Below are 66968 nucleotides of genomic sequence, written 5' to 3' on the forward strand. Positions count from 1 at the left end.
ATGCACCGGGTGAGAATTAAAGCTATAAACTTGAAATAGGCCTCAGCTATCACTTGAAACCGAGTCCCCGCGAGGAAGCTGAAAAAGTTTGCCTTTGAAATGTCTTAGGAGTGGGAGTGCCAGTGCTCCGGCCTCCAGTCTATAGTCCTAGCAGGGTGAAGCACTCCCTTCACCAAGGCTGCGGTTCCCTCTTTGAACCTAGAAATCCAACCTTTTTGCGGGATTTGGGGGTTGCTGTAGGGAGACCGTGCTGGGGAAAGGAAACTGGCGAGTAACTAGAAGGGGTGATAAAGAAGGAGAGGAATACGGGAAAAAGGAGAAAGCGAAGGAATGGATAAAGGAAACCGGAAGGAATAAGAACGGAGTGCACATAATAAAAGGAAAAAAAAAATGAAGGGACAAGAACAAGATAGAACAGTAGGAGAAAGGGAAGGGCGGGTGGAGAGAAAGACTCAGGGCCGCCCGGCGGGGTCTCCTGGAAGTGAGGGCTGAGAGATGGGGGACGGCGGACGCCAAGGAGCCCAGAGGTCTAGAGCAGCCCCAGCTGTCAGCGGTGAACAAAGGCCGCCGAGCCGCAAGTGAGAGGCTGCAGGCCCCGCCCCAGCCAATGAGCGGTGCCGGCGCTGGCCCCGCCCCACTCCGCTCCGCCCCGCCCCGCCCCGCCCCGCCTTCGGCTCCGGGACCCCGCGCGGTGGCCGGCGCGCGGAGAGCTGGCGGGCGGCGGACGCGCGGGGAGGCCGAAACTTTCTCTGCCCGCCTGGTCCAGCTAGCCAGAGCCGCGAGTTGTGGCGGCGCCGCGGGACCCGCTCGGCCGGCAGCTCTGCTAAGACAACCGGGAACACACTGCGAAACACACTGAAAAAAAATTCTCAAGTCAGTCCGAGGCTCAAGGGGGCAGGTAAGGTGCGGTGGACGAGGGGTCGCTCCTGAGAAGTGTCTGCAGCCGCGGCACCCGCACCAGGGCTCCCAGGGAAACTGCACTCCTCACGGCGTGCCAGTGCGTCCGTGCGTCCGTCGGTCTTTGTCTATGTCAGATTCTGTCTAGGTGTCTTTGTCTCTGCATGTAACTGTCAGGGTCTCTCCCTCTGCCGGGGTGGGTGCTGCTGTTCTGGTCCCAGTCTGGAGAAAAGGATGCTGCGTCTGTCCTCTTTGTCTCGGTCTCCCGGAGACTGGTTTTATCTACTCCAAGCCCCGAATCTGATCTTGATGGATATTAAGTGATGTCTGAGATGAGGAAAAGGGGAGTGTGCGTGAGCCCTGAGGGGGCCAGGTCCTAGACAGAGGGTCTGACAGCTGGGGTCCGGTCACTGCACTTTGACTTCTGAACTATGGAGATGGGCTGTGTCTGCACTCACAGGGTGGCAGGGATGCGATACAGTTAGGTCTGTAATGTTTCACTGAAGGAATATGTCACAGGGGCTGAGGTGGGTAGAGAGGGGGTTAATGAATGAAGGTAAGTGGCACCCTGGAGTTGTGGGTCACCAGGATCAGTCCTCGAGTTGCCATTTAGCCAAATTAACACACGCACAGTTCCACACCCACACACACTACATTCACTTCTTTTTTTCACCCACCATAGGCAGCCAGCCCCCCACTCCCTACACCCCCCACCACACCCTTCAACATACTTAACTCCATCTTTCAGAGCATACAACTCAGCAGCAACAGGCACCAAAACACCACAAGCCAGGTGAGCTTTCTCCTTCGTGCTCCAAGTGGAAAGGAGTAAACTGTGGAGAAAATGAGTGTTCTTCTCACCCACAAGTATGTCAGGCCTAGGAAAGTGCTTGAGACTTGTTAGCTTCAGAGCACTCAGTTCCCCAGGAACAAAGGGTGTTAGGGATCTAAGCATCTAAAGTTCCTGGGTCCCTCCTCTCCCATTCCATCCACACCCTCCTGCAACCATCAGCCCTGATCTTGGGTCTTGGATGCTGGCAAACTAGTGTGGAGGCATTGAGTTCTGGAGAGCTCTTGGCAAGAGCTGTACCAGATAAAGGGTCTCCTGCTCTGCTGGTAGTGCAGCCTAATTGCAGTCATGGGAGCTGAGCAGCCCAGCCACAGAGAGGTGAGCCGTCTGCTTGGCAATTCTTCCAGCGCCAGGTACCCTTGAAGTGATTCTGTAGGTAGGAGCTAGAGTTTGTAACCTGAGCTTCCTCTAAGTTCAAAAATAATTTTCTGTGGGCATTCTGCAGAAAATACAGGTGTTGAAAGTGTGTATATATTTGTACATACATGAAAATGGGTATTTGAGACTGCATTTACAGGCAGGAAGGGTGTTTGTGTTCAAGGGTGGAGAAGAGCAGAGTGTGTGGGTGGAAATCTGTGGGCAGAGGCACACACACTAATCAGGTGTGGCATTTACACCTTATATTTATCCAGTGCCTTTCTTCTGAGGTGCTTTCTGCACATCACAGACGTTATCTCATTTGTTATCTCCTTTATCCTCACAATGTAACTACCAGGTTGGCATGAAGCATTGTTAATTCTCTATGTTTTACCAGTGAAGAAACTGAGGCATGAGAGGGGCAGGGATTTCCCTGAGGTCCACTGCTAATGGGAGCAAAGTTAGGAAGTCAAAGGATAAACTCTCAGCTGAGAAGATGTGAGTGTGGACATTCACTCTTCATGAGGTGAGAAAAAACCCAGGTGGAGAAAAAAAGGTTGTCTCTCAAAAGTGTCTATGTGAGAGCAAGAAGGAGGATGGGACATTTGAGATGGTTGTTATTTAACATTTATGGCAGCCTCTGTGCACTTCATGAAGTAAAACCTGCTTTAACAATCCAGTGTGTGCATTTGTGTCTGCAGGAGGAGCCTCCTGTCTGTGTGTGCCACAGTAGATGTGTGTGAAATAGTTGCTGTCAAAGGTGTGTTTTGGGAGACCCAATGCTTTGGGAGTATGTGAGGGAAAGATTTGCCATGCAGTCTTGAGAAGCCATGTGTTTGCCTATGTCTGTCTGTCTGGACAAAGAGGTAGATGGGCTCCAGCCATATAAAAAATGGCTTTCTAATCCTGAAAATTTATTTATATGCCTTTGTACTTATTCAGCATTCACTTAATAAATATTCATTGGATACCTACAAAATGCAAGGCTTTGGGCCAGGCAGTGAGGCTACGAAGATGAATAAGGTAATGAAGGCAAACCTATGGTTAACCACCTTATAGTCGGTGTAATGGGCAATAGTTAACATTCACTGAGTATACTATGTACACAGTACTTGTTATGCATTATCTCATTTAATCCTCAGCACAGCCCTGCAGGGTGTATGATTATTAGACCAGGAAATTAATAACGTAGCTAGGGTAGAAAATGGAGGAGCAAGGAATTGAACTCTGCTCAGCTCAGCCCTGGCTATTTTTTTTTTTTTTTACTTTTTTTTTTTAATGTTTGTTTATTTTTGAGACAGAGAGCATGAGTGGGGAAGGGGCAGAGAGAAAGGGAGATACAGAATCTGAAGCAGGCTCTAGGGTCTGAGCTGTCAGCACAGAGCACGACATGGGGCTTGAACTCACAGACCACAAGATAATGACCTGAGCCTCAGTCAGACGCTTAACCAACTGAGCCACTCAGGCACCCCTGCCCTGGCTCTTTCCATATTCTTCTGCTTTAAAAATAGAAATACATGTTTCCTCTCTGCAAAATATCCTTGCCCTGTCCCTCTCCCTCTACCTCCACCTAACAAGCTCCCACTTGCAATTCTGGTTTTAACCATGAGAATCAACACCTTCAAGAAAACTTCCCCTCTCCTTTCCCTGAGTTTCTCTGGGTCACATGGCTTCCTCTGAGTTCTTCCATGCTATCCTGGCATTTACTCACTGGTTCTGAAGAGCCTGCTAAGTTCTTAGAGGCAGAGATAATGTCGTGAATGCCTAGCTCAGAGCATAGTTTGTGGCTACTTTGATTAGGCCCTTAATAAATGCTTGTTTAATAAAGTAATGGGAAGGAAAAGAACTGTCAGAGACCATTGGCAGGGAGCATTTTCCCAATAGCAGGTTACTGCATGGACACACTTCTTTGGTGTGGCCTCTGCTTTCCTGCCTTTATTATTGGGTCACCTCCTTCAGGGCCGCTGCCTAGACAGGGCTCCTCCATCTCAGTTCCTGACTCCAGTTTGGAAACCTAAGGAAAATCTAGCTCCCAGCCACCCTTCCAACATAGGCACTCTATGTCAGGTTCAGTCAACCCACAAATATATATAAGCGGGAGTTGCTAGGGTCTAGAATTGAGGTTTTAAAATTGTGCATTTGGAACCCCAGGAGGGCAGTGGTTCCAGGGCAATGATGGGGTGTTTCTAGGGGTTTGCCAACAAAGTAGTATCTAGCTGTCTGGGGAATCTTTAGGTAATTTAACTGGTAGGACTCAGAGGTAGCTTTTGAATAGATCTTTATGCTGCTACAGTTTGAAAACCACCGATCTAAAATAGACACTCATAAGCTGCTGTTGGGAGTGTGAATTGCTACCATGTTTGGGGAAGTAATCTGGTCATGATTTGTCCAAGGTCACATGATTACAGTCTGGTGACTCCCTTCCCATACCCTTTACACAGCCCTATTATTTCTCAAAGGTTGCCACATGCCTTCTCAGAGGTCTGAGATTATTTTAGTTTTCCTAAAACTGCATTTCACTATTTATTAAAGATTTTATCCATGGAAGGTACCACGGAGTTGGGGGATTTTAAGAAATGTTTCAATAATGCCTTGAGAATAAAAATTGTGATGAAAATTGAAAAGAAGAACCAGAACACATGAATCAATGACAAGTACATTGAAAATTGGATTGTACTAACTTTGAACATGGCAGCTGCACAGCATGAGGGAGGTGATCTCGAAGACACCAGGGAAGAGGTGGTCATGAACTAAACCTTGAAGTTGAGCTTCAGGAATGTGTAAAAAGAGTAGACATAGCAGCAGCAAGGTTATAGTTTCAAGATGCAGGCTGAGACCTGAGGAGATGGAGCTTTTATTCCCAAGGGGAATCCTGGTGGGAGCCTGTTTCCTCCTTCCATGCAACTCAGGAAGACACTGAGAGCAGACAGAACTGGGAAATGAAAGATATGAGGTAACTCACCTCTAACAACTGCCTTCAGCAAAATGAGTGTGCAGAATCACTTTGGATCCCCTTCTCCAAGGATTTAGAGAAGTGGGTGGGGATGTGTCAAAAATCAAGCATGGCCGCATTGAGCTTCAGGCTAACTGCCGTTTGGCAAAGCTGTCCCTGTGTCTGCAATCTCCATCCTGCTTCTGTTACTCTGTTGCTTCCTGACAGACATCAACTTCTACTTGACGGCCTATCATCATCCCTAGGCTTCCTATAATAATAATTTTAACAGCTCTTTTTATTTGTACAGGACTGTCCACTTGAAAAGGGATATTAATGTTGCTGGTGATGGTGTTATTAGTATCATCATTATCAACCCTGTAAGAAGATATCTTCCACAGTTGGACATATGGGAAAACTCAATGAGCTGATCAGAGGTGAAGGAGCTCACCCAAAATTTTAAGTGGAATGCTGGGATTTGAACTCAGTTTTCCTGACCCCCAGTCCAAGGCTATTACCACCCTATCATTAGGCCTGATGGCAGACAGAATGTGAGGGTGTATATGTGTTAGCTATCAGCTAAAACTAATTGTTCTAATCAATCCAGTAGAGTGGTGATTTTTCTTATTAAGTGACAGGCCAAATTGGTGTCTAAACAGATGTGATGTGGGTTTTGTCCAGTACCTGGAACAAAGGCAGTAAGGAGCTGCCCTATACAGATCACCCACAGAATTGCTTCCAAGTCAGTTAATCACTGTGGGAGAAGATAACTGCCTTAAGGATGACTGCTAGCAGGCAGACACACACACACACACACACACACACACACACACACACACACACACCCCAAATTCATTCATTCATCTCTCCCACTGAGACATGCTCTCCTCTGATATCCACACTCACAGTCACATCCCATAGCATGAATCCTCAGACATTCCCAGATGGCAGGACCTGGAAGATCCACACCTGTATCTACTTGGGTTGGTCTCTCCATGGCATTATCTAAAGTGTACTTGGCAGCACCCCTCCTTGATGCCACAGAACCTCAATTTCTGCCATGCCAGAGCAGTCTTTTGAATTGCCATCAGCCCTTCAGAGCTGCAGAAGTTCCCAGGACATAGCATCCACCAGAAGAGGGATAAATCTAGGTGAGACTTTCAGACTAAGGGGTACACAAGGACACAGACCCCTCAAAAGTGTCAAAGTGGAGTTGAGATCAGGGGTGAAGATGGGCATTATTCTGGAAATCAATTGATGTTGAAGGACAGACCCTGTCCTTTGCACGAATGTAAATGCAATGCATAGACTGCCAGGTGGCTGAGGCAATCCCTGCCTGAGGCACCAGGGTGGGGCTGTGCACTTGGCTCACTGGCCTGTTGGCTTTGGGGGCATCTTCACTCTCCTTGCAGTTGCAAAGCCATTTGCTGCTAAATCACCCTCCTCCTGGCATCCTGGACTGCTAAATTGGTCTCAACTTGCTGTACTTCCACCCACCACCTTAGTCATTATTCGCTGGCAGCATTCAGAGAGTGGGTGTAAAGCAGCTGAACATTATATTCCTGCTGAAGAGAGAATTGAGTATAGGCATGCAAGGGAAGGAGGCAAGAGAAAGCTAAGGAGGCAGGGAAACAAAGCTTGGGTTTGCCAGCACCTTTCCCCAGGAACTCCAATAACTCTAGATGGTGGGGTGGTGAGCAATAGGTGAGTGTGTCCTGGCTCAATAGGAGGAGACACGAGGGGCACACTCACTACTGAGGGGCTGCACCTGCTTGGTCTAGAGGGAAGAAAGGACATCAGCTATGGGAGAAAGACCGCCCCCCTATTGGCTCCCTTTTCCTTAAATTTGCAATATGTACTGTCACACCCATTGAGCATCTGTTCCCATGTATTAGTATTTAGCTTCTCTATCCTTCCTCCCTGCCTAGATTATAAATCCCTTGAAAGGAAAATATGCCATGCCTCACATGTAGAGCACCAGGTTCTGAATTCACTTAAGGTTCAGACTCAAATGGCTGAGGGTAATGGTAAGGCCTACAGTGGCCCTTCCTTCTCAGATCCTTCTCAGATCTCCCTGTGGTGCCCAAGGGCCACCGAGTTTGAAAACCCAGGCAGGCAAGAAAAGAAGGAATAACAAGGGAACTTTCAAGGCTGGTTCTCCCTCAGCTTTCAAGGAAGCTTCAGGGAGAGAAAGGGTTATACCACACAGGAACCAACCAGCTAGGGAGGCAGAAACTTAAAGACTTTCTGTCCTGGCATAGCGAGACTCTACATGATCTCCAGCCAACAGATGGGGCACTCTTTGTTAGCTCATCCAGTGCCCAGGATTGCACTGAGGCTGGTAGGAGGTGGAGAACAGAATCAGTTCTCATGTCAGACAGCAGAGATAGCATCAGGCAGAACAGAGTGACCTTGACAGAAGGTTCTCTGAGTCACTGATAACATTCATTTGGTCTCCCAAGCACAGGTTGGAAGGGGAATACAGTACCAACACAAGCTGGCCTGGAACCTGATGGATCCCCCAACCTTGGTTCCTTCCCTCCCACCCTCTTATCCATGAAGATAATGAAAAAAACCCTGAGAACAGAAGCCACCACACAGCTAGGGAGGCAGAAACAATGGGGAATTAACTGAGCTTGTCAAGGGATGGAAGTCTGGGGGAATGAGCCTTGAGGTTGCTCTTTACCTTCTGCTGATCACTAAGAGGCAGTCTGACCAGAGTGTCTGGAGGATGCCTGTGCTGGGTCTGCCCTGGCCACCTCAGCAGCAAGGTCAGAGGCCAGAGGATTTCAGAAGGACCCTTTAAGCACTCAGAGAACCTCCCATATTTATTGCAACCTTCAGACATTCTAACTTCAGCTCTCTTCTTCTCTTTCCCATTGAAGGGCATCTCAGCAGTGCACATGTGGAGGAGGCTGGGAAGGCTTAGACTGTGCTCACATCTTGAGGAGACAACCTCCTCCAGCCCCAATACCACAGTGGCACCAGCAGGCAAACTGAACTGCAGGCAGATGGGGAAAGCAAAAACCACCAGGCAGAGCCACAGCCTCCACCTGCACTAAAAAGGCAGTGCTCCACTTAAGGGAGCTGTCTGCTCCCAGCTGCCTGCACTTCTCCCCTCCAGGGGTCTGCAACTGCCCTGCTCAGAGGCATTGCACTGGCTGGGAGTGGGTAGCTCTTGCTACAGACAGGACCTCCAAACCCAAGGCTCCAAGATTTATCAGGAAACTAAAGAGTCTGTGTTGAAGAAATGTCCAGTGTTCTTCATAGAAACACAAAATATCAGAGTTGAAAGGATCCTTAAATTCTATGCTATCCACTCCTCCCACTCCATCCAAAACCTTCTTCCCCAAGTTGCTGTCTTTACTCACCTCCAAGAACTCCTGCTCTGGGTCCCTGGACCCAGTTTTTTCTATTTTAGTTGCATTCTCTTAAAGTTGCATATACTAGGTTCATATCAAGCACTCTACCAGCTCCTGGCAGGACCCACAAATGAGACAGAGACTGTTCCAGACAGGCTTGGTATTAGGGGAGACAACAGATGCATTAGAAAATATCCCTATACAAAGCTAAACTAGTCTAAAAAGTCTTCATGGAAGATATAGAAGTTGAGAAGTACCCTGTGATCTGGGTGTGATTTTATTTTTTTAATATTTATTTATTTATTTGTTTGTTTGTTTGTTTGTTTGTTTGTTTATTTTGAGAGAGAGAGAACATGAGCAGGGGAGGGGCAGAGAGAGAGAGAGGGAGAGAGAGAATCCCAAACAGACTCCATGCTGTCAACACAGAGCCCCGGGTGGGGCTCGACCCCATGAACTGTGAGATCATGACCTGAGCTGAAATAAGAGCTAGACACTCAACTTACTGAGCCACTAAGGCACTCCTGGGTGTGATTTTAAGAGATGGAGGGAGGGTGGAAAAGATAGGGGACAATAGGTTGTGGGGAAACAAAAACAGGTTGAATCAGATTGAGAAGGACCTTGTGCACCCCTTGGGAGTTTGCTTGTTATTTAGTAGGCAGTGGTAAATGACAAGTAATAGGTAGACAGTGGCTTATAGTAAACCTTGGTTTTAAGAAGTTAATCCAGCAATGGAGAATAGAATAGATTTGGGGTTGGAGAGACTTCTTTCTAGAAATAACATTATTTAGTAGAATGACTTTCTTTCCTCCTTCCTATCTCCTGATTGATAGCACATGTTCCCAGAGATCTTCCACTGCCTGGAAATGTAGGGTAGCTAAGGCTCAAGGAGAGGAAAGTTCCTAGTCTAGGAACTTATTTATAAGAAGATACATGGGTAACACCTTGCTTTGCACTGCTTTAGACCTAGACAGAATCACAGGAGCCTTTTTGTTTTGTTCTGTTTTGTTTTGTTTTGTTTTTGTTTTTTTAAACAGATGAAGGCACGGAGGCCCAGACTGGGGAGGAACTTGCTCAGGGTCCCACAGCTGGTTAGTTGCAGAACTAGGATTGGTGCTCCCACTTCAGACTCTTTACATTAACCTGCTGCTAACTGTGGACAAAGATGGAAGGGCCAATAGAATTCATTAGATCCTCAAATCTTTAGTGTTAGGCAGGCTTGCCCCAGAAGACATATGTCCTTGTCAATAATGGGATATTCTCAGTCTTTGTGGGTCTCTCCCCACCCAAGTCAAGGGAGTCCCTGGACTTCCACTGAATGGACTTCCACAGCCTCCATTTTTCTCTCCTGTATTCCTCCTTATTTTTCTGGGGTCTTCAGATGTTTGATTTCCTTCTTTTCTTTTGCCTTTTTCGTTGTTCCAAGAGCTCTGAGAAGCTCCCATCTAATGTGATAGTGAAGGGTTACTATGCCAGTCTCAGTTGTGACCAGTTGTCACCTTTCCAACATGAAAATCAAGTTTGCTGTTTGTGTCTCATATGTGCCCAATTTAAACCAAATCTGAACAAAATGAGAAGGCTGTGGGTACCACTGAGCTCTGCTAACCACCCAGAGAGTTGATGTCACATTGGGAGAGATTCCCAGCCAGGAGGCAGATGTCCATTCCAGTGCTCAGAGAGTCAGATATGGTCAAGTAAGGACCTTCTTCAATCTCAGAACTGGGTTCCAGCGGTCCTCCTGCCCACAGCTCCAAAGATCTCAGAACATCATTCCCTATCATCTTCTACTTGCCCAGGAACTTCCCTTGTGGTTTCTAGAAGCCTGACTAACCAAGGGAGGATAAGGCCATGGCAGTGTCCTGTGACATCTCCAGCCTCCAGTGAGTCTTTCCTCAGGAAACACTTCAGCTCATGCCATATGCCTTTAGTCTCCAGAGAAGTTCATCCTCACCTGGATGGCAACCTACGGCCCCGGTAGAGCAGGTGAGCCCCACAAGTGAGGCTTGGGTTTTTTCATGCTTGTCAACCTTTAAGGCAAGTTTGGAAGTGGAAAGCAGAAAAAGCATTGTTTTTGGCAGTGTTTGACTCTGCTACCTAACAGCTGTATGGCATCAGGCAAGTCACTTAGCCTCTCTGAGCCTGCTTTCTCATCTTTCTCTTACTATAAAATGTATTGTGTCCTAGGTAGAATTTTTGTGAAAATTACATGACCCAATATAAGTAAAGGCACATGAAACATAATAGGAGCTCTATTTCTGTTAGCCTCATCTCCTTCCTGTCAGCCAATGGAAGGAAGGCCAGCATGAGACTAAGACGTCCATGCAAGAAGGCCATGAGCCCTTCATATAGACATGTCCAGGATATCAGGAAGGGGAAACTTTGGAGTCAGCCAATACTGCATGACAACTACGCCCTGTCTCTCTCTCTCTCTCTCTCTCTCTCTCTCTCTCTCTCTCTCTCTCTTTTAACGTTTATCTAGAGAGAGAGTGTGTGAGCGGGAAAGGGACAGAGAGAGAGAGGGAGACACAGAATCCAAAGCAGACTCCAGGCTCTGAGCTGTCAGCACAGAGCCCGATGCAGGCCTCAAACTCACAAACCATGAGATCATGACCTGAGCTGAAGTTGGACGCTTAACTGACTGAGCCACCCAGGTGCCCCACTCACTCTTTTTTTTTAATGCTTTATTTTTTTTGTTTGTTTGTTTTAATGTTTATTTATTTATTAAGTTTATTTATTTATTTTGAGAGAGAGCATGAGTGGGAGAGGGGCAGAGAAAGAGGGAGAGAGAGAGAGAGAAAGAGAGAATCCCAAGCAGGCTCTGCACTGTCAATGCGGGCCCAATGTGGGGCTCAATCCCACAAACCGTGAGATCGTGACCTGAGCTGAAACCAAAAGCTTAACTGACTGTGCCACCCACATGCCCCAATGTTTATTTATTTTTGAGAGAGAGAGAGCATAAATGGGAGAGGGGTAGAGAGAGAGACAGAGGATCTGCAGTGGGCTCTGTGCTGACAGCCTAGAGCCCTATGTGAGGCTTGAACTCACGGACCATGAGATCATGACCTGAGCTCAGTCAGCTGACCCTCCCAAGTGCCTCTTCACAACTGCTCTCTTATTTGCTTACTCTAGCACAAAGAGACAGTCATAACTAAAAACAATACGGGAGAGGGGGTGAAACACTTCCACCTTTGTCACTCTGGTTCTCTAACTACATTGTCAATTTGATTAAATTAAAATCGGCTAATGAAATTATGTACAACAGATGAGTGTGGCATCATTGAATGTCTTGAGGCAGAGATTCAGTGTTGAAGTAGATCTCTTGCTCACATTGGCTTATGACAAATGTGTGGAGGACAGGAGGCAAGGGACGGGAGGGCTCAGAGACCCTGAAGGGCCACTGGATTTTCCCTCCGCCCTCAAGAAGACTCCATAACACCATCTGGAGCATGTGTGGAATGGAGTTAGGGGAGAAAGATTTCTCCCCAGGGTGATCGGCTGGATACAAGGATTTTATACTGCACCTCTTTCTTTTTTCCTCCTGCCTCTTGCTTCAAAGCCAGTGCCTTTTCCATCTGGGTCATTTTCTGGATTATGTAGCATATAAGGTCAGGAAAAGAGGAGAAAGAAAAACAAATCAAATGAAACTTCTCTCTGCATTTAGTTCATTGGGAAATGAACAGATGAAAGAAGGCCCAAGTTTGGCCAAGTCTCACATAGGAGAATGAACAGCTGAAAAGTCCACCTCTGTCTTTGGACAGAGGAACATTATTCTGCCTAAATAGCATCATTAACAAGATGGGGCAGGCAGCCTGGGTGGACCAAATCAAAGCTGCTGCTGTTTTGACACACATTCTATACCAGGGACAGATACATGAACCCTCCCATGTGAAATGAGCAGTCTGGCATTTAGTGCACCTTCCACCTGCCTTCTCAGCTCCTTCTCTGCTTTTTATTTTTCTTTTTTCTTTGTGTGTGTGTTTTTTTTTAAGCAGGGGAAACTTCTCCACTTTGATGGCATGGTCCAGAAAGTTGAGGTGGTTTCTTCCATGGCACAAGCACACAGCTATTAGGTCTCTGATCTGACTTTAGAACCTACATCTTCAGAGCCTAGCAATTTCTCCATTCTAGTATGTTGGTATCTGTTGGGGAGAAGGCAGTGCCTCCAGTGACAAGAGGCTCTCATGGCTTTTAGAAACATCTGGGAGAGAGGTTGTTAGCTCAGTTGCAGGGCCATCTGATTCTAGGGCCAGGACAGCTTGAACAGATCTTAGAGAGCTGTCCATGAACAAAGGCATCCACAGGACTTCCCTCCAGCAGCCTCTGCCCTCCCCCATTAGACAGCAGTGGGAACCTCCTGTCTGCAGAGAAAGACAGAGTTCAAAGGCCTGCCCTGGGCACAGTCCCTGGGACAGCAGCTATAAACTCCCACTTGACTGCACTTCATTGATTCAGAAGCTGATGAGAGATGTGGAACCTGTTAGAGAGACACAAGGCAGCCTGGAATTAGGCCTTACTCTCATCAGCATAAAGTGGTTTCAGGAAAGCCTGCCAAGGGTCAAAAATAATGGTGCTATGCTGAGGTCCCTACTTAAAATGTCTGCACTCAGCAGGGCCCTAGAGAGGTGTGTCCCAGGATAGGAAAACAGGATGAAGGGTTGGCGACACAAACCAAGAACTCTCCTCTTTCTCCACTCCTCATACCTTTTCTGCCAGCTACTGAGGACCTTGCTCTATTGCCTGGCCCTGGAGCAGCTACAGAACAGGAACAAGGAGGCAAGTGGGATTTCTGGGATCTGGTCTAATTGAAGCGCCATCTCCCTGCTTTGCCCAGACCTGTGCTGGATGCACAGCACTTCTCAGGCATTCAGGATTGGAGTCTTCAGGGACACAGTGGCAGGAGGACCCCAGGGATCAGCCACTTCTCTTGTTGACCAGAAAGGGCTCTTAGGATCTCACTCTTTACAGGCATATATATTTCCACATTGAGTCATATAAAGGTACTAGTAGGAGGTAGAGTCTTGTTTCTACGACTGGTGTCTATGAAGGTTTCTTTTGCCATAGTACCACAGAGTGCTCAGTATGCACCAGATCCAGTGCAAGAGTGGACATTTCATGGTGCAGACCAGCCTCTGTGCTGCTTCATGTTTACTCCCCTTGTTCCAAGCCACTGAGTTGACATCATCCCTTAGATTCTCCCACTCTCTCTTCTTCCTCTAGCCGCTCCATGGACTCAGGTGAAAAGCCCTCCCCATAGGTGCTCCTGTTTCAGGAGGTGGCAGCAAGTGTGGGCTGAGCAGTAACAGCAAAAGACAGGATAGGCCACCATCACATGCTTCAGTCCAAGAGGACTTTAGGGCCAGAGACCCACAGAAATGCCTCTGGGGAAGACAGAGGTATCTGATTTCATCTACGCCCTGGGGCCAGGCTGCTGTTAGCTGGCTATGACTCAGAGAACATGCAGGGGAATGAGGAGATGTCTCTAGCTAAAAACACCCCATCACCAGCTTAAGGGGTTGTGTCTGCTCCCCTCTATTCATACCTGTGCTTCTGACTATCTGCTCCTTTCCTTTAATGTACTGAGTTCTTCTGGGCAAGGCTCTATGGTAGGCCCCAAGGATACCTCTGGCATCCTCAGCGACTTTACTATCTATTTGTTAGTGATTTCTAAGCACTTTAAGAGCAATTTCTACAAAAAAAAATTGATACATGTTTACCCATGTTTAAAAAATATCTAATCTCTAAAGGCCCTAAATGGAAATGCCCCAGTTCTTTAGATAATGAAAGAAAAGAAGTAGAGCCCAGAGAACAGCAACGTTGGGGAAAAATATATGAAGAATTTGAGTCTAGAATTAGAGCACAAAAATGCTTTCAGTCACCGAGTTCTATATGTTAAAAAACAAAAAGACAAACATAGCTGCCATTTACTAATCTCTCAAATATGTCCCACTTCCTTTACAAATAAAATCTCACTCGATATATACAGAAACTTTGTGTGGTAGGTACTACTGTTAGCTCCAATTTACAGATAGGAACGGAAGCTTGGAGAGGCTACAGTGTTAGTCCAAGATTAGGGCTGCAAAGGACTAACAAGGATTACAGACTGAACCCAGAGTATAGGAGGAGGTGAAGCAGGAGGAAGGGGCAGGGGGCAGAGTTAGGATGAGGTCTGGAGGAGCAGGTAAGCCTGTGGGGAGAAGGTTGGGCAAGGGGGCAGGAGAAACACTGGCTGGTATTAAGGTCTACAGAGCATCAATACCACTAGGGGTAAACAGATGGTGTGTGTGGCTAGAGCTCTGTTGATGGCAGTCTGGGTTCAAAGCCAGGCATTGCCCCTTGCTAGATATAAAACCTGAGACCTCATTTTCTGCATCTGGGGTACAGATTACTCCAGATCATGTATGTATAGTCCTTCATCCAAACCTAACAAATGGGAGGTTAAGAGGAACTATGTCCTCCAGATTGACATCTAAGGGATCTGGACTCTGCTATTTCAACTTGGGCACCTACCTCAGGCCAGAGGCAATGGTAATGTTGGTAAACTATCTCCCCACAGCCTTTCCTGGGCAGTGGCCACCTTCTTCTTGAGCCATGGGAGGCTGGCATCAGCCTTTTCAGTGGAGACTCCTGACAGCATCCAGTTTCTGATTCTTCAATGAGGTGGAAACTGAAGAATACCTCAGCTCTGTTGGGGAAGGAACTCTGCACAGGGCTCTGCCAACAGGGACAGTTTCTCTCATTAGAAAGGAGGAAAGATCGCTTCTTGGCCTTTCGGCTAAGATCAAGTGTAGAAAGGAGGAAAGAGCTTGGAGGCTGAAATGGAAGTAGAGGAGTTAAGACCAAGTCCTGGGGACAGAGAGAGGTGGGAGCTGAGGCACACCAGTCTGGCTTCCTGTCACCCATGAGGGTCTTTCCAGGAGTAGGCGAGTGGAGTAAACTTCACCCTGCTGGTGATAGCCTGGCTCTAGAGGCCTGAGGGAGAGGAGCAGGTCTTCTGCTCCAACTCTGCACTGCATTCTGGGAGCACTGCTGAAGCCACTTTGCTGAAACCACCCTGCCAGCCCCATCCTAAAGGTAACACCACTCTGCCAAGTAGGGGGCAGAGTCAAGAACAGGCAAGCTCAGGAACACTCTTTAGAGCCAGGAAGGAAAAGAGTAGAAGGTAAGGAAGGAGGGAAAGTGTAGGTTGGAAAGTTTATAGATTTAGCTTCTGGCCGCCTTCTTCCTACTGAGTGTCTTTGTTTCACCTGCTATAACAAAATACCATAAAGCAGGTAGCTTGAACAATAAATGTTAATTTCTCACAGTTGAGAGGGCTGGGTAGTCTAAGATCAAGTTGCTGGCAGATTTATTGGTGAGAGGCCACTTCTTGGCTTGCAGACAGCTACCTTCTTGCTGTGCCTTCATGTGGTGGAGAAATAAGGTTCTGGTCTCTTCCTTTTAAAAAACACTAATCCCATCATGCAGGCCCTATCCTCATGACCTCATCTAAACCTAATTGTCTCCACAGGCCCCACCTCCAAAAACCATCACATTGGGGGTTAGGGCTTCAACATATGAATCTGAGCGGACAGAAGCTTTCAGCCCATAACACTGAGCATCTATTGGGCTGCCATGTCTAGCCCTGTGCAGGCAGCAAAGGGAGCATGAGGCAAGTAGGATTCAGGGTCCCTGCTTGTGAAGAGACAAAGCCCCAGTGATGACTAGATGTAAAGTCAGGAGAGGGTGTTAAGGAATGCACACAGGGTGGGCTGTGTATCCACCTCTCTGCCTCTGTGAATAGCTCTCTGCCTCTCATCCACCTTGTGACATCGGACCAGTTCCTTGTTCCCTCTGTGCCTTGTATAGTCATTGGCAAATTGGGATGTAGAACCACCTCCTGGGGTCAATGTGAGAATTTTTTAAAGTGAAAATTGTACTGAAGTATATGATATACATACAGAAATATGCACAAATCATGGATGAACAAACTGATGGATTTTCAAACAAATTTTACATAAATAGAACCCAAGGCAAAAGGTAAGAGTGTTAAAAGTACCCCTGAAACTCCTCTGGCCCTCGTACCCTTTGTCCTTCTGTCCCTCATCCTGACACCATAACTTTACCCTCTTTACCAACATCTTATTAATAGGACCATATAGCATTTGCATTTCAACATATAAGCTGCTGGAATTTTCATTGGTATTATATTGATTCTATAGATTGATTTGGAGACAATTCAAATCTTTAGAATATTGAGTCTTCTAATCCATGAACCTGACCTATGTCTACATTTGTTTAGATTTTCTTTATCACATTTATCACAAATTACTTCAAATAATTTAAATAATAATTTAATATATATAATTATATAATTTAATAAAATAGTTTAAATAACATTTTAAATAATTTAAACAATATGGTTTTCAATGCAGAGACCATGTATTACTTCAGTTATTTTTGAAATGTACATTTTTTAAATGGTAGTTTTTAAAATTTCTTTTGCTGTTTATTTGTTGCTAGTATATACAGGTGCAATTGATTTTTGTATACTGACATTGTATCCAGATACTTTGCTACATTTATTGCAAGGATTAAATGAGACAATGGATGAGCCCTAAGCACATTGCTTGGTGGGGGCTCACTAACTCTGACCTGCATGCAGAAGAACCGAGACCGGTCAGGGACTCATTACTAAGGGTATCCTTAGTGAAGGAAAATATCACAATAGGAAGGTCATTGAGCTCTGGAGGGAAGGATTTGTCTGGCTAGTTAAGGGAGTGAAAATCCCTATAAATAGAAATAATAGGAGAATAAGAAAACAATCTTGAATGAACTTTGAGAGAAATTCAAGAGATCTGAATGGATTCTAATATTGGTGCTGCACTTTATACTTTGTAAAGCCCTTTCACATGCACTGTGTCATTGATTCTCACTGTACACCTATGAAATCACCACATGTGAGATTTTTATACCATTTTCAGAGATAAGGAAAGGGGCTCAGAGAGTTAAGGTGCTTGGCCATGTTGTTTCTCTGAGGAAGTGCTGGTTAGATAGGTTTCAAACACAAGCCTTTTGACTATATTACTTAATGGGAAGGTTTCCCAACACTGTCAGATGGTAGCATTGGTCTTGATGAGGTAGGCCATGGGAGCAGGAAAAGGTTATCAGAAAGATTAGTGTGGCAAGTGTTGAAATCTGTATTTAGAAGACCTTTGTGCAAAAAGGGTTAGTGGGAAGAGAAGAGGCAGGCCTTCTTGAAGGTTACACCACATGTTAGATATGAGATGATGTAGGCGCTCAGGGAGGGAAGGGAGAGCAAATGCAGAGGAAGGAACCACAGTGGGCCGGTACCCATGGGTCAGATCACAGCTCCCCATGAGTAACACATATAAGTGAGGAATTTCCTTTGGGGCTTTTAAATCTCAACTCCCCATTTAAAAAAGAGTGAAACTTGACATGTGTTTACCTTTCTTGGCTAATCTCATGATTAAAACTACAACCAAATAAAAACAATGAACTCTTTCTTCTTCACCTGTCCTGCTAGACCCTCTCTCCCAGCTCCTGTTATACACTGACCTTGGTAACTTTTGTAGATCAGCTCCACTCTGGCCCCCCAGAGGTGGCCCACCTTGGTCTGTTCTCATACTGGGAGCTCAGTCCTTTCAGCCAGTGACTGCCTTTCAGATGGCTCTGATATGGCCTGTTCTCAGCATGAGACTGAACTTGGTGGTGGGCATGCACCAATAATTCTTTCTTCTCAAAGCATGTTTGGTTGCTGATCTCACCAGAGCCTCTCAAAGTCTTCCTTGGAAAGAACAGTTGCAGTGCTGCCCAAGAGCAGATGATGAAGGGGAGCTCCAGAGAGAATGACTCACTCAAGACCACACAATCAATCAGTGGCCCAGAGGAGCAATTTAAGGCCCTAGTCCATTGCCCTTTCTACTCCGCTATTAAAAAAAAAATGAGTTGCTGGGGTGCTGGGTGACTCAGTCAGTTGAGCATCTGGCTCTTAATTTTGGATCAGGTCATGATATCAGTTCTTAGGATCAAGCCCTGTGTCAGGTTCTGCGCTGACAATGTGGAGCCTGCTTGGGATTCTCTCTCTCCTTCCCTTTCTGCCCCTCCCCACTCTCTAAATAAATAAATATTTTAAAAAATTGAGTTGGGGGGCGCCTGGGTGGCGCAGTCGGTTAAGCATCCGACTTCAGCCAGGTCACGATCTCGCGGTCCGTGGGTTCGAGCCCCGCGTCGGGCTCTGGGCTGATGGCTCAGAGCCTGGAGCCTGCTTCCGATTCTGTGTCTCCCTCTCTCTCTGCCCCTCCCCCGTTCATGCTGTGTCTCTCTCTGTCCCAAAAATAAATAAATGTTGAAAAAAAAAATTTCTTTAAAAAAAAAAATTGAGTTGGGGTGTCTATAACTCAGACAACTCTGAAATTTCCTATATTGGGTCAATTTTACTTCTCATAGAAGCTAGAAGCTGGTTGTAGACTTGGAAGATTTCCATGTATCCTAGGCCTGAATGAAATACTACTTCTGGAGACTTTTCTCCTTACTCTGTCTTCCCACCCTAATAGAGATTCCAAGAGCTGAGCAGGCAGAATATGGCAGCTGCAAAGGCCAGATGCACTGAGGGCAGGGTGGGCAGGAAGGCTACCCTCTGGGGTCTACAGTTATAGCCAGCTTCCTCTGAGTCCTTCCTTCCTGTGCTCCAGCCAGGCTAGTGTCTCACCAGTATCTTCCACATTCTCTCCTTGCTGGTACAAACAGCTTCTCTACATAAGCCATAGTCCTGCATCTGAAATGGGCCATGTATCTCCCAGAACAACCAGGGGAGAGGAGCACATTGAAGCACAAATGGGCAGCCTGCTTACAAAAAAGGCTCTCCAGAGAAACTACTGAACCCATGTTCCTCTGGGCCTACATCACCCGTTTCCCTGGAGACACTTCTAAGACACACCTGAATGTCCATAAAATGTCTGAGGCCATTGAACACGCTGGAGAGATCACTGGACTTAGACATCTTCTACTGAGCTTCCTTTCTAAAGCCACCCCACTCTACCTAACTAGCACTCAGCACTTTGAGGCTCCAGGGACATTCCATGGTGGGTGAAGATAGAAGGAAAACTGCCTAATTCTACTTAAAATATCTGATGGGACTAATATTTATCGATTCCTTATTATATGCTAGATGCTGTGGCAGATGCTTTACATATGCTATCACATTATCTAATATTTAGAACAATCCCAAGGTGTAAATATTAATGGTTTTTGATCACTCAACTGGGAATGATTTTGCTCCCCAGGGAACATTCAGCAATATCTATAACATTTTTAATTGTCACAACTGGGCAGGGGAGGGGGGCAGAGAGTGGGTATAATTGGCATCTGATATATACAGAGAGAGAGAGAGAGAAAGAGAGAGAGAGAGAGATGAGAAAGTCTCTTACAGTAAAGAATTATCTAGTCCAATTTGTAAGTAACACCAAGGCTGAGAAGCCCAACTGCAATGGACAAATGCAAAAAGAAAATTGGGGTTCAGAATAGTGAAGTAGCTTCCCCAAGGCTCTTATAGCTAGTTAGTGTTAGAGCTCCGTTGCAGTCCACATCTATCTGACTTGAAAGCCTGTGTTCTTTTAGTTACAAAATGCCCCCTTTGAAAAGCAACTGCCTACCAGGTCCTATCTTTCCTGAGAGAGAACAAATGTCACTGTCTTTTATTAGGCAAGCAATTTGCATCTGCCTAACCAGAAGCCCAGTAAGCTCAGGAAGCAGCGGCTAAGTTGCAGACTTTTCCCTTGGGGTGCTCTGGGGGATTGCAGAGCCTCTGCTGGATTCCCTCTAGAAATTTTGGATCTCATCTAAGTAGGTATGGTATGTGCACATGCAGAGGACTTTTGAGTGCTAGTTGACGGTATTGCCAAGAAGCCCATGGACATCAGAAGGATAGTGGGTCCTGGTGGGGAACAGGGAATATCTCCCTCATGGAAAGGCAGGGCTAGATTAGGTTCTGGAAGGCCTGGTAGTGGTATTTCAGTACTAAGAGGAGAATTGGGATCCTAACATCAGGGAGAAATGAGCCTGCTTCTTGGGTCAGGCTGGGAAGAGCAGGGACTATATTTTGGTGGGTAGGTGATAGACCGTAATGAAAGCACCACCATTCCACTGCCTCTTTTCTCTTGTATCTCTTACTTCACGGTTTTACTTTTGGTGTGCTTCCTCTAATGACTTTCTTCATGGTCCTAACAACCATCTTGTTAACCATTAGTTTAAAAAATGTTGGGGTGCCTGGGTGGCTCAGTCGGTTGAGCATCCAGCTTTGGCTCGGGTCATGATCTCATGGTTTCGTGAGTTCAAGCCCTGTGTTAGGCTCTGTGCTGACAGCTGGGAGCCTGGAACCTGCTTTGGATTCTGTGTCTCCCTCTCTCTGTACCTCCCCTGCTTGCACTCTGTCTCTTTCTCTTTCAAAAATAAATAAAGATTAAAAAATGTTGAAAAGGCACCACTTTTGCTGAATTGCTGAGGTAGAATAACAGTTCTCCAAGCCATTGCAACTACCTGGCCCCTAAGCAGTGGTTAGGGAAAATATATAAGCAAAGCATGAGCTAAAGATCATAGGAGCAGACCTGCTTGTGGGAGTAGAATTCAATTCAAGGAGGATATAGCAGATAAGACTGGTGGAAGGTACTTGAGAGCCATCTTCTGCAGAACCTTGAATGCCAGGTTAATGTCCAAGAGGAAGGCAGAGACTGGATCTCTAGAACTAGCTGGCTCTGGGAGGAATGGGGTTAGGGGAAGGGGATGAGGAGCAGTATCTGTGTGGAGTGATGTAGCTGATGGTGTTTTAGAGAAGAGAGCTGCCAGGAACACCCCCACCCTTTCCTCCCTGCCTGTTCTGCAGAGGCCACCAATTTTCCTGCTACTTCTTGAAATAACATTAGTGCAGTAGACTCCCCAGCTATTAGAGGGGGAGGGCGGTCCCCCATTCAGGCAGTACTGCTTCTTATTACAAGTGTACTCACTGCTAATGAGAAGTGAGGTCTGAACACATGTGCACGTGCCTCTATGCATGTGGCAGTGAGAGGAATTATCCCAGTGAATGTTAATGAATGGACGGGACAATGAAGTACAATGAATGAGTGAGTTGTAAGAGGCCTTTCATGAGGCTTGAGTGACAGTTGAACTCCAAAGGAAGGGTGCCAGCAAGAACGGTATCCACATCCAGAAATTTAGAGAGGACTTTTACACCTTACAAAACAAGGCTGCAGAAGGAGCTGAAGTTCCTTCAATTAGCACTATTACTGGGCATATTAAAGCAGGAGGAAGGGCACACCCTTAGTGTGGGATGTCTGAGAAGATCAGGGCCAATTCCTAGAAATTCTAGAGAGGACTGAGAAAAGTAGGGGACTTCCACCTCATCTCTACCCTGATGACATTTGGTGGGATGGGGTTTGCCTAAGGGAATGAGAACATTTTCCTTGGCCAAAGGGCCCCCTGCTCTCCTCCTGTGGTCAGTAGCAGTTCTACTCCTACTGGAAGCTAGCTGGGGGAAAGGAAACTCAATGCTGATTGCAGAAATTTCTGAGGCAAACGGCTAGGTATCTGTCATTTTATATTTTCCTAACATCATACCCCTAACATTCCTTCTTCCAACCTCTTTGAGCCTCTATGTCTTACTTCCCTCCTTCATTTAACAGTCATTGAGCTGAATATGTGAAAACAAATCAAAGTGTGAGTCTTCAAGAACTCCAGAGCCTACTGGGGTGATAGGTAAATAACTAGCAACTTGAGAAGTTACATGAGATCAGTGCTGCCATAGCTTCAGGCCCTCTCTTGTGAAACCACAGGCAAAGAAGCAAGAAGGACAGGAAGGCTTCATGGAGGAAGTGATATTTGAGTGGGACCTTGAAGAGTAGGTTATCACAGGCTTGGGTCATAGGGACAAGTTGTGAAAGAAATTCTAAATTGAGCAAACAGCTGAGCAAGCAAAGCTCTGAGGGTATTATGTACTGAGTGGTATTAGAGGAAATGGTGAAGAACAAGTGGAGGGTGAAGTGGGGAACAGGACTGGAAAGGGAGACTGGGACTCAGGTCATTAAAGTCATGAATGAGAGTGCAGGTCTCTGAGGAAGGAAATTAAGACAATTCTCCAAAGGGGAGAAGGTGAAAAGGACTTTAACATGAACTGATCAGGTCTGTGTTTTAGCAAGGTAACTTCCAGTTGCTTCAGTGTGGAAGATCTATTTGAGCTGGAAGAAATCTAAGGCAGGAAGTTCATTCAGTGAGCATTTATTCAGCTCCAACTGTGTACCAGGCATTGTGCTAAATGATACAGTGGTGAGTGAGACATTCCGAGGAACTCATAGTTGATAGCGTTATTTCTACAGATCTTTCCCAATGCACCCCAGGACACTCCTGGTTGCATGGAGGGGCTTTCACACACATTCTCCTATTGCCAGCTTCCCTCCAGTCCCAGAATTCCCCAACTTTGCACCAAGCCAGAATCGGCAGTAGACAAGGATAACCCCCCTGGGAAATTTCCAAGATACTGACAAATCCTGTTGTTTTGGATCTTGCACAAGATTCTTGCCTTTGTGATGGGTAGAAACATAGAAAAGGGTGCTTTTAGGATAGTTTTACCACCTGGGGTTGCAGAAGTTTTCTGCCACTCTCCCTCCCTTCAACTCTCTAAGGGAAAATCCTCCTGAAGTAAAACCTTCAGAATGAATGTCCCCAGTTAAAACTCCATTCTTAAGTCATTTTGTGTTATTCTGTTAAAATTAATACCAGCTTTATATACTTACCTTCAATTGTGATATCCTATCCTGGGCATACTTTTAACAGTCCTTAGTTCCCTCTTCAAGGCATTGTATATTAAAATGTGTAAAACAAAACAAATCTATTCCAGGATTATATTACTTCTTGATAACTTACAGGCAATTTACACATTTTTTTTTTTTTTTTTTGGTGGTAGTAGTAATGGGGTTAGGGATAAGTGGCTAGTGGCTTTAAATACTGTTCTTTCTATTAAAATGTGGTCCAGTCCCATGATTTCTTCTATCATGCTAAGATGCATTCAACCAACATACCTCCTTGCTACTAAGCCCTGACTTCTCTCATTTAATAACAGCTCACCTGCCATGTGACACTTGCACAAAAGAAATCAGATCTCCATAACCAACAGCTATGATATATTCTTTGCCTTCATCTCCATGGCTGTTTCAGCACAGTACCCTCCCCCTTCTTCACTCAGCTCCTACTCCCTTCCCAATCAATGCATTTACATCACAATGAAGGCCCTTTCCCCTCCTGCTGTTATCCACTTTCCTTCTCCCCTCTTACTCTCTCCTTCATTCTCTTCTCCTCCCCCCAGGCTTCCCTCCCCCTCTTGGGATCTCTCCCTTCCCAGATCCTTTTAGACCTCCTCCCCTTGCTCAGGCTTTTACCTGGGGTCCGCGGGAAAGCAGGGAATTGAGGAGGAGTGGACTGGGAGCTAACAGATATGCTCAATTCTTCTGTTTCTTCCCACCTGCAAATTAACTCACCATTCCCTCCATACATTTTCTTCTTTGCTCTCCACTGTGGCCCTACAGACACTTCCTTCCACAAGCCCAAGATCACACCCCTGAATGGTAAACCATTTGAGACACACACAGGTAGCCATTCTTTGTTTTCTATAGCATCAGCCTAGGGAACCACCCAATGAGAAGCCAAGGGCCAGATCAAGGTGTCACTCAGGACTAATTTCAGTCTTCTTTGTGCTAATCCCAATTTCCTAGATAAGGCCATCAACTCATCTGGGTTTTACTGGGACTTTCCCCATTCTAATACTGAAGTCTACTCTCCCAGGAATTTCCACAGTCCCAGGCAAATCAGCAAAATGTGTCTCCTCACAGAATTCTCTTTATAGAATGGAGCTCAGAGTACAGATGACTTAGAAAAATACAGCATCATTAAAGATGTTGAATCTAATGCATGATCTTGGTCCAAGCAGGTTAGGTCATTCAACTGTACTCTTACCATGTGAGGAAGGTCTAACACACAAGCCTACAAATTCCAACCATCCAAAGCTCTGGACCAGACTAGGGGGCTACTGAGGTACAAGTGCCACACAGAGAAGCCTTCTTTAAAGCACAGTGGGGGGAAATGTCACAGATACATTGCAGGCTACCTAGTATGTTCCAAAAAGACCCCTGGACATGGGGGTTAGGGATGAAAAAGTTTATAAATGCCCACTATGTAGTGTTTTGTGGTGTTCTAGCTAGGAAAGGGTAGCTCGTGGAACCCATGTACCAAAATATAGAATATGATTTTTATTTTTATTTTTTATTTATTTTTCTAGAATATGATTTTTAAACACATGCTATCTATCAACAAACATTTATTGAGCTCTGGGATGGGAGAACAGTGTATAAAAGTCTTATAATCTGTTGAGAAAGGTGTATGACTACAAAGGACCTGCACTGCAGTGTGATTAACACTGTTAAAAGACTAAACAGAGGGTGTGTTGAAGGCATAGGAAGGCCTTCTAGTAGAAGCCCTGTTTCAGCAAAGTCTCAGGAATTTAGGCCTAGAGAACAGCATGGGAAAACCTGGGAAGTGGGTCAGTGGAAGAATACTACATATTTATAGAACTCAAGTTAGTCAAAATGGATGTCGGGAAGGGTAAGTGAGGGAAGGGATTGACGCCATATAATATGGAGATACAAAGATGAATAGTTCTAATCATGAAGGCCTTCTCTGCCACGTTAGGAAATTTGGATTTTATTTTTTGGACAACAGAGAAGCTTTGGGAGAGGATGGGAAAGAGCAAATAACAGACCTATTGATATCCCAAGGGAAGTATGATAGAAACGTAGATCATAAGACATTGGAAGTGGAGTCAGAGGGAAATGCTGGTTTTTAGGAAAACCAGTAATAACACATCTTAGAGACTGGTCAGTTATCAGGGTGAGAAGAGGGAAAGGGTTCTGAGCTTGGTCAGGTTTCTTGGTCAGATTTCTGGCTTGGTCACAGTTGTACCATTCTCCAAGACTAAGAACCTAGAAGGAGAGACATGCTGGGGGAAGGTGGGTAATGGCAAGGAAGAGAGAATGGTGAATTCCGTTTCAGATATGTTGAGTTTGAGATGTGGTGGCCTATCCCAGTAAAGATGGCCAGCAGGTAGTTGAATGTTCAGGTCAGGAGCTCAGGAGAGAAGTTTGGCTATGGACACAGATCCAATCATCACCATGTGGATGCAGCTACAGCCATGGGAAAGTATGAGCCAACCAGGACCAGAGGAGAGGGTCCAAGATGGAACCCCAAATAACACCACCTTTTCAGGTCAAAAGAGGGAAAAGTGACAGAGGGAGAGGCGAAGGGGATAGGAGGAAAGCCAAGAGATCATAGTATCATATAAGCCAAGGAAAGAGTGTCTCAAAAAGAATAGAGTAAGAAAAAAAGAACAAACAAATATGGAGTGACTGAGAGGTCAAGTTTGTAACTGTTAAAAAGTGTCAGTTGGATTTACTAATATCCCTGGAGAACATTTCTAGTGGATTATCAGAGACAGAAAACCAGGCTTCTGTAGACAGAGGATAAGTGGGAAATGAGCAAGTGGCAATAGTAAGTAGGACCTTCTCTTTCAAGAAGCTTGTCTGTGAACGGGAGGAAAAGGCAGTGATTTCTAGGTGTGTGTGGGGGAATGGAGTTCAGGAGCTGGTGTGTTGCTTTTCATTTGGCAGACATATGCATGTTTAAATGGTCATGTGAGAGAATAATGGAAAGCCATGGGGCACCTGAGTGGCTCAGTCAGTTAAGCATCTGACTCTTGGTTTCAGCTCAGGTCATGATCTCATGGTTTCAGTCGTTTGAGCCCTATGTAGGGCTCTGCAATGACAACATGAAGCTTGCTTGGGATTCTCTCTCTTCCCCTCTCTCTCTCTGTCTTCCCCTCCCCCATTCATGCTGTCTCTGTCTCTCTCAAATAAATAGGTAAACTTTTGAAAAAATTACAGAAAAAGTAGAAAGTCAGAACTTGTAGAAATAGAGGAATAGAACATAATTCTTAGTGCCAGACCCCTGAGAAAGTTGGAGTTGATGGAACCATGCCATAGCTAGAAGAATTAGCCTGATATGAAGACATTCCATTTTGACAGGTACAAAGTAGGCAGGAATCACTTCAACTCTAGGTAAGTTCATGAGTTCAGGGAATTGAGAGAGTTTGATCCCAGTGCTTCCACTTTTCTCTGTACTATAGAGATGAAGTTATCTGCAGGGAGTAAGATACAGAGGTGGTACAGAGCTTACAGAGTGGAGAGGTTTTAATAGATGTGACTTGAGAAATACAAAACGTAGCAGTAAAAGCCCAAGATTGCTAGGAGATCTTGATTCTTTGGTGTGGATGTAAGCATCTGGACTCAGAAAGAGTTTAGTATCCATTTGGGTGACAAAAGCACTATTTAGCAATACACAGTGCTGAGCAGAAAAAGGCAGGGAGGGCTGGATCCAGCAGGGGGGGAGGCACTGTGCCTCAGATGAGAGGGTGTAGCACAAGCAAAGGCATGGAGAAGGGGAAGGACTAGACAGGACTCTGGGCACAATCAGGGATGCTAGCAACGAGGCCATTCTGAATGTCAGATGCAACCCTGAGTGTCTATGACCCTAAGTTCTGGGACTAGTTGGGAAGGGTGTTTCACTGGCAAAGCTTGAGATAGTGGGACGTAAAGTTAGAAGGCAGGTTGAGGTTAGATTGGACAGGATGTTGAATGCAAGCTAGATCTGTTATTACATGTCTATAGGGGCTGACTCCATTCTGTTCACTGCCATGTCTATAGAGCCCTGATAGTGACTGCACATAGTAAATGCTCACCAAATACTTGTGAATGTCAGACAAAGGCACAGATACTCCCAAAAGCTCTCCCCAACAGTTACAGATATCTCTTTCTGTCAAAGTGACCACTGGTACATGTACTGGGAGGTGACACATAGCTGTGGCTACTCTACCAGGCATTTCAATCCTGTTTTCACCTTGCTTGCCCCATGACTAGGCTGTGTGAGGCAATAGATGAGTTCTGGCCTTTGAACCCAAGTCCTGGGTCTACAATCAGTTTTTCTACCTGTAACACCTGGAACTCTGCTTACCAATACCTGTCCAGGGTATGGTCAGCACAGATGAGACAAGAACCCGATGCAAAGATGATTGAAGTATAAGGTCTCATAGCACTCTACGTATCACTATAGATAAAGCACCTGATAAGTGGTCCATTTAGCAGGACTTACTACTTCCTAGTTGCTTCCTGTTCCTTGTTTCTTATAGTCAACAGAACACTTAATGGCTGAGGGGAGGGGATGGGGGCCAAGGGATGTCAAAACTCTTTTTTTGACATCCTCATTCATGGCCTGGCCCTCATGGGGAGAAATAATGGCTGATACATAAGGTGACCATATGCCTCAGTTTATGTGTGCTGTTCTGATGTAATTTATACTAGTGTCTTCCTTCACTCTTAAAAGTGTCCAAATTATATGATCTCCCTGCTATCACCTGTAATGTGTTCACAGTTTCTGTGTTCCCTGAGAAAACTTGTGTTTGCAAGTCACTGACTTTAGTTGGAAACAGAGAGAACCAAGTCTTGCTTGGCAAGTTGGCTAAATAATATATTTATGCAACATATGTATCTCATTGGCCACAATCAGTGCATCTTCTAGTTATACTACCCACAAGGCAGAGAGAGCCCCATAGCCAGTACAGCAGGATGGAGAAGGTACTAAAGGGAGTTCTCATACTCTCTACTCTCTTCCACTTTGCTATAATGCAGTGGGTCACAGTGTAAGCAGGCTACCCAGGGGTATCCTTGAAGGACTCTGTGTACAAGGGGGTTTGGGCCAGACTTCTTTGCCCTGGTTTTGCATTTTGAGAGATCAGCTCCACCTGAGAAGCTCCTAGGTTTTTAAAGTCTTTGCAATGTTACTGGGTCAGGGACAATATTTCATATCCCTAATCCAAACTTTTTCAATATCTGGAGCTTTCTGATGCCCCAGAAGTACCTTCTACCATTACTCTACATTCACTGTCAATTTCATGAGCCCAAAGTGGATACTTGGGAAGATGGAAGTAGGGGAGGGAGGAAAGAAAGGATGCAGGAATGATGGATGGAAGGTGGTCTTCTTTCATTGAAGGCAGGTAAGATTTTCCTCAGGACCTTGGGTGGATGAGAAGGTTGAAGGAATCAAGAGACAGGGTCAGAGAGGAATGGGAAGTTACAAATTACTCAGATTAAATCTAATTAAAGTGCTAACCTAAGTCAAATTCACAAGGACTTCCCCAGAATTTCCTCAGAATATAAAAGGTCTCTACCCTCAAGGAACTTACAGTGAAAATTTATGTCAGGCTATGATTACTACAATGATATAATACAAAGAAAATTCCACAACAGTGGTTGTCAAACTTTTGTTTCTTCTGGAAGTCTGTTAAAACACAGATTGTATGGCCCTAGGCTCTGGGTGGCCTGAGAACATGCATTTCTAACAAGGCTGCTGGTGGAGCTGTTTTTGGTGGTATGGGGGTCACCCTTTGAAAACCATTGCCAAAGAGGATCTAGAGATTGACATGCCTCCACTTTATGTGGGAAGGTCCACAGAGGGGGCAACACTTGAAGTGGGCCTTGAAAGATAGTGTTTGAAATATCATATGATGATAGCTGACAGTTATTGAGAGCTTACAATAAGTTGGGTGTTGAGTCTAAGTGCTCTACTTGCATTGCTAATTTACTCCTCAGAGATATGGGATGAAGTAGATATGGTTATTGTCCCCAGAGGCACTGAGGACACCAAGTATGCTATTGCAGCTCAAAATATTTAAGGGACACAGCATAGGAGATGTCACCTAGGGTTGTATAAGAGCCCCTAGCTGGAAGTCCCCTCCTCCTGCCCAGATCTCAGCTTCTTCTCCAAGCCCCCCAGTATAACTGTGGTATGCCCAACCCTCTCCCTCCCCTAAAGTGTAGGTAATGGATATTTGTGTCTTGGGTTTGATTTCTTAGCATGGCATAGGACTGGCATTCCTTCCTTATGACACAGCCAAGGAAGGCAGTGGGAGGCAGAGGTGCTTGTCTACCTTTCCCTGTGATTCAAAGTCAGGGAGGTCATCCCTGACAGAGGGAAGAGTGTGTGAAAAGCACTGAGTGGCAAGGATGGCAAGTTGGGAAACCATGAGCCATTTAGCATCACTGGAACATGATGGGCAAGGAGGGACAGGACCAAAGCTGTAGTAACCCTCAAGTCCCAACATCTTTGGGTAGCACTTCAGAGTCTCTTTATGTGTAACCCTTACCAGAAGGTGTCACAGAGGTGGTGGGACAGTGATGAGGAATTTAGGGGCATCCATGGGCCATCCTTCAGGGTATCTAGACTTTGGAGAGAGGTTAATTATCTCACTTTCAGGACCAGTGGGGGCAGGTTCCAGGAAGGCAGGGGGATTGCCTTATGTTCACCAGAGGCTCCTTTGCAAGGTGTGAGGCTTCAAGTTCACTGACAGGAACACTCCCTGGGAAAGGAAGGAAGGAAGTTGAGAAATCAAGGCAGAGGTGACACAGAAGTCAAAATTCCCCAGCCAGACACATCCAGTGGTACTAAGAGAAGATTAACTCAGGACATGTGGAGACTCATCAGGAATGGTCACAGGATTCCCATGTTGTGCACACAGATCCCAAGAGACAGACCATGCCATTGAACACTCACAAACACACTCAGATTTACACGGACAACTCCAAATCCCAAAAGCCACATTCCCTAAAGGACCAGGTTGAACTCTTCAAGCCACTCTAGGTCATTTCTAGCATCCAGAGGTCAGGAATCTGAGCTTGGCCCTCTGCCAGGGCTTCCCCAATTCCAATCCCTTTCTGAGTACCAAAACCTTCCAGGTATCTTCCCTGTCCCCTAATACATACTTTTATATACTGGATATAGTCATTGGGTATAAAAGCCAGTAAGTGGTGGGGATGAGGGGGAAAGGTGAGGAGGGAAGGGGAGCTTTTTTAGGACAAACACTCACATTCTTCCTTCACTTTATCCACGCTCTATCCTTGTCTCATGCATCCCCACCTTCTGGAAGAGTCAATGCTTTCTGTTGTAAGATCTTACTCTTCTGTTCCCTAAATGGTGCTCTCACAAGGGTCTTGTAGGTGGAAAAGTCTTTCTACTCTGCCTACTTCTTTCTACTCTTTCTTCCTCTTATTTCTTGTCATACCCTCACACCAACCATACTTAGATGCTCCACTTATCCTTTGATTTTTTATGGAACAATACTGCTTTTCACCTGGCCTCAGCCCCTGTTTATGGCTGGTGATGACACATGAAGTCACAGGTTGCTGGGATATGTGGATTTGATTTCATCTTTGATTTGACTTTTTTGATCTGAGCAATTTTAAAGAGTATATCTCAACATAGAATAATTCCACTCCAACCCTTTTTCCTCTCTTGTTTAACAAAGACCTAAGTGGGAAGAACACCAGCTAGGGAGCCAGGAGGCCAAGTCTCTAGCCCCAGTTCTCCTCCCTTGCTGTGTGGCCCAGGAAAAATCACCCAACCTCTTTGGGCCTCAGTAGCCTCTTACTGTGGAACATTGAAGCAGCACCTCTGGGCTTCAAAAGCTTTTTCCCTTCTGTTTTTCTACCTATAATCTTGTACCAACTTGTTTCTTATCCTGATTGCCCTGAGGCTCCTGCCCTCTTAGGATGGGTTTCATGCATAAGTAATTAGATAGTTGTCTCTGTGATGCCACTGAAGGGTCTTAAAGCCCTTTTACTGTTCAGGTGGCCCTTCCCCTCCCACTGGCTCCTTGGATTAAATGGCGATAGGTCACCTGTTGTATTTCCCTCTGACCAAGGAAGTTGGTCTGGAGAGTGAAGAGAACCACAGTATGGAGCTGGGGATAGATGAAAGAAGAGTTGGATTTTTGGTGAGGTGGAGCCACAAAGGCATTCCATAGAGTTAGAAATCTGTGGGAACCTCGAACATCTCCCATCCAATTCAAGATGCTAGGTTGTCTGATTTGCCAAAGGCTAACCAGGCTCCAACTTTGGTACCTGAACCAGGGATGTCATGTAGCTAATGGTGTGTCACCACACCCCTTTCCTAAACCATGGCCTGCATTGCTAATTTGTTACAAATTCTTCCCTACTGAACCTAAATTTGACCTCACAATACTTTAGGCAGCCACAGAGATGGCAAGTAGACAAAACATGTTTCAGTCACTGTCTGAGACTCAGTTCTGACCATCAGTCAGTCACTCAAACACAGACCTATCTTCAAACCCACCCTTCCAGGAGGTACCCCACTTAGTGTGCACTCTAGGGTGGTAAGGATTTGGCAGGAAGGGGAGCTGTCTGTACCTGCATTCTGGCCTCCAAAGTCCTAACTGGTCCTGAGCCCCTTATGTCTGATCAGGTGAGATGGAAAGGAGCCTAGGAAGTTTCCAAGCCCTCCTCTAGATATCTCACCCAATCTCTCATTTAAGATCTGAGCCACTGTTCTTTAGATGCTTCCCCCTTTACCAGGAAGAGAAGTGACTCTCTTCACCGGGTGCTGCCTAGCTCACATGGGCCCTTGTGCCTAGTAGCACCTGAGTCATGAATGTGGATGAAGCTTGCCTTCTGCTTTCTCACGTGGGAGCAGCTGCTGCACTAAAAGCAGCGGGGTTAAATTTGCATGAGCTTTGCGTGTAACTGTTGCTTTATTTTTGGAAGAGAGAAGGGCAAGTTGGGATCGGTGGGTAATCATATTCCTGAGGAGAAATGTCAATCATCACTGCTAAGACACAAGCTGCCCACCAGGATGGAGGAAGGCTCAGCCACAGCTGAATATTGACGACCTGAACACAAAAGGCTGCCAGGCAGAATGGCTTTTGATTCCTCCTGAGCAGTGGGAAGCAGCATTGCTTCCGATTGTTCACCCTGGTGGTATGACTCAGCCTGCCAGTGATTTCTCTTTCACTTTCTGCCTTTCCACAGACCCAAGTGCACTTAAGTGAGAACTGCGTAGGCTTCTGCTCCCAACCCTCAATCAACATGCTCCCCCCCAGACCTCAGCCACTCCTCATGCTGCCCACACTCCCCCACCCTCTTTCTCCTCCACTCTCTCTTCCTTTTCATTCACCCATTCACTCAGAAAATATGTACTGAGCTTTGCACATGGAGCCCTCCAGGCGTCAGCAAACCAAACTTCAGCAGGCTTGCAGACTGAGCTGAGATGATTAACCTGCCCCAACCCTGGCCCCAACCCCAGCCCCTGACCCTCATCTAGAGCAGCAAATGGGAGGAGAGGTTAAGGACAGGAATACAAACATTGGAATTCTAGATAAGGAAAGCTGAATCAGACAATATACTAGAGGAAGGAACAGAGGGTGGGGGGAGAGTCATCTTGAAAGGAGAGTCAATTAACTCTGGGTAAGTGTCCCATTTAGCCCCAGAGAGACCTCTGCTGGGGAGCTGGCTATGGACCCACCCACCAGCCTGATGCAGCCAGGGTCCCCTTCCCCACCCTCATCCCCAGCTGGCAGTTGCCACGGGGCTGCTTTCACATCTCTGCAAGCCCCAGCTGCCCTCTGGTAGTCAGAAAGCAGGTCTAGCTGCTACAAGTCCCCATGAATCCAGCCCTGCCTGCCATAGGGAGATGGGGGTGGGAGTGAGGGGTGGCAAACTTTCCCTAAAGGTCTACTTTAGGTTTTGGTTTTTTTTTTTGAGTGTAGTTCACACATAATGTTACATTAGTTTCAGGTGTACAATATAGTGATTTGACAAGTTGATACTCACCACAAGTATAGCTATCTTCTGTCACCATACACTGCTGTCACAGTATCATTGACTATATTCCTTATGCTGTGCCTTTTATTATCATGCCTTATTCATTCCATAATTGGAAGCCTGTATCTGCCTCTTCCCTTCATCCATTTTGCCCATCGTCCCATCTCCCTCCACTCTGGCAGCTCTCAGTTTGTTCTCTGTATTTTTAAGTAAAACCTGCTCTTTTAACTTCAAGACATGTGAGGATCTACTTCTAGCATCTTTCCACATTGACTTGTAATTTCACAAGCACTTGGTTTAAATTCATCCCATGTACACCATTCTTCTTACTGGGGCCAAGCATTATCATATATGTGATTTCATTTAATTCTGTGAATACCTGATCTGTCAGGTAGGTATCAGCTGCTGTGTTGATCTAACGCATAAGGAGATAGAGATGCTGGAAGATTAAATCTCATGCTGGATGACAAAACAGATCCACCAGTCTGTGAACCTTTGTTGAGGCCTAATGTGATAATGCAGGTAGAACACACCACCAGGTAGAGGGCCTAATGAATGGTACCTGATGGTTATTCCTATGGACCCACAACTGTGCAGGCACAGGTCCTGTCTTTGGGGAGTTTGCTTAAAGGAGCAAACAAGTTACAGCAGGTAGGGACAGAAAGTGAATGTTTTGTGTGTGCCAGAGCTGGGGTGAGGTAGAACTAGAATTAGAACTACACTTCCCTGACTTCCCACCAAGCATCTTGCCATTATAGGACTCTCCTCAAAGAACAGGTCTGTGTACTTTGGGACTATCAACACTATCAAGACAGAGAAGCAGTAGGGAAAACTATAAAGACAATGCCAGAAACAGGGTAACCTGATAGCCTAGGCAGTGTTTTCTGTCAGGGTGTCTGGTGTGTGGGGAGGGGGGAACATGGGGTGGCTAGCTCAGGCCACTATAACAAAATACCACAGACTGGGGGGCTTAAAACAGACATTTATTTCTCACAGTTCTGGAGAGTGCGAAGTCCAGGATCAACACACTGACAGATTTGGTCTCTGGGGAGAGCTCTCTTCCTGGCTTGTAGATGGCCACCTTCTTCTTGTATCTTCCCATGGAAGGAAGGGAAAGGGAAAGAAAGGGGGAGAGAGATTGAGTGTGTGTGTGTGTGTGTGTGTGTGTGTGTGTGTGTGAGAGAGAGAGAGAGAGAGAGAGAGAGAGAGAGAATGAACAGTGCAAGCTTTCTGGTCTCTTCTTGTAAGGGCACTAATCCCATCATGAGGGCCTCATCCTCAAGCTCATCTGAGCCTACTAATATTATAATAATTACCTCTTAATACCATCAGTCACATTGGGGGTTATGACTTCAACATTCAATTTTTATGGGGGCACAAACCTTCAATCTATAACAGGTAGATGTAGGGTGAGAACCTTTATCTCACTTCTATACAGAAGAAAAAATTTAAAAACACTCGTGTGCTGGGGGTAGAGAGCACTGGCTCTAATTCAGCCAACTACTGCCAGTGTCTCCTGTGTTTTCAATTAAACCAGTGCTGATTTTTAGACTCTTTATCTCGGTGTATTTGTCTTGCTTATCAATCAGATTCTTAAAAACAGATACTGCCTTATATTTCTTTGTCTTGGTCAAAAACTTTGGATAGGACTGGGAAGTGAAAGAGAGGGTAAATTTACTCTGCTCCGAGTGGCCATATGACTCAAAGTCTAAGAAATGGAAATTTGGATTGAAACCAGATTTGGATTCTAGTTTTTCATAGACTTGGCTTCCTATCTACCTGTTGTGGGACCTCAGTGTAAGTCATATGTCTTCTCTATGCTTCATCTTCCCTTCCAGAAGCTCGCTCAATAAATCCCTATGTTCCCTGTGAGCTGATTTTATTAAAAATGTACCGAGCACCTTCTTTGTTCTTTGCACTGTGCTCAATACCAAGGGGGATACAAAGAAGCTTCAGCTCCATCTCTGACTTCAGGAAGGTTTAAAGATAGTTGGAGAGATGACCATTCATCTCTGAAAGATTAAATGCTGCAGAAGCCATCACTGGACCTTGAAGTCAGTAGGAGGTCATGCAAGAGAAGGTCTATAACATGCTTAGTGAGAGGTTCTGTGGATCCTTTACTTTTCCTCTCCTGTCCTTCTTCCCTCTTTCTTTCCCCTTCTTGAATCTCCATGGTCAGTGTGATTGCTTATTTTCACTGCAAGTACATACAGTACTCTGGGCCAGGAGGGTTTTGTTTCCCAGTAATACAAATATGCCCTTTTGTCTTGTCCTTCCTGAGGGCAGAGGTAGCAAGTCTGGCAGGGTTGGGTAGATGGGAAGAACTAGGGTTTGGGAACTAGGATTGATCCACATTTCTGTAATGCTCTCTCCAAGTTGAAAACAGAACAAGCCTAGACACTTAAAGGTAATTAGTTTAGCTTCAAGTGGATCTGGGGATAATCTCAAACTTCAAAGCTCCTCTGTGTGTCAAGAGCTAGGAAGTGGAGAACAGGGGATCTGGAGCTACAGGACAGGAATAAACTCAGAGGACCAGAGACCACCATCCTAAACCCACTCTTCTCCTTTGCTCCCTGGCATCACTAGTCTTCTTCCTCTCGATCCTGTAGAGCCTAGCACAGTGCTTGTGCATCAGAGGTGATCCATACTGCTGCTCAGGTGAACCAGGGAGCTTACCTGTCCCTAAAACCTTGTTGCCATCTGCCAAAGGTAAACAAAGCTATAGCTAGAGGCCATGGACCTTGATTTCTCCTCCAGGCTTTCCTCCATCCTTGGAAACTTACTTTGCCATCCTAATATCTCTGAGCCTTACCTACAGTCCCCATGAACATTGTGCTGTAGCAAAGAGATCATGGAGTTTGGATATAGGTTAAAGTCCCAGTTTGGCCACTGGCCAGTTAATTGACAAGGACCACATCATGTAACCTCTTTTAGCCAATGCCTCACTTCCTCATTTTTGTTCTAGGAGCTATAAATTTGAAGTCTTTACTTTCATAGAGCTTACATTCTGGTAGAGATGCACACAATAAAAAAAAAATAAGATTATTACAAGTTAAGCAATTGTTATGAAGGAAATAAACAGGCTGGAATAATAGAGAGTAATGGGGACATAGATTTTTTTTCCAGCATAACCATAGAAAGCCACATGCAGGGGTAGTATCTGAATTGAGAACTGAAGGATGAGAAAGATCTGCATGAAGAGCTAAGGAAAGAGAATTGTCAGCAGAGGCAACAGGAGATGTGAAAGCTCCTGAGTGGGAAAAGGTTTGGTGTATTCACCAACAGAGGAGAGACAAGTCTGGTTATACTTGTGGATGTGAGCAAGTAGGAAATGGGGTGAGATAAGATTGGAGCAGCAGGCAAAAACCAAGCTCTTCCCAGTGCCTTATTCTAGGAACAATTAGAATCTTTGAAGGGTTTCCATCAGGGAGCATGATACTGTGACACTTCAGATGCTTAGGAAGAACAGACTGGGGAAAGACAAATGTGGAGGAGGGTCCACCTGAGAGGGGATGGTAGTGGAGCAAGAGAGCCACAAATAGATTCATGCAATATGTCTACCCAATATTATAGTTACACTCCAACTATGTTATATACTTCTTGAGGACAACACCCTCATCTTGGACTTCTGTTGATCACACATACATCTGTAGAACACTGATCATGTACCAAGCACTGCACTTGTTAGTTTGCTTCATCCTCATATTGGTCCTATGAAATAGTTATTTTTTTCCATTTTATAAGCAAAGAAACCTCACAGAGGTTAATTTTGAAATCCATATCTGTCTGATGCCATAGCCAACTGTTGTATCTCTACAACTTTGTATATATAAATATTCATAAATATGTACTGGGTAGGTAAAAACTAAGTCACCCATTACCCAAGTAGTGTAATGTGCAGAGTGCAGGAGAGTCTTTGGGCGAAAAATGGCTTTCCTCACTGTGGAAAACAGTATGGAGGTTCCTCAAAAAATTAAAAATAGAACTACCCTACGACACAGCAATTGCACTGCTAGGTATTTATCCAAGGGATACAGGTGTGCTGTTTCAAAGGGACATATGCACCCCAATGTTTCTAGCAGCACTATCAACAATAGCCAAAGTATGGAAAGAGCCCAAATGTCCATCGATGGATGAATGGTTAAAGAAGATGTGGTATATATATATATATATATATATATATATATATATATATATACACATACACACACACACACACACACACACACACGATGGAGTATTACTCAGCAATCAAAAATAATGAAATCTTGCCATTTGCAGCTACGTGGATGGAACCAGAGGGTATTATGCTAAGCGAAATTAGTCAGAGAAAGACAAATATCATATGACTTCACTCATATGAGGACTTTAAGACACAGAAAAGATGAACACAAGGGAAGGGAAGCAAAAATAATGTAAAAAACAGGGAGGGGAACAAAACATAAGAAACGCAAAAATGGAGAATAATCAGAGGGTTATTTGAAGGGTTGTGGGAGGGGGAGATGGGCTAAATGGATAAGGGGCATTAAGGAATCTACTCCTGAAATCATTGTTGTACTATATGCTAATTTGGATGTAAATTAAGAAAAAATAAAATTAAAAAAATAGCTTTCCTACATTTGGACAACTTCTTAGGATCTGAAGTCCCAGCTAAGCAAAAGATAGATGATGTGGGGGACAAAAAACACAACTTGTCTTTGTCAGCTGTTAAATTAACAGGGAACTCTGTATTCCTAAGTAATACCATTAGAGATTGGGATGCAAGAAAGTTGCATTTGGAATTGAGAGCACTAGTTCTGGAAAATGAGGTGAGGCATTGAGGATAACATAGGGGTGATGAATGCTGGAGAGAGCAATGATAGATACCAATGAAAATACCTACCAGTTGTGGAGTGCCTATTAGGTACTGGGCATTCAGTAGGCATACCAGACCTGTTAGATTATTTTGGTGCTTATAAACTTCTCATAACAATCCTATCAGTAGACATAATTGTGTTTCTTTGATTCTAAAAGGCCATCAATTTAATAAAAAGCTTTTCAAAGAAAACATACATTGCACTTACACCATGATGTTTTATTGTGTTTAGTTTCTACTAATGGAATATAGAATGCATTTATTCATAACATAACTATTTTATAATTCATGATAACAATGCAAGTTTGAGTTCAAGCCTTCATATTCAGAGTCTAAAGAGTCTTCTTGTTCTTTTTCACTGTGCACGTACAGTGCTCTATAACCCACCTGGGACTTCTTTCACAACTTTAGGATTGACAGTGTAATTTAGAGCAGAAGAAAGAAGAAAGAGTTTCTTCTGCATTTCCCATTTTATTAAACTTATAGTTTCCCTCCCATCATCTGTCTTTTGACTGAGAAATACTCCTTCACAATGCATGACAACCACAGTTTTTCCCAGCTTTGAAAATCATGTGACCTATGCTTAGAGATTTGTCCAAATCTACAAATATGCTGGTGTTGACATCCCAGTGTATTCCTCAATGTGGTGACTGGCAAGGTTATTGTTATGTTAAGCATTGATTATAAAATGCATTCCTTTAACTTTTAAGTTTTTTATTTTAATTCCAGTATAGTTAACATACAGTATTATATTAGTTTTAGGTGTACAACATAGTGATTCAGCAATTCCATATATCACCTGGTGTTCATCACTGACAAGTGTACTCCTTAATCCCCATCACCTATTTCACACATCCCCCCACCCACCTCCCCTCTGGTAACCATCACTTTGTTCACTATAGTTAAGTCTGTGTTGTGGTTTTTCTTTTTCTCTTTTTTTCCCTTTGTTCATGTTTTGTTTCTTAAATTCCACATACGAGTGAAATCGTACAGTACTTTTCTTTCTCTGACTTATTTAACTTAGCATTATATACTTTAGCTCCATCCATGTCGTTGCAAATGGCAAAATTTCATTCTTTTACATGGCTGGATAATATTCCAGTGTGTATGTGCATGTGTGCATGCGCGTGTGTATATCACAGCTTCTTTATCCATCCATCCCACTTAGGCTGCTTCCATAGATTGGCTATTGTAAATAACACTGCAACAAACATAGGGGTACATGTATCCCTTTGAATTAGTGTTTGTATTTTTGGTGTAGATACTCAGTAGTGAGATTACTAGATTGTACATTCCTATTACTTTTAAAAACATGTTAAGTGTGTTTCAGAATCACTTTGCGAAACTGAAGGTACTTCTCAATGTTTGAGGGTACAATTATTTCCCTCCTCTTTCTCTCCTGAACGCTCTCTGGTAAAGTCTTTTTTTTTTACTCCTTCACCGAAACTACTCTCATCGAGGTCAGTACCTCCACCTGGCCAGATCCATTGACCAATACAGTCATCATCGGCAGCACTTGACACCATCCTTATGAAACAGTTTCTTTCTTATGTCTCCTCTATCAGTTAGAACCTTCTCAGTTTCTCTTTCTCATTCTTCCTCACCTTCCTGACCTTCATTAACCAGTCCTCAGACTTCCCTTATCTTCCTGCCTTTACTTCTGTAGTGAAGTCATCTAGTGACATAGCTGGCTTCTAGAACAAACAACTTTTACATGGAAATGTACAGCTCCTCACCCATCCTTCTGCCTACCCTACAGCACTCTTTGGATGTCTAATTGACTCTGCAAACTTAATGTCTTAAACCAAACTCCTACTTTCCACCCCATCTCATCCTAAACTGGCTCTTTTTGTAGTCTTTTGTTTCTCAATAAATGGCAACTTATGGCCTCTAGTTGCTTGGATAAAAACATTGAAGGAGGCACCTGGGTGGTTCAGTCGGTTAAGTGTCTGACTTCAGCTCAGATCATAATCTCACATTTTGTGACTTCAAGCCCCGTGTCAGGCAATGTGCTGACAGCTCAGAACCTGGAGCCTGCTTTGGATTCTGTGTCTCCCTCTCTCTCTGTCCCTCTCCTGCTTGCACTCTCTCTCTGTCTGTCTCTCAAAAATAAATAAACATTAAAAAACAAAGCACTGAAGTCATTCTTGACTCCTTTCTTTCTCTTATGTCTGGCATCCAGTCCAGTAGCAAATCCTATCAGCTCAACTTTAAAATTATACCTAAAATGTAATACACTGCTACCACCCTGGCCCAGCCATGTTAGTCACTCACCTAATGTAATTGGCTCACCACTTCCATCCAGGCCAATCAGCAGCCCACTGTCTCCAACCTGCAGTCAGAGTGACCCTCCACAGCCTAAGTCAGATCAAGTAATAAGCTTCTCAGAGTCACGCAGGGGCTCCTCATCTCAATCAGAGTAAAAGTCCAAGCCCTATGGCCAACCACACTCTATGTTTCCTGGAACCTGCTAGTTCTCTGACTTCTGACTATTGTACACCGCCCGCATTGCTAACTATCCTCCAGCCAGACTGGTCTCCTGGATGATCTTACATATGCCAAGCACAAGCTACCACAGGGACTTAGAGCTTTTGCTCTTGAGGCTTCTGAGCATCTCTCTTCCCCAGATTTCCACATGGCTGCTCCCTCATTTTCTTGAGGTTTCTTCAAGCAGTACCCCAACAAAGAGGCCTCCCTTGTGCCACCTGTATAAAATAATGACCTCCCAGAATTCTATGCTGCTCACTGTGCTTTATTTCCCCGCTCCCAGCACATATATCCTAAGGATGGTAAACATTGATTTGTTGATGGCTTGTCCACACTACGTTGAACACAAGCCCCATGAATGTGGGGACAATAGCCATGTTAGTCACTACTATATCCCAGGACTTAGAGGAGGGCCATCCCAAAGGAGGGTCTCAGTGATGTTTGTTGAATTAGTAGACAAAGGAAGAGTGAACGAAAGAGTCCAGTAACAGAGTCAAGGCTGAGTTTTCATCAGGAGAAGCATACATTTCTCTACTGCTCAGATCTGGCCATCAGAGCAGCTCCTCACGAAGTCACCATTGAGGACTGTGCCGTGGCTTGCTCATCTCAGGCTGACTTCTACCTTTTGTCCCCTTACAGGTCTACAGCTCTCCCAGGTTCTGTGAGACTTCTGCTATGACCGCAGCTTCTTCTTGGTACCAGGACTGCCCCTTACTGCTGCAGCCACACCAGATCCCTGCTCTTCCCTGTCTGTCTTTAGCCCCAAGTCAGCATGGGTAGTGTCAGTAGCCTCATTTCTGGCCACAGCTTCCATGGCAAGCACTGCCGGGCTTCACGGTACAAGCTGGGCAAGTCCTCCCATCTCAAGAAACTCAATCGATATTCAGATGGGCTTCTGAGATTTGGCTTCTCCCAGGACTCAGGCCATGGCAAGTCCAGCTCCAAAATGGGAAAGAGTGAAGACTTCTTCTACATCAAGGTCAGCCAGAAAGCCCGGGGCTCCCACCACCCAGATTACACTGCACTGTCTAGTGGGGACATAGGCGGCCAGGCTGGGGTGGACTTTGGCCCGTCCACCCCACCCAAGCTTATGCCCTTCTCCAGTCAGCTAGAAATGGTAAGCAAGGGTCTTTGGTAAGAGTGGGTGGGTTGGAAAAGCAATAGAGAGCAAAATGGGAAGAAGAGAGTGGGGGCAAGGATGGCAATGAAGGCAGTGATACAAACATTTAAAAACCCAAGAAGCCAGGGCAGTGGTGGTGAGGGTGGAAATGCTCAGTCACACCACAGAGATCAAAGGCTGGACGAGGGAATTGAAGCACTGGTCATTCCCCTAAACTGGAAGTCTTGAGTGATCCCTTACACAAAAAGGAAAAGAGAAATGAAAGCCTTTCTGAGCCCTACTGGAATGTAACTCTGGATTGTCAAAACAGGACCAACAGCAGCATTTTCAAGTACATGGCAAGGGGAGGGAGCTGTATTATCATCTGGAAGAGCCAATGGAGAGTCTGCTTGTAGAGAGCTAGCAGCTTTGCTGCTAGCAGACTCCTGAAGGTGGGCCTTTCCCTCCCTTGCTGCTGTTGTGGTGCAGCAGCTCCTCACTCAAGCCAGGCCTTGAAAGTGTCTTCGGTGGGATAAGAACTGAGTTTGTTATCATCAGTTTAGCAGAAATGAGGTCAAAAGAGGCCTATAAAGTCAGAAATCCAGCCCTTATGCCAGCTCAAGTTCTCATGGGTCCAACCAGTGGACTTGAGAACAATTTCCCTAGTTAATCACATGCCCCCACCTGGGGGGATGAATCCATGACTTTGATATTCTAGGAAGTGACCCACTTAGTTTGCATAGAGCTTTAAGCTTTTCAAATTTAAAGGGTTTGTAGACTGCAAGGTACTCTTCCAATGAAAATGACAGTTTTAAGAAAAGGATTGTTGGGGCGCCTGGGTGGCTCAGTCAGTTGAGCATCAGACATTGGCTCAGGTCATGATCTCATGGTCTGTGAGTTCGAGCCCCGCGCCGGGCTCTGTGCTGACAGCTCAGAGCCTGGAGCCTGCTTCGGATTCTGTGTCTCCCTCTCTCTCTGCCCCTCCCCCACTCAAGCTCTGTCTCTCTCTGTCTCAGAAATAAACATAAAAAAAAAAAAGGATTGTTATTGCAAGTGGTCTTCCCAACCCTTTGCTATTAGTCACAGCCAGTATTCTTGCTTCTGCCTACTGGAAGGGGCAGTGAAGGTGAAGAAGGGATGCTTGTTGACCATGCTTGTTGAGCCTAATGCCCTTACCCTACACCACACAGAGACCCAGAACCAGAGCCCTGGCCTAGGGATCTCAGCCAGGGAACCTAAAGATGCTATTCATCATCTCACAAGGGCTGGGACAAGCTGATGACAGGTTAGTAGTTTGTAAAACAAAGTAACTCAGTGATCCTTAAGTACATCCCCTAGCCACAAAGGAATTCCTCCTTCTTGAGAGAGACTCACCATATTCAGCTGCTTCATAGCAACAGGCAAGATCGCCTATGGTTATTACCAAAAAGGATGCTGTGTGGCCAGCATACACACCCAGCAAGGGAGGGAAAGGTGAGAGGGGAGTTGAAGTGAGACATGGAATCAATATGGTTGTTTTCCTCACCAGGGGTCAGAGAAAGGTGCAGTGAGGCCCACAGCATTCAAGCCTGTGCTGCCACGGTCAGGAGCCATCCTCCACTCATCCCCTGAGAGCGCCAGCCACCAGCTGCACCCTGCCCCTCCAGACAAGCCCAAGGAACAGGATCCAAAGCCCAGCCTGTGCTCTGGGGCACTGTCTGACTCTGGCCGGAACTCCATGTCTAGCCTGCCCACACACAGCACCAGCAGCAGCTACCAGTTGGATCCACTGGTTACACCAGTGGGGCCCACCAGCCGTTTTGGGGGCTCAGCCCACAATATCACCCAGGGCATCATCCTCCAGGACAGCAACATGATGAGTCTGAAGGCTCTGTCTTTCTCCGATGGGGGCAGCAAGCTGTCCCACCCAAGCAAGGCAGACAAGGCTTCCTCATGCATCCGCTCCCCCATCTCCACAGATGAGTGCAGCATCCAGGAGCTTGAGCAGAAGCTGCTGGAGAGGGAGGGAGCACTCCAGAAGCTGCAGCGTAGCCTTGAGGAGAAGGAGCTGGCCTCCAGTCAGGCTTATGAAGAGCGGCAGTGGCGCTGCAAGGAGGAGCTGGATGGCCTGGAGCAGAAGTGCAGTGGCAAGTTGAAGCAAGCCTCACAGAAGAGCCAGCGCACACAGCAGGTGCTGCACCTCCAGGTGCTCCAGCTCCAGCAGGAGAAGAGGCAGCTCCGGCAGGAGCTTGAGAGCCTCATGAAGGAACAGGACCTGCTGGAGACCAAGCTCAAGTCCTATGAGAAGGAGAAGACCAGCTTTGCCCCTGCACTGGAAGAGACTCAGTGGGAGGTGAGGCTTATGGTGGGGGCTTGGGGTGGTCAGCTATTTGATACCAGTCCCCACTTCTCCTCCAGGTTCTAGCCCATGGTGTGTGTACACAAATTGCCCAAAGAGTCAGAGTGCCAGACTTGTGACCCAAACAAAGGGCTACATGGTGAACCATGTCGGGAGTACAATTAGTGTGAGCTTCCTACTCTCTCCTGCCTCAGGGCCTCATGGCCTCCAGAATTCAACTTGCTAACTGAGTCATTGACTGAGGAGCTGGAACTGAGAGAATAGAGGCCTCACTGGGCTGAGGGCCGACCCACTTCATCTGCTTGCAGGAAGCTCAAAAGAAACACAAGCCATGCCTGAGCATGAGTTCATGCTGGTTCAAGAGCCCACAAGAGAGCAGACTTTGTTATTTTTGAGAGAAGGAACCCCACGCACTAGTAAGAGTGACCTCATTTGTGGCAGGTATCACTGACAGAATGGGCCATTCTACACTGACAGAATGTAAGTGGGGCTTCTAGTTGGTGGACTGCAATGGAAACATAGAAGAGCAAGAGAAGGGCACACCATACCTGGAAATGAGACATCTGGACCTGGCTTAGCTGGAGAAGCTAATCCCCACATTCTGATCTCCAGAAAATAGCTTTTCTCACCTGAAGGGCCTCTCAAGGTGGCACAGGGGACAGATAGGGGTGTGGGCATGGTGGTTCTTTTATTCTCCCCAAAGACTCCTACCCTGGAAAGGAACTGAGGAGGCATTGTGTCTGATTAGACCAGTGCCACCCCAGGTCAGGGTGACACATCCTCAGCAACATAAGCACCTGTTTGCACTGGAGCTTTCTGTACTCATTCTAGAAATTAGAGTGACAAATGTTATCAGGAGTAGAGAGGAAAATGATCCTTTCTATGAAAGAGATGAATGGGGGTACTGGACAGGTGAGAAGGGAAAATCACTTATTTGCCAGGCTTCCCACAGAGGAAAGGATGCTGGCCATAGGGGTCTTTCCTCTTTCCTATTGATGATGGCACAGAAGACCCCACCCTAACGATCATTTTTCAGCCAGGGATCAGAGACATTTTGGGGCACCTCAAAGATATAAGCTCGTCCTGGTGCTAGGCATCCATGCTTATTTGTCCAATTCCCAGCTAAGCTAGACATCACTGTGACCTCATTCCCAGATTGTCCAGTCAGTCTTTACAGTAAAACAATAAATAGAATAAGTATTTATAATATCACATAAATATATTGCAAACATATTTAGAATAGTAATTTATCAAGTGTTTATTAAGTGCCAAACCCTAGGTTCTCCCATTTAATCCTTATAATAACCCTACTTCATAGGGTTATTATATGAAGTAGGGTTATTATAAATAATCCTTAATTTAGTTAAGAAAACTGACAACACAGAGGTTATAGTAGCAAACAACTAGTTAAATGACTTGCCCAAGATCACCACATAATAGGTATCAGAGCCAGGATTTGATTTAATGATTTGGCTCCAAAGTTCACATTTTTAATCACTACCCCATACTATCACCAAGATCAGCCAATCATATACAGATGTGGTCGAGCCAGGATTCAAAAGCAGGCCCATACCTCAACCATGACTCTATGTTGCTCCCTCCATGAAACAAACAGGCTTTGCCTTAGAAAGACATTCCTGGTCCCACACAAGCATTGTGGATGAGGTTATGCATTGCTTCATAAGTGGCTCATGAGAGCAAGGAGTTGGGGGTTCCTACTGTGAGAGAAGTGAGGAAAAATTAAGGTAGCTTCTGGTCTTGTTCCAAGAATCCATTCTGTAGAGGCCCAGGCTCTGACCTTCATTCTGTCCAGCTTTCCCACAGGCCAGCAGGAAACATTCTTGTGACACAGCCAACCAGACTGGCCTAGGTCATCTTTTGAGCCACCCATGACCCCAAATGGTCAAGACCCCAGAGATGCATGGGTCTGAATCAGTGCCTTTGATTTTGTCTGCTGCTTTTGGCCAACTTTCGAAGGGGAATAAGAATAGAAATGGTGGAGGGGTGGGGCAGGGGGAGAACATAGTAGCTTGTCATTTGGCAGATCTGAATTGGACACTGTTTCTGAGGCAGGCATGTTGCTGGTCATTGGCATGTAGCTGGTCATTGGCGTGTAGCAGTTAATACTTGAAAATAGTCTTTATCCCCAGTAGGGAAGGAGGGGAGCCAGGTATGCACAAGGATGAGGTCAGAAGATGTGGGCACAAACATGAATGACACAAGTTTGCCAGACATGGAACTCAAGGTCATTAATGTTAAGTGTGGATGATGGAGCTACCAGTAGTCAGCATTGGTTTACACACAACCATGGGTTTGGGTACTGATTGAGATATAGACTCTAATTTGGGGTTGAGACAGGCATGTGGACAGACTAAGACTACAGAATGACAGGAACCTCAGAGAGGGGCTTGGCCTTCACGGGTCACCCAGACCATCATGCCTGGGAACTCTCTTGAGACACCATGTCAGGACCAGCCTAATTCTTTAGGCAGTTAAGATGTTACTCTCCCCAGATAAGGACCTCTTATATCTTAGCACCTTCTCTTCTTCCCAACCCAACCCTTGGCAGGTGTGCCAGAAGTCGGGTGAAATCTCTCTTCTGAAGCAGCAGCTGAAGGAGTCCCAGACAGAAATCAACACCAAGGCTAGTGAGATCCTTAGTCTGAAGGCACAGCTGAAGGACACACGGGGCAAACTGGAGGGCATGGAGCTGAAGACTCAGGATTTAGAGAGTGCTCTGCGCACCAAGGGCCTGGAGCTAGAGGTCTGTGAGAATGAGCTTCAGCGCAAGAAAAATGAGTCCGAGCTTCTCCGAGAGAAGGTGAACCTGCTGGAGCAGGAGCTGCTGGAGCTGCGGGCCCAGGCTGCCTTGCAGTGGGAAGCTGTGTCTCTGGGGCCAGGGCTAGGGCCAGGGCCTGGGACTACCTTCTCTGAGGACATCCCCGCCCTGCAGCGGGAGTTGGAGCGGCTGCGTGCAGAGCTCAAGGAGGAGCGGCAAGGCCATGACCAGATGTCCTCAGGCTTCCAGCATGAGCGGCTGGTGTGGAAGGAGGAGAAGGAGAAGGTGATCCAGTACCAGAAGCAGCTACAGCAGAGCTACCTGGCCATGTACCAGCGGAATCAGCGCCTGGAGAAGGCCCTGAAGCAGCTGGCCCATGGGGACGGTGCAGGGGAGGCCTTTGAAATTGACCTTGAAGGGGCCGACATCCCCTACGAGGATATCATAGCCACTGAGATCTGAGGGGCCTCCTGGGAGAGGGAGAGCCTGGGACCTGACATTGGGAGGCAGGGGTACAGAGCCTGTAAAGGAGGGCTTCTCTCCCCACTACCCTGCTCAATAACTCATGTCTCTGAGAGAAGCCTTCCCCAAGGCACAGACCTGGGACCCAACAGGGGAGGAGAGAGAAGGAGAAGGACTGCTACATGACTTTTCCAACCCTTGCCCACATTCCAGCATATACCATCCCTCCAGCCCACCAGACCTCTAGCTTTCCCAACAGATGCATCCAGGGATCTCCGTCATTTGGTTAATAGATCCCTAAACCTTGCCCTTTGTTTAAAAATATTTAGACCCTCTCCCAGGGATGATGGTGATTGCCATATTGGCCAATGGCCACCCCATGACAGAAACTCCCTTCTGTGTGTTCCCACAACTGCCTTTTTGCCCCTGGACACATTGGGATGCCTTGGGAATAGAAAGAAGCCATCTGTGACCATAAGCCTTGGATCCTGACCTGTTTATAACCTGAGCTATTTTCCTGTGGTCTCCGAGTTGTAGGGCTTGTAGTGAGGTGTGGGGAACCTTGCTTAGCAACATCAGAGCTGTCCCAATTCTGGACAGCCACAGACAGGAGGGGAAAGCTGGGGCAGCCCAGGAATGTCTAGACTCTCTAACCAGAGAAGGTTAGATAGAGGGAGAAGCCAGGTAGTAATGACCAGACCCTGCTGGGCCCTGCTAACTGGAGGTGAGCAGACTTGGACAACTGGTAGCCCAAATTTGACTTCAGTGACCACTCTTCTTAAAGCCATAGACAGAGGCCCTGGGGAGGGGGAGATTAAAAGCACCTGACACAGGGTGGGTGTGGCTTATAGGTCAGGGGCAATCCCCAGAGCCCCAGGCAGAGAGAAGAGGCACAAATACAGTCTTAATGAACAGCCCCAGGGCCACTGGCTAGCCTCCCTCCACCTGGGCCCCATAGGAGCCCCCAGCTGTAAAGAAACCAGAGGGCTTCAGCTTTCTGGGGGCTGGGCCAGTACCTGGTAGGGGAAGGGGGGGGCGGGGAGGGGGTGCTGGTGTTTCTTTTCTAAAGATGTGTAGAGCTGGGGGAGGAGAGAATGGTGGAGTTTCTCAGTTACTTGGTTCAGAGAAAAAAATTTTTTTTGGTCTTCTTTCGTCTTTTTTTCTTTCTTGTCTTTTCAGAAGCAAGCCAGATCTAGCAGGCAGCCAGAACTGTTCCATGTTCTATTTTTGACTCAAGCTACAGCTGCTGTTCTTTCTTAGGACAGCCAAGCCTTGCTGGATTCCTGAGTTTCATGCCTGCTTGCTGAGAGGGGTTCACTGAGGTAGGAGGGATGAGAGTCTGGGTATTTAGCAATCTGAGACCAAACCCCTGGTTCTGCCTCCCTGACCACAGTCTTTACAGGACCCAGAGTGGGAGTGAGAGCTGCTTCTCATCACCCTCCCCCCACCCCAACTACAGCCCCCATTCCTCCAGAGCCACCACGTTCTTTCTGAGTTGGGCTGAGGGCAGGTCCACCTTCCCTGCAATTGGCTCTGCCTTCTAGTCCCTGAGGTTAAACTGTGCCTGTCCTGCTGCCTTCATGTGACAGAGGAGCTTTTCTGGAATTTCAAGCAATTGCTCTTAGTCATAGGCTAGATTTAAACGTGAAACAGATAGACTAAAAGCCTCCTTCCTGCCTGGAGGGAAGTGCCCTCCATAGGGCACAGTGCAGATCCTCAAGTCAAAGATATCCCATTCCCTAAGCCACACTGTTAGAAAGTGGAACAGGGATGGTATACTATCTCCCAAACTGAGAAGGCACTTTGAGACCAGAAAACAAAGCAGGTGACTCCATTCAGTTTACACAGAATTTTATTCAGGGTAATGTACTGACAGAATAGGGTGGGGGATGATCCAGGCACTCTACACAGCTATTCTCCACAAAGTCTGGACCTTAGTCCACAGATTTTATACAGCCAGGGAACACACAGAAGGGCATTATATAGTAAGATCAAAGGGTTTGCATGCACCTAATTGACAGCTAACCTTTAATTAGATCTTGTGGCACCACCTGTTCATCAGGAAGAGGAAAGACTGTGTTCTAACAGATTCATGGGAGGCTGAAACAAGCCTCCCCCAATACCAGCCTTGGAAGGCATGTCTAAGGTACGTATGTTAATCTCCGAGGGGCCCAGAACACGTATTCCCAAGAGAGGTCATCAAGTGAACACGAACAAGATGGAGGGCCAAAAATGGAGTCTATATTGTCAGCACTCCTACACACGGCCCTCATTCCCTCTATTTTCACCAGCCTGTGCCTTGTTTGAGTCCTTTTTCTCAGTGAGATTGCCACGAGATAAAGGGGCTGCTGTTTCCTTCCCAGGCTGGAGATACCCCACCACTCCCCACCCCCAGAAAGCAGCCAAAAGCCTGGCACCCTGCACTCAAGACCTTGCCTGAGAAGAGGTGTGTGCTAAGCCCAGGGGAGGGCGCTCAGGGGCAAGGTTTGCACTCCACCATGGTGTGACACTGCCCTGCACTCTGCATCCTGACCTAAAGCCAAACCATGGATGCCCTACCTGGTCTGCCACCAGCCCAAGGCCCCAGAGTAGCCCAAAGTGGCACCAGAGTGCAACAGTGTAACATAGCGACCTCACTGCCATGTGGTTTTTCTTCCCTTCCCCATGCCAAACTCAGCCTTTCTGGAAGGAGGCTCTGAACAACAGAGGCTGAGCAGGGACTGGGAAGTCAGATGACAGGGCTTCAGAGCAGAGGGTCTGGCCCAGGGCCAGCCAGCAGGAGCTGGCTGCCCTTTGCTCTGAACACTCCTGCTGGCATACTTGCTCATTCAGTCAGATCCACTGGCTCTGCTCTTCCAAAGGATGCTTGGTCTGAAAATGCTCTGGCTGCCTACAAAGAGATAGCAAGCAGCATCCAGCACCACTTCACCAAGAAGGGGACTCTGCCTCCGGGCCTTGCAATGACCAGACTCTCTCAGGGTTCCCCTGGGGCTATTTCTTCTGGCTACTGTGTCCTGCTGGGTGCACTCTGGCCTCCACAGGCACTGAACTCTACAGGGACCGGGGAGAGCTAGCTCTCCCCTGAGAAGCACTTGCTGAGCCTCTGCTCCTTGCCCTGCTCTTGCCCCGGCCCAGCTGAGAGGGATACCCAGAGGAAGGCAGGCTGGGGCAAGCAGCTTTGGGAGAGGGCTTTCCCCATGGATCCTGAGTTCTCCTGAGCCAGAGCTGCTGTGGCAGGAAGCTGTGCACCCTGTACAGTAGATGCTTCCCTCACCTGTGGTGTGGTAGGTCTTGTGCTGAGTCCACAGGCAGAGCTGGAACCTCCAGTCAAGGCTGGCTTTGGACAGACTGGCATTTGGAAGAATATGCACATAGTTATTTTTCTCTAGGTGGTTTCTTGTTATTTTGTTTGTTTGATTGATTTGCTTTTGACAGCTTTGTTTTATTTTTGATGCCCAAAAATGGCCATGTAAACTATTTCTGATAATTTTATGTTTCTATTTATGAATAAAGAATGCCATTTCTCATGCCTTCTAGAACCACTTTTGTCTACTCAAGCTACCCTGCTTTTTCAGGCTGTGGCATGGCAGCATCTTGGGGCTTCTCTACCTGGAACAGGAAAGGTGACATCTCAACCTGCCAGTGAGAGAGGTGCAGACAGCCTTGATGAAGGCAGTGTTGACTGGTGGCAAAGCACAGGCCTTGGCATCATGTGGACTTCCAGCCAGTCTCTACTACTCTCCAACCCTGTGATTTTATCTATGAACAGACCCTGGACTGATCCTGAGGAAGGAGAAAAGGAGACTAAGGGACATGGTTGTCTGCAAGGCACAGGGTCCTCTCCAAAAGAGAACCCCTCCACCAACCCCAACCTCAGCCTCCCCTTTCTCATGTTCTAGCTGCTCACCTCACCAGCAAATTCCTTGGCCTATTGAATCCAGCCTCTTTGGCAGGAGACCAGAGTGGCTCTTGTTGCTACTACCTCAGAGTCTCCCAGCTGGGAAGGTGCAGTCACCACAGTGGCCATCTGTCTAGCCTTCTCCACGCCAACCTGCCTGTTTCACCTTGACAAGGATTCCCAGCTTCTCTGGACTCAAATCCTACACTCAAAGGGCTTCTACTCAGATGGCAGGAGACAGAAGGGACATGTAAAAAGAAAACTGAAAACACAAGGTAGCCTGTGGAACACATGAGGGGTAGATGGCAATGCCTCAGAGAGGGGACAGATCAGGGTGTCTGGGAAAGGAGGCAGGCAGGAGAGTGCCTGGAGAGCAACCATGGGACATAAGAGGCACAAGCAGAAAGGGAAAGACAGGAAGCACATCCCAGGACAGGTGTTCACACTTGCCTGTCTATACAGGTGACAGGAGCAGCACTGAAGGTTGGAGAGGCAGGAGGCCAGGGTGCAGTAAGCCTCCAAAGCCAAGGAAGGTCAGGCAGCTGAGAAGTGACCAAGCCAGGATGGGAGCCTACATCTATTTAATTTCAAGGCCCAGTACTGGAACAAAGGGGTCATCTCAGGCCTGGAGTAACACGTCTTGTTCTTCCTCCTAGATCTGACTCATGTTGGGTAGGCTATTGCATTGGTGACAGCCACTGCAATATGCCTTCCCCTAATCACACCCTGGTGTGGCCCCTCCCCTTTAGTTCTGGCAGGCCCTGGGACTCACTTTAACCAATTAAAGTCAGCAGAAGTGATGCCCAACCCATTCTAGCCTAAGCTTCGAAGGCAACCTAAGCTTGGAAGCTTCCAAATGTATATTCCTGGGGGCCCTGAGCTGCCAAGTAAAAAGCCCCTCTGGTATGCTGGAGAGATCATCAGACTGGGTCAGTCATCATCCATTGAGCAGGAGTAATCCTGTTGTCCCAGCTAGGCTCCAGCTAAGTGCAGCTGATCCAGCAGACCCCCCCTTTGAACAGGGGTTTGCTTCCCCCCATCCTGCCCTTCCAGAATCCTGACCTCAGGACCATGAGCACATTAAATGGCAGTGTTTTTAAGCCACTAAATTCATGGTGATTTCTTATGTGGCATAAAAATAGCCATTCTCTAGCAACCCCATTACTTGCTGCTTCAACAAGCCTCTCTCTGTCCAACAGGCTAGGAGTAATAGAAAAGCAGGACTCTTCGAAATGTGTGGGGCTAAAGACTGCTTTAGCTGTAGGAGGGGCAGCAAAGTAGAGAGCAAAGCCTTCTTCCTGCCCATCTTCCCCTGAAGTGTTGAGGACACAAGCCTTTTCTTAAGCCCCCAGACCTACTTATTATTTTAGAAAAAGGGGGGTGGGGGATGAGAGAGAGAAAGAAAAAGAGAGAGGGGCTCCTCCTCTCCAGAGAACAAGCAGCTGGAGCCTCAGCCTGTCCAGTACTAGGAGCACAGTCTCAGGGTCCTCATAAAACCAGGAACATAGTGTGCACACTTGCGCCTGTGAGGTGGGAGGCAGAGCGGCCACTGTCCCCAGGCAGCCTCTGCATCAGGTGCTTTCTGAATCATATGAAGAAGGTCACACTGCCTCCAAATTTCTCCCCAACCCAGGCATCACAAGTCCTGAAATTTCATCATTTCATTCATTCATGTGAACATACATGTATTTATTCAACACACATTTATTAAGTTCTACTTTATGCCAAGCCCTGTTCTAGATACCAGAAATACAGAAGTGAACAAAAATAGTGAAGGGCCTTTCTCCTTATGAAGCTTATACTCTGGAAGTAAATCAGATGATTTTCAATTTAGATAAGTGCCATGAAGGAAATTAACAGGGTGATAACAGGCATTGGTGGTACTGTATGGAAAGGCAGCATGGGGGAAATTGGCATAGGAAAAGGAAGGTTGGAAAACCAAAATGTCCTCTTATGTCAATATTTTGGGAGACTGGGTCATCATCCTTTCCTAACTTGGACCTCCCATGCCCACCCCAGTTCCCTCTCCTGGGAATCTCCCCTTTCCTGGGGGCCTCCACAGACACCTTAACAGGGGACTTACAGTGCTTCTCCCACCTCACCTTCTCTCTTACTGCCCCAAACATCTCCTACAACAGCCCTCACCTTCCTCTCCCTCAGAAACAGTTCCTCCCATCACTTCCAATGAAGATCACCAAAAAGCCTGAAACATCAAATGTCCTTCCACACATGAAAATTATAAAGGAAATTTTGGGTCAGAGTGCCTGGATTGCTCAGTTCGTTGAGTGTCCAACTTCAGCTCAGGTCATGATCTTGTGGTCTGTGGGTTCAAGCCTCACATAGTTGGATAAGTTACTTAACTTCCCTGTGCTTCAGACAGTTGTTTTTGACAATTAAATGAGATAATGCCCACTGAAAGTTAAAGTATTGCTATTATTTTTATTACTACTATCATAATTTATTGCTATTATTATTATTTGTTAGTATAATGTCACTGCTTCCAGCTATGCTGAACTACACTGGTGCCCAAGACTCTTAGCAGCCTCAGCAAAACCCCACCCCTTGAAGAACAGCTGTCTCCCCCACCCTCAGCTTTTCTCCCCAGCTCTCAACTCCAGAAAGCTGGCTTGTGGGGTAAAACCCCTGGGAGAGACAGAGGGCACAGCTGGGAGAAGAAAGGAACAAAGAGGGAATTGCTAGGGGGTGTGGTGGAGCAGGTCTGTGCTGGAGCCAGCCTGTGACACTGACCAAAACCCCATGCCCAGGGGTACCCAGTTACAATCCTATTCACCACCCCACTAAGGGCAGCCTCTCCAGTGCCAGCACCAGCACACATTTATGCACACACCCCAAGTCCCCATTGTATTCTCCCTTCAGGGCCTGCCACCCCCTACCACCTCAATAAGGGCTAATTGAGTTGTAAGTAGACTTAAGATGGTGTTTGTAATCAGTGACAGGTGAGACAAATTAAATTCCTTAAACCAAAAGTAACAGGACGGTTTGAGCCATCAAGACCCATCAGCTGCTGGCACTCTCTTGGGCAGTGGGGGCCCAGAGCCAGGCGGTACACATATAGCCTGAGCGTTCAAGGTCCAAAGTTCCCTTTGCTTGACCAGTTCTTCCAGGCAAGAAGACAGAGGTACAATAGAGCAGGCTAGGGGGTTAGGGCAAGGGGGCGCTGGCCATGCTAAGCAGAAGGGAAGTTAACCTTTACTGGGCTGGGGGCTAGATGGCTTCTCAAGCTAGCATCTGCATTTACCACATAACAACCCTGTATTTTACATATGATAGAACGGTGGCCCCCAGTGTGTGGGACATAATTGTAGCCACAACACAAGCTCTCACTTTTTAAAAAAAAAAAATGTTTGTTTTTGAGAGACAGAGCATGAATGGGGGAGGGGCAGAGAGAGAGGAAGACCACAGAATTCAAAGCATGCTCCAGGCTCTGCACTGTCAGTACAGAGCCCAATGTGGGGCTTGAACTCATGAACTGTGAGATCATGACACAAAGTCTTAACTCCCTCACCTCCATCCTAGTCATCACCTGGGGCCCCCTTAGAAGAGGTGTGGCTATGGGCTAGGAAGCTATCTGGAGCCAAGAGCAAATCTCAGAGAGGGACTCAGCTGACAGTTGCAGCCACTACACTCCCAGCAGGTGGGAAAGTCTCTTCCTAGAGGGGGGGATCTAGGCCATCCACCATGGTCTACATGTTCCCTGCTCTGTCTTCTCCCTCTCTTCCCTATACCCTTATTATTGCCACCCACCCTCCCACAACACTGCACCACAAGCAAAAGCATTATGGATGGCGTGATATCCATCCTAGTCCTAGCGGTCCCACCCTCCAAGCCCTCATGGATGACACCAAGACCAAGCTAAGAGTGCTGTGTAAAGCTGAAATACAGGCTACCTTCACAACTCCCTTCTTCCTGATTCCAAAATAAAATTGTAGAGATGCTCAGTAATGCTTACTGCCAAGAACCAAACTTGTTTATGAAGTTGGACAAATTACAGAGGAGAGAAGGAACATATGTTAAATATCTCCAGTGTGCCTAGCTGACATACACTTTTTAAAGATCCCTGGATATCTCCAGCAATTCTCCAGTGGTGGAACTTTAGGCACATGCAGGGCAGCTGGTCCAGCCAGAGTTAGGGTTGGCAAGGGAAGGAGGTCTAAGGGGGATTGTGCTGTGTTGTGTCGTGTTGTGTTGGGTTGCATAGAGCCAGGCTGCCAGTTCACCTGTGGTTAACCTCTGAGCAGTGGCCTCACAAGCTGGCCCAGCAGCAACATGGCCACAGTGGATGTGGCCTGGATGGGGAGTCAGATTTCCCATGGGTCTCCATTGCCAGTTCCCCCAAATGACCTTGAGCAAATGTCTTAACTCCAAGGACCCTGGCTTTCTGTACCCACATGGTCCTGGAGATCTGGAGGGTACATGGCAAGTCTCTTACCCTATGGCTACCTGGTAAAGCCATCCCAGGTAGTAAATGACAGAGGAAGTAGACATTTCCAGACTATTGTGCTCTACACAGAGGAAAGGAAAAAGGTGTAGAGACAAATGACTGTGACAGTGGGGAGGCTGGTCTGGGGAGAGCTAAGGGCTCTCCACACAACAGCCTAATTAGGCAAGCAGAAATCATTAAGGCTGCTTCAGCATCCTAGAAAGAAGGCTGGAGCAGGACTGGGCTGGGGAAGGATCTCCTGCTTTGTGTTCCAAAAAGGGCAGGCATAGTAACTGTCCCTCCTTTCTCTCAGAGTCACAGAGATGAGGGAGCCCAGCAGCTCTGAAGCCTGTGAGGAAAAGCACATTAGCTTACGTGGCTTCAGGTCCATGTCCCACAGGAGCCATGGCAACTGTGATATATGGTATCCCCATTTCACAGGCATACTGAATGACGGGGACACCGCAGAGGTCCCCCGCATGGCTAACGACCTTTGGAACACTTTCTCCTGGTTCCCCCTTGGTTGTCTCTCTTCCTCTTGTGCTCTAATCTGTATCTCCTGAGCTTACCCAAACTGGCTTCTTTCCCTGGAATGCTAGTGGCCAAAATTTATGAAAGGAAACTTCGATGAGGGCTGTTCCACGGTAACTAAGAGGGCCTGGGTTGTGGGTGGGGATGTCACCCCCCTACCCCTTGGATCCCAGCACCCTCACTCTGACCTATTAGGACACCCATAGCAGTGGGGTTGAGGGGTCTTACAGTAGCCATTTACAGCCTGCAAAGACCCTCATGCCTCAGGTCGGCAGTGCTCTTACTGCCCCATTTCCTAGAGGCCATAAGAAGACAACCACATTTCAGAAGCAGGGACAGAAATGACCTCAGGGTCTGTGCTCTGGGCCAGGACATGTCTTGGTACTGCTGCCTTCCTGCTGCTCACGAGCCTGGAAGGAGTCGAAATACATCTTCCTTCCTGGTTTCCTTCAGACTGTAAGCTCCTTGAGGGTGCTAATAGCTTTCAAATCCCAACCACACCCTGCATAAGAGATGAAGTCTGTTAGCATTTACTGAGTGGAGAAAGAGCTGGGGAAGAGAGGGAGGCAGCTTCTGCACTCAGGGCCAATGTTAGGCTGAGGAGACTGACACAGGAGTAATCATGAGGCCGACTTCACAAACAGCTGGGGTAGGGGGGATCCTGGGAAAAAGGAGATTGATCTGTCTAGTCTTTCCATTTCATCATGTGGTTTCAGTGCCCTGGTCACACCTTAATTCCCATGGGGTTAGTCATGGTGATGGGGGTTGTGGAGGTGGCACCAGGGCTGGTCTCCTCTAGTCACAATAGACTGCTCTGGGCTTATAGGGAGGTCCTTGCGAAACTATGCCGAGAAGAGTGGTATGTGAACAACAGAGGCCCCACAACTTCAGCTTTGGTCCCCCAGGGAAGTCCGGAAACTCTCCAGCTTGTTTCCTGCTTAGTTAAATAGGGACAATGCCACCCACCTTTTAGGGGTCTATTACTGTACTAGGGCTGCCTAACAAGCACCCCAAACTGGGTGTCCTAAAGGAAAGGAAATTTATTTTCTCACAGTTCTGGAGGCCAGAAGCCCGAAATCAAGGTGTTAGGTTAGCAAGGCTTCACTCCCTGTGAAGCCTCCAGGGGAGGATCCTTCCTTTTTTCTTCCAGCTTCTGCTGGCCCCAGGTGTTCCTTAGCTTGAGGCAGCATCACACCAATCTCTGCTGGCATTTTCCCCTGGCCTCCTCCCCTGTGCCTTCCTGTCTGTACATGTCACTCTCAGTGTCGCTCTCCTCTTGAGGACACAAGTCGTATTGGATTAGGGGTTACCTCACCTTAACCAATTACATCTGCAATGATCCTATTTCCAAATAAGTCACATTCTAAGGTACTGGGGGTTAGGACATTAGGACGTCAATATCTCTCTTTGGGAGACACAATCCAACGCATAACAAGAGGTGTTGGGAGGACTGAGATCAAGGGCATTAACATGTTGGGGGGGGGGGTAGCTAATCACCACAGCCCTTCATGCCCAGCGAAGACCGAAACAGACCCCAACCAAGAAGAGCTGCAAGACAGAGGAGGAGGGTTCTGGGGAGTGTTTAGGGAGAGCGCTTTAACTCCGGGTGTTGTTTAAAACCGCCCTCCCATTAGGAAGGGGGTGGGCCCCAATGGCTAACTCACTCTAAGCAACTTGATTTTCCCCAGAACAGACACAAGTCCCAAGAGTGGGGAACTGGGGCCTGTCCCCCTTTGAAGTGCAAATGCAGGCCCCACTGTGCAACCCCTGCCCTGAATAATCAGTGCCTAGCATCTGCCATAGCCGGTTCTGCCCCTGCCGGAAGTGCGCCCCGCCAGCTGCTCCTGCACTCCCGGGTGCCCCACTGACCGAAGTCAGGTGGCTGGAAGGATCAGCCCCCAGGCAGTCCGGGTAATCACCACTTAGTGGGAGAGGGAATTAAAAAAAACAGCATTTAATGTGCTGGGCAGCAGCTGCGGTCCTGTTTCACCATTTGCTTAGATACCTGCTGCCCCCGCAGGACTGTGGTGACGGGGGAGGGGAGGAAGGGCTCAAGCGACTCTTTGTTTAACGGGCAGTTTACTTCCAGGCAGACTTGGTGGCATCTGAGCTAATTTATAAGATGGGGACAGGATATTTGATGGTTTTGATAAGAATCAATGCGTGAACTTGGGGATAAGAAGGCACAGGGGGCCCGTTGGCAGAAGGGGCGCTCTAGGGATACCATTTGGCTCCACCTCAAACCCCAGGCTCAAAGTTAGCACCCAAGATAAGTCAGGGTTCTGCTCCAAAAGCCTGGGACTAGGAATCCGCACAAATATGGTGACCGTTGTTGGTACTCAGCTTCTGTGGAGCTTTGGTCATGGTTAATTAATTTGAGCCTCAGTTTTCTCATCTGTAAAATAGGAATCAATGCCTACTGATCCATCATGAGAAAGCATATATAACACAGTGCCCATCAATAATAACATTTAACAGACTCTCCCCCTAGGACAAAGGTTTAAGCCCCAGAACCACTGTTGCAGGATTCTTTACCTCAAAACCTGGGATTCCTTGTCTTGCCACTTTGAAGAATGAGGAGGTGGACACAATGAGCAGTAGGGAGAAGTTTATTAGAGTATAAACTCAGAAAGTAAGAATAATAGGAAAGCTCTCCTTACAGAGAGGGGGCGTTCGAAAGTGAAGGCCCATGACTGTAGGTAAAGGTCTTTGTTTTATAAGGTTCCTATCAGCACCCCTTCCCTTCTCCCTCATTCCTTCTCAGGTTCTAGCCTTACTGGCAGGATAACTCCAGGTGCTGGATTGTCCATTCCTGATTGGCTCTATTCCATTGTGTGAGGAGTCAGACTAGTCATACTGTCCTTCTTATAACATAAGTTTTATGGTTTACCTTTTTTAGCTAGGTATTTTGATTGTTGAATTCCTGAGGGGATCCTGAGTGGGAGTAGGTAGTGTCTGTTACATTCTGAAGAGGGACCTTATGTCTGAAGGTTTGGCTGTAGTTAAACACTCCCAGCATTGTCCAAAAATATGTGTTTTTCCCCACCCAGGGACCTCAGGTCCTAACCTTTCCCTCTCTGTCTGTTTTATCCTATCTTTCCCTATTATACCACCCCTGGAAGGTGGGCTAAATAAAGTGTGAGGAAAACATGAGGCAGTATAAGGCTCAGGCTTGGTGCTGAGACATGCAGGAGACATGATTGTTCCCTTCCTTCTTTCTCCTTCCATCCCCTTCATCTGTTCTTTCTCTACCCTGGTCACTTTACTACTGCCACTACAGATGGCAGGGTCACTTGCCTCTTTCAGGGTCATCTGTCTTGGCTGAGGTTAACAGGGCATGGTCCCCTAACAGCTCCCAACCTGAGGGTGAACCAGGCATTACCTGAAATGCAGGGCCCACCCAATATTTTACATATTTGATGATCAAACCATGAGCAGTAGTGGCTGGGCTTGTGGTCTAAGGACCCAGCCAGAGCTCGGAAGAGGGCTCCCTCTCTTAGGCTGTCCAACTGCTGCCTGGGGCTGGGCCAAGGCTGTCTTCTGAGAACTTCTTCTTGGGGAAGGGCACCTTCTCTTGGAAGGGACAGTGCTGTGTCACTGAAACTCTCTGGAGCCTATAGTGTAAAGCCTTCTTGGAGCTGATGATACATGCTTCTGTGCCTTCCTGGGCCCTTCAGGAGCCACAGGATCCTGTCTTGCCTTGAGGTTATGAGGATTCCCTAGTCACTGCCACCTCTGCCTGCTGAGCCCTGGTCCTCAGTGGGTATCACTAGCAGAAATGAGAGGTTTTCTTGGTCAGTGGGATAGTTGGACCTCCCTGGTCCCACACAGCCACCCCCCATGGCAGCTCTCTTGAGGTTTCTCTGCTGTGGTGGTGGGTGGGGAGAGAAGGCAGTACTGAGTCACTATGCTTTGCTATTTTGTTTTCCTCTTTTGCAAAAAGTTGCCAGTCCTGACCCTTCTTCCCTTAAACAGTTTTATTTAGGAATGCAATCCTAAACAAGCCCACTTAGAAACTTGCATGACTCACCTTTATGGCTATAGGTCTCATTTTTCTAATAAGACTTAAGGTCTTATTCATGACCTTCTTACCAAAAAAACCATTGTCTTTGGAGAACAAACTGTGAATTAAACCCAGGTCAATTGTGTACTATCTATGTGACCTTGGGCAAGTTACTTAATATATAGCTTCAGTGCTGACATTAATAAAAATGGAAAGTATCTCACCAGCCATACAAGAGATGTATTAGCTTCCCCTGAACACTTAAGGCTTAAGATCACAAATTCTTTTAAGAAACATGGAGTCTTAATATTTCTACATTGTTTTGAGATCATGCACTAGAAAGTAGTTTTCATTTACTTTTGATTTCTTTTTTTTTTTTTTTTTTTTTTTTTTTTTTTTTTTAAATTTTTTTTTTTTCAACGTTTATTTATTTTTGGGACAGAGAGAGACAGAGCATGAACGGGCGAGGGGCAGAGAGAGAGGGAGACACAGAGTCGGAAACAAGCTCCAGGCTCTGAGCCATCAGCCCAGAGCCCGACGCGGGGCTCGAACTCACGGACCGCAAGATCGTGACCTGGCTGAAGTCGGACGCTTAACCGACTACGCCACCCAGGCGCCCCTACTTTTGATTTCTATTACCACATGATGGTTATAGGGATGGCCCTGCTCAGATTGATGTACAGTTGAGGAAGCTAAAAGTAATTGATTTAGTCATTGAGGTGTGGGCATTCAATTTCTCCATAGCTGCGAATCATTTGATCATGAATAAAATAAGTCTTCCTATCCTTTCCTTTCCTTTCCTTTCCTTTCCTTTCCTTTCCTTTCCTTTCCTTTTCAAGTTTATTTATTTATTTTGACAGAGAGAGAGAGAGCACATGCACACACGAGTAAGTAGGGAGGGGACAGAGAGAGAGAGGGAGAGAGAGGATCTCAAACAAGCTCTGGGCTGTCATCTGACTTGGGGCTCAATCCCATGAACCATGAGATCATGGCCTGAGCTGAAACCAAGAGTCAGACACTCAACCATCAGAGCCACCCAGGTGCCCCTTTTCTTTTCTTTTTTAAATAAAAGGTGTATTATTATAGACATAGAAATGAAGGGACAGAGATAAAACAGTATTTCAATCAGTAAGAAAGGCGCACAGTCAGGATTCAAACCTAGATATTCTGCTAGGTATTTGGGGGTGTTTTCACTTAATCCAATAATTTAGAGTAGGTATCATCCCCATTTATATGATAAACAGGGTCAAAGATGGTAAATGACTTGCCTAAATTCTTGTAATTTTGTGGTAGAACATAGATTTCCTCTTAGGCCTGTTGTTCTCCAAAGTCCATGATTATCCACACTAGGCTGCCAGAGTCTGAGGACTCCTAACCATAGCAGAGGTACAGAATGACAGAAAGTCACTCAACTAGATTTCAGGATCCATGAGTTCCTGTTCTACCAGCAAATCCAAGTAATTGTTTAACTTGCTTGCTTCCTGGATAAAAGGGAATAATGTTATCCTGCCCTATCTTGGGATGGTTGTAAAGACCAATATGATATGGTGGGTTTAAGTGGGCTTGAAGGATAGTGCTAAAAACAGCAATATACTTAGATCTTCCAAGAATTTCTGAGGAAATCCCTATTTCTTATTCCTTCTCTTTACATGGCAGCAGCAGAGAAATGCTCCAGTCTCCTGAATTTTTGGTGACATCATTTGTGGTATGTTAATTCTTGGGTGTCAGTGTAAGAGGAAGACCAGGAAACAGAACAGATAAGGCAGGGCTGGAGAAAAATGCCTGATCTTCTGAGAAAAGTATCCTATGTTCTCAGACATGGGAAAATAGTTCTCCCATTCCAGGCTTGTGCCCAGGTCTGTGGGGAAAGAGCAATGGCTTCCTAAGATACTTACTCCATCCTGTTTTAGAAAGGAGTCACCACTTACAGAAAAGTTGATCAGGGGTAGATCCATGAGTTTAGCGGTGGTCTTATCTTGGGTAAAATGTTTCATTCATGTGAAAATTCTATTACTGGCTTAGAATCCTGGAGTGGTATCCTCTGGAGATTGGCTTGATGATGTATGAGGGGCAGGAAAAAACCCATCATTACCTAAGCAAGATGATAAGAAAGTCCCAGTGGATTCCCAGGAGGGATCGGACATTAAGAAGCATGGCACACTGGCCCAGGTCAAATCTGAGATCCTGGGATTGAGAAATGTGGCTGTGTTGTTTCCCACCCAAGTTTTGAACTGAAAATAAAGAAATCTCTCTTTGCAAAGTATAGGACCTAGATTTCTGAAAGAAACACAAATGGCTAAAAAGGTTAGGGATTTGTGGTAACTTGATTTATTATAATATACATTTTATATGAATTAAATTAGCAAAGCTTCCCCCACACCCTCTCCATGGTATTAGAAGTTAGGATAGTGGTTTTCCTGGGGAGTGAGTGGGGAATGGTTGGGTCACTGGAAAGGAGCATGATGGTAATTTCTCAGGTGCTAGAAATGTCCAGTCCATGGAGTTGCATCTGGTTATATAGGTGTGTTCACTTTGTGAAAATTCATCAAGCTATACATTAATGATTTATGTAATTGTCTATATGTTACCTTAATAGAATTTTTTTCTTTTTTTTTTTTTTTTTTTTTTTTTTTTTTTTTTAACGTTTTATTTATTTTTGAGACTGGGAGAGACAGAGCATGAACAGGGAAGGGTCAGAGAGAGAGAGACACAGAATCCGAAACAGGCTCCAGGCTCCGAGCCGTCAGCACAGAGCCCGACGCGGGGCTCGAACTCACGGACCGCGAGATCGCGACCTGAGCCAAAGTCAGACGCTTAGCCGACTGAGCCACCCAGGCGCCCCTAGAATTTTTTTCTTAAAATCAAGATGCTGTTTTTGATTATATTTAACAAAGAAAAACACTCAGGTGAGTGTGGGCAAGATGAAATGAACACTCATACACTGATGGTGGGACCATAAGTTGTCATAAATATGTTTTAAAAGCAGTTTGCCAGTATAAGTCAAGAGCTTTAGTAGTGTTTGTACTCTTTTTACTATACTTTTGGAAATCTCTTAAGTAAATAGCTCACAATACAATTATTTATATACCAACAAATGCATCACAGCATAAGTGAGAGTTAAAACTATCTCAAGTGTTAAACAATAGAGGAAATATGGTCTATTTATGATAAAGTATTAAACAGTCATTAAACTGTCTGAATGCTTGATAAGTGCAGCTTCACAGGCAATTAAGTAAAAAGGCAGGCTGCAACATTCATATATCTTCAATTTCAACTGTATTTAAGCAGTTGGTCTCATAGTAAATAAAGGCCTAATTTTAAAAATGGCATTAAATACATCTTTAAAAGCACAGTAAGTAAGATTTCTAGAAGTTACTCGCTTCTCAAGCAAAACGTTCTTTGGTATTAAAAATCCCACCCTCACACACTGCTGGTGGAAATGTAAACTGATGCAGTTGCTTCGGAAACAGTTGTGTAGTTCCTCAAAAGATTAAACAGAATTACCATGTGACCCAGTAATGCTACTTCTAGGTTTATACTCAAGAGAAATGACATATATGTCTACATAAAGGCTTGTACATGAATGTTCATAGCAGTATTATTTAGAAGAGTCACAAAGTGGAAACAACCCAGATGTTTATCAACTGATGAATGGATAAATCAAAATTAGTATATCCATACAATGGAGTATTATTCAGTAATAAAAAGAAGCACGATACATGCTTAGACATGGATAACCTTAAAAACATTAGGTTAAGTGAAAGAAGCAGTTATAAAAGATTACATATTACATAATTCCATTTATGCAAAATGTCCAGAATAGGCAAATCCATACAGACTGATAGGGTCTGGGGAAAATAGGGAGTGCCTTCTCATTGGTACAGGATTTGGGGGGGGGGGGGATATCAGAATGTTATAAAATTGTGATGGTCGCACAACTCTGTGACTATACTTAAGAACACTGAATGGCAAGTATTCTAAGTAGGTGAATTGTATGGTATGTAAACTCTATCTCAGTACAGCTGCTATTAAAACACACACACACACACACACACACACACACACACGAGTAACCATTCTCCTGCGTGACCTACAACCGTATGACCTGCAACAGTCCAGGGCACATTGAGTGCTTCAGGTAATGATCTGTCAAAGCAGATTCTCCTATAAACCATGGCATGCAGCCTGAACCTGTGATTAAATTTCTCCACACCAGCCCTTATTGGCTTAAAACATCTTTCATACTTGTGTTTTTTATCTTTCAGAATCCTTGGCAAAACATACAAGTAACTGCCTGGCATTGTTGAAGTACTCAGGGGTACATTTCATGGGCCAAGTCCCTCTCTGGGTGGCCCAGAAACGAGCATACAACCTTTCAGGTTTTACCCTGCCCCTACCCCTGACTTCAAGTAGAGTGGGGGCTTCTAGCTTTACTGGAACCTCAGCCTGCTTTCCTTCTCCACCCTCCCACAGGGTTCAGCCTGACCACCCTGGTTCCTGAGGTCTCATGATAGAAAAGGGGAAGAGAGCATAGAAAGCAGCATAATGAGGGGCTGTCTGGGTGGCTCAGTCAGTTAAGTGTCTGACTTTGACTCAAGTCATGATCTCACGGTTTGTGGGTTCAAGCCCCGTGTTGGGCTCTGTGCTGAGAGCTCAGAGCCTGGAACCTGCTTCAGATTCGGCGTCTCCCTCTCTCTCTGCTCCTCTCCTGCTCATGCTCCGTCTCTCAAAAATAAACATTAAAAAAAAAAATTTAGAAAGCAGCATAATGGAAAAGTTTCCTCAGACCTGACTGTGGCCTTGATCAAAGGCACTGAAGGAGACAGAAGTAGTGGACCAATGAGAAGGGGCTTTTAAGAAGTACTGTGTTCATGGTAGTTGAAGAAATCTAAACAAAAGAACTTTATTTTGAAATTATTTTTGTTTTACGTGCCGTGTTATTTTAACCACTCAATTAAAATACATAGCTGTTTTGTAAGTGTATGTATTAAGAGTTTGTAGTTTAAACTCCCATAATCTGGTATACATAGTATCTAGGGAAAGAAGCCATAATTGTTAAGGGATTCTATATGACAAACTGTAAATAGTTTCTTCTGAGTGGTAGGATTATAGGATTCTTATTTCTTTTTACTTACCTGTACTTTTTGAGTCTTATCTGTACAATGAGTATCTATTAGGTAAACCATTAATGAAATTCCCTAGTGCTTGGGTTCCACCTGAGTGCTACTGAATAAGCAGATCCTGGGGGAAAGTACAATAGAACCAGAGAACAGAATGTCTTAGTTCAGAGCATATTGAGATTTCCAGTAGCCTAAGCTTGAATCAGCATCCTAGCCTCAATGGGAGTTAGTCCAAAAAATCATGTTTAGTGTTTTCATGATTTCAGTTCCAGAGACTACTTGATTCTCATGGGCTGAGCCTCTTGGAGAAACTTCTTATTCTGGGAACAACATAAAGCTTAGAACAGAAGTACAAAGATTCCCGTTCTAGATCAGATGCAGAACCTATTAAGTTACTGAAAAATTCCATCACCCATAAAGTGAGGGGTCAACTAGAAAAATTTGACTGAAGAAGACTTAAAATTGGCAACTATCTTCAGAGCAGTGTAGGGTTATCACATGAAGAGCCCTGGTGGACAGGCCAAGATTTAAAAAAAGAAAAGGTAAAGTTATCCAGAGGCAGTTTACCTTGACTTGGGTGCATCCCAACCATCAGAGAGGCTAATCCTTGAAGTAGACTGCCTCCTGAGACAGTTCCATGTTCACCAGAACCGGGGTTTCCATGTTTCCGATGCTTAAAAGGGCCTTCAATTATCAGGAGAGAGTTGGACCATATAGGCTCTGCAATCTTTCTAATCTAGAACTTCTGAGTCCAGTCAGAAGTTGCTCTTGGCAACCAATTTTGGTTTTGGTTTATTTTTATTACAGCATGTTTCCTTGTAGCCCCCAGGCTAAGGTGTAGCCCCTAAAACACTATTTGATTCAATGAGTCATTGATTGTCCTGCTGCTGCAGGTGAAAAGTGTCCCCATTTCTGGGGCTCAGTGTTTAGCCAGAGCATGGCTGTTGAAGAGCTGTTGCCCTCTTGTGGAAGTGAAGAATATAACTGGTCAAAAGTAATGAAGATGGACTTGAGGTTCTTGTCAGCTCCTACAACCCCGTCTCACCTCCCCTCAAAAAGCTTAACTTTTGGTGTAAGCCCTGAAATTCCTAACTCTAGCCCTTCAGGGCCACTCCTGCTGAGGATACAAAGCTCTGTGAGTGATTAGTCACTGAAAGAGATTTCTCATTATTTCTAAACACAGAGTCACCTCCTCAACTATTGCAGGGCTTCATATAGAGGATGAAGACACCACACAGTTCGCTTAAGCACTAGGTAGGTGTTCAGCCCCAACTTGGTAAAAGGATATGGAATAAAACTACAGTTGGTAGTAAGTCACATAACTTTCATTTTTAAAACCTAACACACAATGCTTTGTTGACCTCAGACATTTGAAAATAAAACAGCTTAGTGAGGTATTTATTAGTCTGAAAACATCTTTTTACTTCCATGAAATCTCGCAAAGCGAAATGACAATCAACTAAAAACAATAAATGTTTAATGAGTCATCTAGTTAGCCTGGCCTTTGAAAATACTTTTTCTCTTCCCAGAAGTCGACTGAAATATTTCCTTTTTTAAATTACATAATCACAAGGGTCCATGTTAAAGTCTCATTTTTAACTGGTCCTTTAATTAGGTCTTATCACTGGTACAAAAAGGTACATTAAGGGGCACCTGACTGGCTCAGTCAGAAAAGCATACGACTCTTGATCTTGAGGTGGCGAGTTCAAGCCCGTGTTGGGTGTGATTACTTAATTAAACTTAAAAAAAGGTACATTAATGTTTCCACTAAAAAGTAAGTAACAAGAGTGGTACTAAGTCAA

The 66968-nt window shown here is 45.9% G+C and overlaps 1 protein-coding gene across 2 annotated transcripts; it reads left to right on the plus strand.

Annotated features, from left to right (window-relative positions):
- The first annotated feature begins 680 nt into the window (after window positions 1-680).
- On the plus strand, window positions 681-50704 carry LZTS1 (leucine zipper tumor suppressor 1). Of its 2 annotated transcripts, none has more exons than XM_086703512.1 (4): window positions 681-898; window positions 41135-41612; window positions 43123-43926; window positions 46502-50704. In XM_086703512.1, the coding sequence occupies exons 2-4, from the start codon at window positions 41268-41270 to the stop codon at window positions 47171-47173; spliced, it is 1821 nt and encodes a 606-aa protein (XP_086559638.1). In that variant the 5' UTR covers window positions 681-898; window positions 41135-41267; the 3' UTR covers window positions 47174-50704. The 2 variants fall into 2 exon arrangements, with proteins under 2 accessions (XP_086559638.1, XP_086559640.1); XM_086703514.1 differs by having other exon boundaries at window positions 41135-41474.
- Window positions 50705-66968: the final 16264 nt, after the last annotated feature.

Source organism: Puma concolor, chromosome B1 (assembly GCF_028749965.1).
Source record: "Puma concolor isolate L17-30 chromosome B1, mPumCon1.1.hap2, whole genome shotgun sequence".
Lineage (NCBI taxonomy): Eukaryota > Metazoa > Chordata > Mammalia > Carnivora > Felidae > Puma > Puma concolor.

What these genes read in the sequence shown, in the direction of transcription:
- LZTS1 (XM_086703512.1), top strand. Translation starts at nt 41,268, where the DNA reads ATGGGTAGTGTCAGTAGCCTCATTTCTGGCCACAGCTTCCATGGCAAG. An exon ending in TCTCCAGTCAGCTAGAAATG is followed by an intron (nt 41,613 to 43,122) that starts GTAAGCAAGGGT and finishes TTTCCTCACCAG; the next exon opens with GGGTCAGAGAAAGGTGCAGT. An exon ending in TGGAAGAGACTCAGTGGGAG is followed by an intron (nt 43,927 to 46,501) that starts GTGAGGCTTATG and finishes AACCCTTGGCAG; the next exon opens with GTGTGCCAGAAGTCGGGTGA.